This window comes from Spinacia oleracea, chromosome 5 (assembly GCF_020520425.1).
Source record: "Spinacia oleracea cultivar Varoflay chromosome 5, BTI_SOV_V1, whole genome shotgun sequence".
Lineage (NCBI taxonomy): Eukaryota > Viridiplantae > Streptophyta > Magnoliopsida > Caryophyllales > Amaranthaceae > Spinacia > Spinacia oleracea.
In genome coordinates, this window is record NC_079491.1 from 34,447,822 (window position 1) to 34,519,910 (window position 72,089).

At 35.9% G+C, this 72,089-nt stretch overlaps 2 protein-coding genes across 8 annotated transcripts; one reads left to right on the forward strand and one right to left on the reverse strand.

Moving 5' to 3' along the window:
• The first annotated feature begins 16,356 nt into the window (after window positions 1–16,356).
• Window positions 16,357–24,286, forward strand: LOC110802135 (TSL-kinase interacting protein 1). Of its 7 annotated transcripts, none has more exons than XM_056828127.1 (15): window positions 16,367–16,520; window positions 17,130–17,177; window positions 17,374–17,580; window positions 17,664–17,746; window positions 17,824–17,871; window positions 17,959–18,065; window positions 20,250–20,334; window positions 20,426–20,705; window positions 21,062–21,169; window positions 21,271–21,440; window positions 21,530–21,768; window positions 21,854–22,211; window positions 22,815–23,228; window positions 23,384–23,509; window positions 23,679–24,286. In XM_056828127.1, exons 3-15 carry the CDS (start codon window positions 17,454–17,456, stop codon window positions 23,931–23,933), a joined length of 2,400 nt encoding a protein of 799 aa, XP_056684105.1. In that variant the 5' UTR covers window positions 16,367–16,520; window positions 17,130–17,177; window positions 17,374–17,453; the 3' UTR covers window positions 23,934–24,286. The 7 variants fall into 7 exon arrangements, with proteins under 7 accessions (XP_021863256.1, XP_021863254.1, XP_056684106.1 ...); XM_056828129.1 differs by lacking the exon at window positions 17,130–17,177 and adding an exon at window positions 16,655–16,717 and having other exon boundaries at window positions 16,369–16,520; XM_056828130.1 differs by having other exon boundaries at window positions 16,369–16,520; window positions 21,289–21,440.
• Window positions 24,287–28,391: 4,105 nt separating this feature from the next.
• Window positions 28,392–49,556, reverse strand: LOC110802147 (uncharacterized). Its single transcript, XM_022007578.2, has 14 exons — window positions 49,364–49,556; window positions 49,086–49,279; window positions 48,960–49,003; window positions 46,942–47,206; window positions 44,824–45,167; window positions 44,422–44,707; window positions 43,296–43,363; window positions 37,947–38,198; window positions 34,598–34,673; window positions 30,878–30,954; window positions 30,747–30,796; window positions 30,110–30,194; window positions 28,932–29,030; window positions 28,392–28,856 (listed from the first exon to the last, which is right to left on the reverse strand). The coding sequence occupies exons 2-14, from the start codon at window positions 49,276–49,278 to the stop codon at window positions 28,611–28,613; spliced, it is 2,085 nt and encodes a 694-aa protein (XP_021863270.2). The 5' UTR covers window position 49,279; window positions 49,364–49,556; the 3' UTR covers window positions 28,392–28,610.
• Window positions 49,557–72,089: the final 22,533 nt, after the last annotated feature.

Genomic DNA, 72,089 nt, shown 5'->3' on the forward strand with positions numbered 1-72,089 from the left:
TGGCTTTGTGCTCGCTGCTGCGCGGGCTTCGCTAGGCGCGGGCCTAGCTTCGTGATGGGTCTTGCGTCTAGCAAGCTCGTCCGATGTTTATTTCGTACGACGCGCTTCCGATTAATTTTCCGATTCCGGAATTCATTTCCGATTCGAACAATATTTAATATTTCCGATTCCGGAATTAATTTCCGTTTCGAACAAATCTTTAATATTTCCGATTTTGGAATTATTTTCCGATTCCAATAATATTTCCGATTCCGACAATATTTCCGATTCCGGCAATATTTCCATTTCCGATAATATTTTCCGATACGTACCATGTTTCCGTTTCCGGCAACATCTATGACTTGGATAATATTTATATTTCCGATACGATCCATATTTCCGTTTCCGGCAATATCATTGTTTCCGGAGTATTCATAATTTTCCTTTTGACGATTTCAGCTCCCACTGGAACCGAGATCCGTCGATTCCGAATATCCATAAATGGAGTATTTAATTCACTTAAATACTTGATCCGTTCACGTTCTATTTGTGTGACCCTACAGGTTCAGTCAAGAGTAAGTTGTGGATTAATATTATTAATTCCACTTGAACTGAAGCGGCCTCTAGCTAGGCATACAGTTCACTTGATCTCACTGAATTATTAACTTGTTTAATTAATACTGAACCGCATTTATTAGACTTAGCATTGAATGCATACTTGGACCAAGGGCATTATTTCCTTCAGTTTGATAAAGCAGGATTCGTGGCAGGATGTGGTGGTTGTACTCTGTTCCTCTTGGTACTTTCCCAAACCATTTTCCCCATAGTGAATGTTACCTTTCATTTTTTTAAATAAACTTATAACTTTGCATATGGTTTTGACTTACTATTTGGTCAACAAATATTCTACTTAGATCATTTGAACAGGCCTCCTCTGTCGTGGAACAAGTTTCCAAGGATAGGCGTTTGGACAACTGAGCATGTCTCCCTGGTTAGGGGTTTAAACAAGAAGGAAACTGACGACTATGAAAAGCTGTCGGTGATTTGATCCTTTACAATGAATCACAAATTTATATTCATGTAGCAAACTTATTTAGGTTATTCTTTATGGAAATGCGTAATGTTTATTATGGTAGTAATTGGACGTTGCATATGGGGAACCACATCCCCGTCTCGCCAGAGACAAAATTACACCCAACTCGTTGGAATATGAGGATTGCGAGGAAACGAGGCTGGTTTCTAATGTATACTTCATCTAAATTTGTATTTTTTTACCTTTTATAAACTGTTCGAGTATAAACACTAACATTAGGTCATGTTTCATGTTTTGAATTTGATCACACCTTACCTAGAGAGACTGGAGGAGAAGATTAATAAGTTGCAAACGGGCCAGGACAACACACGACCCTTTGGCTTTCCCATACATGAACGATTCCATATACAATCTCCAGCTCAACAATTTGCTGAAAATATACCTGATCTTGATCTTGGTGTGAATCAACCATTCACGTCCCCTCAGCAACTGTCCAGTCCATTGATGATCAATCCAACCTCGCAAACGACCCAAATTGAGCAAGACGTGTTAAACAAGAAGATGGCAGTTGTCGACGATTTGTTGCACATTGACAATCAGAATCACGTATCAGTTAGTGATGTCATTGACAAAGTTGCAAATGAATCTCTCCAATCCTTATTAGAACAAGATAACCAAGTGTGTCATGTTAATAATGAGAATGAGCCTGTCATTAATAAGGAGTTGAATGAGGACAAGCAAGTCAATAATAAGGAGTTCAATGAGGATGAGCCTGTCAATCATGAGGAGTTGAATGAGGCCGCTGCTGGATTAGGAACAAGGAGGAGGAGTTTAGGCCACCGTACTATTATTCCATCTTTAGCTGTATTTTCCGAAGATTTCGTGTCTGACACTAACCAAAGGGTCACAGGTCCAGTGAATGACATAACGTCGTTCGTTAAGAAATGGAAAGATTTGCGAGATGAGGCTAAGTAAGTTAACCAACTTCTGAAGAATGTGATCCCATCTAATACCTTAACTAACCAGTTCTGCCCCATGCTTTGCAGTCCAGGACAAGTCATGATTAAATGCGATGAGAGGATTGCAAGCCAAAGAGACTTATATGAGGTCCTGCATACAAGAGCGAGGGTCAGTTATGACTATGTAAGGATGGCTGCGCAGATGTATATGAAAAAGTGGGCTTTGGTTACGAAGGCATGAGTCGGAGAATTATGCTTGACCCTACTTTTGCGATACGGCTACAATATAATTATTAAATAACATTTTTAAGTATTTACTTTATACGTAATACCATACCAGATTCTATTCATTGCACATGTTTTAATATTACAGATGCGGATAATTACGAATAAAGATCTTATCGAACATCTGGCAAAGAAGCACGACAAAGAGTTACGTGACATTACTACATCACAAATATGTGTGGTAGGATCTTTGTCCTTGATTTAACATTCTATAATCACGTGTTGTTTGAAAACACGAGTATCTATTCATTCATTGGTAATATGATGATGAATCAGATTCTTGTTCCTGTGTTGGACAACGACCACTGGTGGTGTGCTGCATTTGAGTTGAAGGAGAAGACAATATGGTTCATGGATACCATGTACCCCAACCCCGAAGAGAAGCACAAGGCCATTCTGAACAATATGGTATGTCACTTGCAAAGTTTGTACGTCTAGTGTCAACTACTAGTTCCAATTTATGCGACTGATGTTCAGATTATTGTGAATGCTTTAAATCACATATACCGGCCATCGACACGATGTTAAATGTGCATGAACCCCAGTGGGAACTAGGCACACTGGGTAGTTGGGGAAGACAACTAGTCGAGCTTATGAACAACACCGACAAGTATGTGACAAGTGGATTGATTTTATGAATTTCATTCTAAAATTTGTCCCCGTTTAATCACAACTGGCTTTTTTGTAGTCATAGCTGCGGGGTACTTATGTTGGGGTGGATAAAGTCATCGGCTGCTCGTATTATATCAAAATATGGAACGGTAAGTGCTTTCGTATTTAACTTGCGATTTGTAACTGAAGCTCCGAACTCCGATTTACAGTTCCTTCTTCATTGTAGGAGAATATTGTTGTGGCACACAAAGCACTATTAATGGACAACTTTCTCTCGGATTTTAATGAAGCAAAGGATGAAGCATTGTCCGCAATCAGCTGTACTTGAAACCCGGCATCTGCTTTGTAGTCATATTATTTAACTGTTATTAGTCGGATTAATTAGTGGTTTGTATCTACTGTTTAAGTCGGATTATTTAGTGTTTGTATTTGAATGTTTACTACTTTTGGATAATTATCTGCTTTTGAATGGATATTAAAGCTCCCACGTTAAGGCCTTTGGGAGTTTATTTACATTTGAAGCTTTTGGCCTATAAGTGGGATTTATTGTTTATTCAACTCTTTGGCTATTTAGTTTTGTATAAGTCATTGTGGGTGGTACCAAAGTTGACCAAAGTCAACACACAAGTGGTTCAGAAAGTAGGAAGTCAATGTGGTACCAAAGTTGACCACACAACACACATGTGGTCAAAAAACATGAATATAAAAAACATGAATATAATTATATTATATTTATCATAGTTGACGTTTAATTCGGAATTATATTTTATCAGAGTTGACGTTTTATGTTCAATAGGTGTTGTGTACCAAAATCACCAAAATTTAATATCTTATGGTGTAAACTCTTCACCAAAACTGTACCAAAGTTAAAATTCGTACTAAAAGAAATGTACCAAAGTTGACCAATTTCGAAGTCATGCCAAAAAATGAAAGTTGAACTTCGTACTAAATGAAAATGTACCAAAGTTGACCACTTTGGAAGTCATACCAATAAATGAAATGTACCAAAGTTGAAGTTCGTACTAAATGAAATGTACCAAAGTTTAGTTGACCAATTTCAAAGTCATACCAAAGTTGACCTTTATTTCAATACAATTCATAAACATATAACTAATATCCACAAAAATACCCCATACATAAGTTTACATCACAGATATTATCCACCATCACATTTTGTCCAGAGATATTATCCACCTACACCTTCACATGTTGATCATTTAACTTAAGTACTTAAGTATCCAACTAAACTAAGTATTAAACTTCAATCTAACTACTGGAATTCAAATGCAACATAGTTGCCCAACTACTAAAACTGTAATCCAAATACATCAAAAACTGTAATCCAAACACGTAAACACGGCCTACACACGGGCTTGCCTCCTACAAATAAGGTCGTACACTTCAGATTTCCTCAAATTCATATCGCACAAGATGTCATCAACATCAACTGCTTTCCTTGCATCCTCTATTGCACCCTGATGATGATTGTAAATAAAGGTGATGAAAAATTCAGATTATTGTTTAAAAAAACACACACAACGGAACACATACACAAAATGAACGTACCGGGTTGAATGTGGCAGATATTTTGTTGAGTTGGACTATGTCCTTTATCCATGATAGCATTACGACAGAACTTGACATACTGCAAAACCAATGTTTGACAGTTATCAAACCATAAAATCCATATAAAAACCACCAACTTATATTTACGCAAGAGATTGTGCTGGGTTACTTACTCATCGCTCGGTGGGATAGAAACAAGATCAACCCCCCATCCAATCAGTCCATCCTTTACCCATGACTCGTCTTTAGAGTAAAACAACGCGCGTGTCCAAGTATTTCGCCTACAAGATTAACAAGTCAATCATATGTATGAAATGTATGCGATAATTATTAATTGTTATTACATAAAATCATTACCATGTGGCTAATAAAACGACCGTGCTATAACAAAGGCTCGTCTGATGTAGGATCAAGCACCCAAATCCTCTTATCCTTCATGGATAATGCAACACAATACCAACGTTTTTGCGGTGGAAGAGTGAAGTACATGTGCAACACGGGTACTACAACCTAGCATAAATTGCGAAATGGGAATGCTTAGTTAAATTTGGAGATAATACCACCAGTTTTGATAAATTTACAGAGAAAATCACAAATTTATTTAATTTAGTAAGTATGCATACCACAAACATTTCCCGAATGACGAGGTTTTCAAATGGGGCACCGTATGGAGCTATAAGAGACTGAGGGGGTTCGTTTTTTTGTACCTTAACCTGCTACAATTAGAATGGAGCTCAAGATACGTTTAAATAAAACTGATCATCATAACATAGATGAGAAATTTGTCTGAATACTAACCCCTAAACCAGGATCAAGCATTACACTTCGTCCTCTACCGGCACCCAATTCTGCCTTCCACCTACTAGTATACATCTTACTAGCCAATCTAAAATATTCTATCCCCTTATACTCATCCATTGCTACCATTCGATACATCTGATATTGGCTTAGGCATAAACCATCGAATTCAATCAACTCTGGTCCTTCATCCCTGCAAATATTGGTCAATTCAAGAATAAACAACTGGCATATTCCAGGTTCAACATTATCAACATGAAGATAAACCCTACACAACCCCCTTATAATTTACTAAATCATCAAGGAAACAAATACACAAATTCAGTTTCACATTTACTTGCTAGTTCCCTGCCACTCCTTGATGAAAGCAACCAATTCCTTCTCCATATCAGTCCGACTCTTCCGGGAGCTCCTAAGAACTGGAACTCCCTTTAGAAATTCAGTGGTGATTAGCTGTGCAAAATATATAAGTATATCAACAATAAAATTCTCTAAGATATCATTATATCCGCTACATTACATTAACATTAGTGTAAGAAAATGAACCGGCTTCTGAGCAGGAGAGTGTACTTCAGTCTGTAGCTGTAACACCCCGTATTTTTAAACCTATTTTATTATTGTTTAATTATGATTATTAACCTAAATATACCTTAAATTTTTATTTAATTCCCGATATATTCTAATTATCGTATTACGTCTACCTTTTATTGAGATGTGATACACATTATTTGAGCCCAATTTATTTTCATACATGAGTTTGCTCTTTTAAGCCAATTTTTATTCTCCAAAAATCTGATTATTCATTTTAATCTCTGAAATTACATTTTATGCCCTTGGTCAATCAAAGGACCAAAATTCAATTCTCTTTCTCCTTTATACGTGTAATGTGTAAATGGAGAGCCTTGGTCTCCCATCTTTTTGACTTCTCTCCTTCCCTTGATTCAGTCCAAGTACATGAACTTTGCAAAACCCATTTTTATTCCTCCTCCATACGTGTAAGATGAAGCAATTTTTAGAGTGACAAATGTTCAAGTCTTCCTTCTCTTTTCATGACTCATCTATGTCAAAAACTCTTTAAATATTACCAAAATTTTCAGCTATCTCGAATCAGAAAAACCCACTTCAAAATTTGAGCAAGAAATTAAAAACACCATTGTTAAGCTCAGAGCTTTTTCCCTTCAATTCATCAATCCTCTGTTTTGACCACCGCGGAGGCACATCTGTGGGACATCACGGAGCCACCGCATTCCGGCGAATTCTTCCTTTTCCGCCCAGCACCAAACCCGGCGCCACCGTGTTGCCGTCGTCGAGTCTCGCACAGCGACCCTGCTGGTTGCTGCTGCGTCTGATTTGTTGGAATGTTGCTATTTTGTTGCTCTTGTTCCAAGTGATATAAAAGTCAGACCCTTTATTAAAAGGTAATTAAGCCCATTTTTCTTTATTCCTATTTCAATTGATTAGCCCAAAAGTACTTCCTTTTTATTGCCAATCATTCGTGGGTATGTCAAAGAGTAAGTGGGCCTTAAGCTTTGTTTAAACTACCCGAATGAAAGTGATGATATTAAAAATGATTATATTTGATATTTTCTTAACCAAAGTCAATGATATTAAATATGGTTTCTATTTTGTGCTTCATATTGTTTATATGTCGGAGACTTGGAGCAATGAAATTAAGGAAATAAGTGAAAACGATTAGAGTTTCGTATGGTAATTAATGGAGAACATTTCGGAGATTAAGGATTAAGCCGATCGGATTATTGATTGAGGTAACTATTATGTCCAGCATTTAAGCTTTATATGCCCGTATGTGTGTAATATGTGTTTATGTGACTATTATGTGATTTATGTGCTAATGGCATGATGTATGATTTAAAGTTTATAAGTACGATTATGATAATATGTTACTCTGTATTATTTTATGATGTTAAAGACCATGTTCGGGAATAATTATGATATTTATAAAGTTATTTTAAAGAAATACGATGTTGCTTTTGTCAGCCTGGAAAAGTGGACTGAACTAGTAAATGGACAAGTTACAGGTAGAGGCCATGTTAAAGTTAAAGTTAAAGTTAAATGGGAAACAGTTCCCCCCTAATTGATGTAATAAAAAGTCCCGCCAAAGCCTGTACTTGCCAATGAGCTGTAAAGGAAATGATTCCTTGCCACATGTTTTCCAGATAACGAGATTAAGTTAGTTATTTCCGAACAATAAATGCTAATGATTGATGTGTGCCAAATGATTTTCAAAACAAAACCGTTTTGACGGGCTGGAGTAATATTACTGAGCTTTCCACTGATTTTTGGATTTTTCTATGTTTTTCCTGTTTTCTATTTTATGATGATGTACAAGTTCGGTTAAAGAGCTAGAGTTTCTCAAAAGGAAAGTTATTACTGGAGTTGGTAATTTATTATGGAGATATCGAGATGAGAAATTATTTATTATGGAAATCATGTTATTGAGGTTGTTATAAGAATATTGATTTATATTTGTTTTGGGAATATTGTATTATTTATGGAATGTTATTAAGGATTGTTTTATTTGTGGGCCCATACCCACATGTCCCAGGATTAATTAAGCCTAATTCCGCTGCTAATGATCAATTAAGTGCGCTAATTAAGGAGCCGAAAAGTCGGGGCGTTACAGTATGGTATCAGAGCGGAGCCCAGCCGGAAGTGCTCTGCACTACCTGGGTATGATCTTTGGGATATGAGAAAGTTTTGAGGTTTTAACATCTATTTGAGTTGGTAGATGTCTAGGTATGAGAATAAAGAGTTTTAAAAGAAGTGAATGACTTTTGGGTTATTAAGAAAGTATGCCATATTATGGATTTTATCTGGGTTCAGACTGACTTTAAGTTTTGAGATATCCAGTTTCGAGGACGAAACTTTTTCTAAGAGGGCAAGGATGTAACACCCCGTATTTTTAGACCTATTTTATTATTGTTTAATTATGATTATTAACCTAAATATACCTTAAATTTTTATTCGGATTTTTCATGAAATACCCCCGAATTATGGCGTAATTCACCAAATGCCCCTCGACTTTCAGAAATTCACCAAATGCCCCTCACAAATGACTTAATACCCAAAATACCCTTACTAATGACGCGCCGTTAGTCCTCCGTTAGCCTAATTTTTAAATTCACCAAATACCCCTATTTTATAACTTATTTCATATAATACCCCTATTCTGAAACTTAATTCACCAAATACACATAACTTAAAATTACCCATTTTGATGCTCAGCGGCTAGTTTTTATGTTTGAAAATTAGCCGTTGCTTATTGTTTGCTTATAAAAACCCCTTTTCTGACTATTTATTGTAGTTTTTCTATCGTTTTGTTAATTTCATATCATTTTTGTCATGAGTTTTCTTTCAAAATCATCATCCACACCCATGAATCCACATATGTAAGAGTCCCAAACAATTTCTAATATTATGGGAGGAAATTTCCATCTGAGGCTCCGATACAACACTCAGTAAGTTTCAATTATGATCCAATAAGTTCAGGCCTCATCCAGTAAAGACAATGCACTTTAGCTGAGCAAAAGGCCAAAAAACCCCATTTTCAAAGGGATCTTATGTAAGTGAAGCTGAAGTAATTCAATCTAAAGCTAACACCTTAATTTTCTTATTGTCCGAATGGTAAAGAAACTAAGAAATCAAGTTCAATAACACATATATTTTTATCACAACCTCGATTTCAACTTGGATTCATGATGTGAAAATCTTGAGTTTGGAGGCAAATCTTTGTGCCAAGATTCATGTTTTTTCACTGGTTCATGAGCTTTGGAACATACCTTAGTTTCATTTTTTTTTCTTGTTCCCTCAAATCCAAAAATAGACATTTGTCCATAAATCTGACCATGTCAATAGGACCTAGCTCAAAAGAAAAGTGGGAAAACCTTTATGCCTCGACTGTAAGGTTGAGAGAAAGTTAGGAGATTGAAGAAAGATGTTTGGAGGCAGTAGAGACAGGAGACAAAAGGGAGTTAACGTTAAATATGTGGCATGGAAGCAATAGAAGCCGAGGTAGCTGGAACATATGCGTTAGAATAAAATTAATAAGAGCTTTATTTTTAATCTGTTTGCATATGTTAAAGATATTTCCCATATTGAAAAAGGAATACCTTCCGATTGCATGGTAAATATAATTAATTGGTCACATAAAGAATAAGGTACAAAAGAAGTAGCTATTTTCTTGAAGAGTTGCGACGTTTTGAGGTGTTTTTAGGAGTGTTTTATGTTTTAGTGTTGTACCGGAGCTTCAGATTGAGTGTTGTATCAGATATTCGGATGTCAAATTTTCTCCCATGATAACAAAATTTATTTGGGACTCTTACATATGTGGACTCATTGGGTGTGGATGATGATTTTGAAAGAAAACTCATGACAAAAATGATATGAAATTAACAAAATAATAGGAAAACTACAATAAACCGTCAGAAAAAGAGTATTTATAAGCAAACAATAAGCAACGGCTAATTTTCAAACACAAAAACTAGCCGTTGAGCATCAAAATGAGTAATTTTAAGTTATTGGTATTTGGTGAATTAAGTTTCTGAATAAGGGTATTTGGTGAAATAAGTATTAAAATAGGGGTATTTGGTGAATTTGAAAATTAGGTTAACGGAGGACTAACGGCGCATCATTAGTAAGGGTATTTTGGGTATTAAGTCATTTGTGAGGGGCATTTGGTGAATTTCTGAAAGTCGAGGGGCATTTGGTGAATTACGCCAAAATTCGGGGGTATTTCATGAAAAATCCGATTTTTATTTCAATCCCGATATATTCTAATTATCGTATTACGTCTACCTTTTATTGAGATGTGATACACATTATTTGAGCCTAATTTATTTTCATACATGAGTTTGCTCTTTTAAGCCAATTTTTATTCTCCAAAATCTGATTATTCATTTTATTCTCTCAAATTACGTTTTATGCCCTTGGTCAATCAAATGACCAAAATTCAATTCTTTTTCTCCTTTATACGTGTAATGTGTAAATGGAGAGCCTTGGTCTCCCATCTTTTTTACTTCTCTCCTTCCCTTGATTCAGTCCAAGTACATGAACTTTGCAAAACCCATTTTTATTCCTCCTCCATACGTGTAAGATGAAGCAATTTTTAGAGTGACAAATGTTCAAGTCTTCCTTCTCTTTTCATGACTCATCTATGTCAAAAACTCTTTAAATATTACCCAAATTTTCAGCTATCTCAAATCAGAAAAACCTACTTCAAAATTTGAGCAAGAAATTAAAAACACCATTGTTAAGCTCGAAGCTTTTTCCCTTCAATTCTACCGCGGAGGCACCTCTGTGGGACATCACGGAGCCACCGTATTCCGGCGAATTCTTCCTTTTCCGCCCAACACCAAACCCGGCGCCACCGTGTTGCCGTCGTCGAGTCTCGCACAGCGACCCTGCTGGTTGCTGCTGCGTCTGATTTGTTGGAATGTTGCTATTTTGTTGCTCTTTTTCCAAGTGATATAAAAGTCAGACCCTTTATTAAAAGGTAATTAAGCCCATTTTTCTTTATTCCTATTTCAATTGATTAGCCCAAAAGTACTTCTTTTTTATTGCCAACCATTCGTGGGTATGTCAAAGAGTAAGTGGGCCTTAAGCTTTGTTTAAACTACCCGAATGAAAGTGATGATATTAAAGATGATTATATTTGATATTTTCTTAACCAAAGTTAATGATATTAAATATGGTTTCTATTTTGTGCTTCATATTGTTTATATGTTGGAGACTTGGAGCAATGAAATTAAGGAAATAAGTGAAAATGATTAGAGTTTCGTATGGTGATTAATGGAGAACATTTCGGAGATTAAGGATTAAGCCGATCGGATTATTTATTGAGGTAACTATTATGTCCAGCATTTAAGCTTTATATGCCCGTATGTGTGTAATATGTGTTTATGTGACTATTATGTGAATTATGTGCTAATGGCATGATGTATGATTTAAAGTTTATAAGTACGATTATGATAATATGTTACTCTGTATTATTTTATGATATTAAAGACTTTGTTCGGGAATAATTATGATATTTATAATGTTATTTTAAAGAAATACGATGTTGCTTTTGTCGGCCTGGAAAAGTGGACTGAACTAGTAAATGGGCAAGTAACAGGTAGAGGCCATGTTAAAGTTAAAGTTAAAGTTAAATGGGAAACAGTTCCCCCCGATTGATGTAAGAAAAAGTCCCGCCAAAGCCTGTACTTGCCAATGAGCTGTAAAGGAAATGATTCTTTGCCGACACATGTTTTCCAGATAACGAGATTAAGTTAGTTATTTCCGAACAATAAATGCTAATGATTGATATGTGCCAAATGATTTTCAAAACAAAACCGTTTTGACGGGCTGGAGTAATATTACTGAGTTTTCCACTCATTTTTTGATTTTTCTGTGTTTTTCCTGTTTTCTATTTTATGATGATGTACAGGTTCGGTTAAAGAGCTAGAGTTTCTCAAGAGGAAAGTTATTACTGGAGTTGGTAATTTATTATGGAGATATCGAGATGAGAAATTATTTATTATGGAAATCATGTTATTGAGGTTGTTATAAGAATATTGATTTATATTTGTTTTTGGGAATATTGTATTATTTATGGAATGTTATTAAGGATTGTTTTATTTGTGGGCCCATACCCACAGGTCCCAGGAGTAATTAAGCCTAATTCCGCTGCTAATGATCAATTAAGTGCGCTAATTAAGGAGCCGAAAAGTCGGGGCGTTACAGTAGCGCATTCGTGGATTTCATAGGGACTGAACAATCAGAGGAAGAGGGAGTCATAAATCCAAGAACATCTGATGAAACCGCAGAAGAAGGACCAGGGGTTAGAGGATCACTCGCCAAAACAGGAGAGACTGTAGTGGAAGGCGGAAGGAACCCATAGCCTCGGGTGCCAAAATCCGGAGCTGAACCAAAGTCCGGTGCAAAACCCACCGGCGACGGAACGCCAAACTGCTGTGTAGTGGCAGTAGGGATTGCGGCCGGCCTGATTCCCTGCATAAACCCTAAACCCCTACCTCCGAGAGCAGGGTCACCAGCCACACAGGCCACACTATCACCACTTGTACCTCCACTTTGAGTCTCATTAAGCCCACTATCTTGATCCCTCACCCCTATTAATCTTGACAAATCAAGTTTGATACTTCTTAAAACCTCTCCTTGCTTCTGCATTTTCTCCTCGATTCTCTCAAATCGGGTTGTTAAACCATTCAAAACCTATACAATTATTTCCAAGCCGAATTAGAAAATCTACTTCGGGATGGATGCCAAAAAATTATAAACTTATAAACTAATTAAACCAAAATAAATTACACAAAATACAAATAACCTCTTTTGCGATGTAGGAACCCTGCATATCTCTTGACAATCGAGGATGGTGTCTCTCGCCGTTAGGAATGGCAATGGATCGGATTCGGGTCGGATGTAGTAAGATCCGAATCCGATCCATTTACTAATCGGACCCCAGATTTGGCTCCGAATCCGAGTCCGACTCCGAAACTCCTAAATCCGAGTCCGATCCGACTACTCTTGTAGGAGGTCCGAATACGACCCGATCCAACGGACCTCCGACAAGATCCGAAAGCATCCTAGTAAACCTCCAACAATCTCAAATACTACTAAAAAGAAATGAAAAGTATCATAGTTACTTTGTTTTCATTAATTATTTCTACAGGCTGCTTGTAAATCGGATAAATATTAATGCAATGTCTAATATGCTTATATGTTTACATCCCTTTAAACTAGAATTCGTAATAAAATTGAGACAAAACATAATCACCATGCCTACAAATTATTCGTAATAAATGGAGTGTTGAGTAATCATCTAGTTGTATCTTTCAATTGAAGAGAAGATCTAGTTGTTTTCCTTGAATAACTTGAAGAAGAAAAAAGATCTACATGTTTTCCTTAATAACTTGAAGAAAAATAGATCTTACATGTTTTTCATACGAAATACTGCTATCAGTCATATATATTTCCAGAGTACTTCATGTTTGGGTAGAATTGCATTAGTAGAGGAGAGAGGGAGGAGCTGTAAACTTGTAATACAGTAGAAAGAAATAGGAGATAGAAAGTAGAGGAGAGAGAAAGAGGAGGAATGAAGAAGAGATGTTCCGTATGTACAATGTAGGCGGCGTGAATGAGTAAACAAAATAGGGTTAGGTACTTTGTATCACAGACATATGCACGGCCCATTTATAAAATAGCAGTTTTCTAATGGTGGATTCGGACTCGGGTAAAACCCGATGGATCCAAACCAGGATCCATATCCGATCCGACTCCTATTCGGATTCGGGTTTATTTTATCGGACTCGGATTCGGATTTTTTTAATTCGGATTTGGATCGGACTTTTTTCTTCGGATCGGATCGGACTCGGATCGGACTCGGATTGAATTGCCATCCCTACTCGCCGTAAGAAACATCAAGAGACTTGTGGAACATCAAAATCAAACATCAGTCCACATATTAATGAATCATTATACTACTGACTCACTACACATACAACATGAAGTTTTGGTATTCCATCTCACCTGAGTTCTTCCATAGTCACCTCCAGCTTTCTTGTCTGCCTCTACCAGGGCATCGACATCAAATTGGGACCACACAGCCACCCTCGGCATAAAACACCATTGCCTAGGCATCACATTCAGGTGGTCCAGATAGAATACCTACAACAGTAACCAACTTACTTCAGAATCAAATAAGCTTCGTAAAATTATAACTATAAATATTATAAGAATACCAACTGTCAAAAACAGGCTGCAGCCCCCCAAACCGGACACAACTCCATGCTGATCAAACTGATGCGCAAACATTTTGGACCATATCTTTAGCCACTCTAAACAGAACGTAGACCAATCATATGAATTTGACTCCGGTGCTACCGATGCGGCAGGTAACAACCTCCATGCCAAGGTAAACCCGTCTGTGCTGGGGCACAACAGCAACTCCAGTATAACAATCATAAATGCTATTCTAAATTCAAACTCCTCCTCTTTTGTTACAATTGGGATAAGAGTACCCACCGGCTTACCTTGTCCATCCCTCATCCCAACTGCAAATTCCCAAGCTTTCTGAACAGAAACTCCACCACTATCCCCATACATCTAAACAATATGGTCTGCTATCTCCCTATGGCGCGTATCTAGGTTGCCATTAAGAGACGGTACAGGTTGAGTACCCATTGGCAGCCCCAAAACGCAGTTCAATTGGATGGGATCTAGGTTGAATTCCATATCGCCCCCACCATAGAATACCCCTTCAGCACTATCTACCCTGGTCACTAATCAGTACGCAAATTCCGGGGATAGTTTACGCAGTTTCAGGTTCAGAAGGGTTCCAAACCCCATTTTTTAACTACTTCCCTTGGACTATCATCCAACAGTGACAACAACTTTGAAAACACATTAAGCCTAACATTCTCAAGCAATGGCTGCATAAATTGGGATAAGTTTCAAGTTAACTGGCCATAGAAAACAAACAACTATTAAAAATTTTACATCAAGATAAAACTATGCATTACTCCGCATTTCCTCAGCCTGGTCGACACAACAGTCTCCGATTTCTTCACCTGAGCACCTACACTCAACTAAGATGCATACAACAATGGCACTCAATCAAAACCATGTAACAACACTCAATAAACATATATTCTAAGTAATGTACATTCAATCATAAACTAGAATCATAAACTAGATATCCATGATAAAATAGGAATAAACAATTCATCAACTCTTCGGTCTAATAGTAGTGGTTACGTTATGAATACTAACGACGTCATCGTCATCGTTGCTCTCTGTACGTTGCTCCTCCTCTCCACTACTCTCCGCATCATAGACTTTTCTCTTCTTTCCACTGGAAGAACCTTCTAGTGGCTTTAGCCCGCTTGCAGTTGTTCTCTACACCCACAACACAACAACTTTACTATTTTATAAATATTAAAAATAGAATTGGATTTTCATTTTTAGCATTCTTGTATTAATTACCGTTCGTGTTCCGGCCCTTGTAGACATGCCCTTTCCCTTAACAACGTCTTCCTCTGGTTTTTTTTTCCTTTGGAAGTGGAGCATTACGTTTACCCATTTTCCTACAAAATTATAAAACTTATAGACTACAATTACTATGTAAACTTAACACAAAAAATTCACAACATTCAAATACTACACACTACAATTACTTTCATTTTAAAATGCACACATATAAACATCCACACACATCCCAGGAATTACACCCATTTTGGTACAAATCTACCAATCCAAACTTCATTTTCGATACCAAACTGCACTACAATTTAATACCATTTTAGGATCAATAAAAAAATTTGTTCCTTTTTGAAACTAAATCAATTTTTTGAGTACAATTCTCCAGATCAACACTATTTCTTACATAATTAGACCACATCAAATATACATATTTCTTCAAAACCCCACCCAGTTACAAAATAACTAATATTAATACTCCTAATTCCACCATAAGCCAACTAATTTATGAATTTATCCAGCATGAACCAATATTAATAAACCACATACCCTAACTGGAAAAACAAGTTCAACCATAAACCCTTTTCCTGGGAAATTCTTAACATTAAAGGATTTAAGTATAACAGTGAAGATTACAAATATAAAGGCTCCATAAATCCTAAATTCATAAACTCTTTTAATTTTCGTTTTGGGTTTTACCTCTTATGACAAAGAATTCTTCCTCAGCGTAGTCAATCGCGCAATTGCTTTCACGAATTCACGACGATATCAACCGAAAACCTAGCTCGTCTTGAAAATGGAGGTGAGTTTTTTTTTTTTTTTTTTACAAGAGGGAAGTTTTCGCGAAGATGGAGCGAAAGGAAATCTGGAATATTTTGAAGGAGGAGAGAGATATTTCAATGTGAGTATTAAATATGCATCTGTTTTAAATTCAAATTTTTTGAAATGTTGAAAATTTGGCCAGCAAAGCATAACGGACTCCATTACAATCTTGTGAGCCTCTTCCATTTTACATGTGAAAAAATCAAATAATTCCCACATGTGTCTAAATTGGACACAAACCATTATGTGGTGAGAAATCCTCAAATCGGATGTACTTTATAATTTGTGCATTTAGGTAACTATTGAAGTTTTCTAAACATTCTCATGAATTAAACCGAACAAGAAGAACTCAAAAGAAAAAAAGGAACAGAAAAAGTAAAAAATAAAATAAAATTGCAGAACTTCCGATTGTTCGACGCCTCTGCTGCCATCATCTACAAAAAGTTGCTACATCCACCGCCGATTCAGTGGTGGTACATTTCTCTCTCCTTCTCTCTCTAACTTTTTAGGGTTAATTTGTTCTTGAAATTCAGCCGTAGTTTGATTGATTTTTTTCCTTAGCAAACGATTAATTTAATTCTATCTTTCAATTTTGTAATTGTTGCAGAAATTCGGCAATTAGGTTAATTTTTGAGAAAATTCATTTACGAATGTTCAAATTTTGTCATAGGTGATTTTTTTGCCATGATTTTTATGCTCCTGCTCAATTTTCCGGTGCATCAGTTTGGGTTTGTTTATTTTTTGTGTGTGTTCCCTTATTTTAGTCGATTTCTGATGAACTGAATCTCTTTGTTTTTTTGTTTGTAAATTTGTTTTTTTGGTGATATAAGCGAACCTGATTCTTCCTTACACGGGATAGGTTGAGATTTCAATTGATAACTTGTTTTAAGTAATTGGTAAATATTAGTGCATTGTGTTTTTGTAGTTACGACTTCTGACGAGGGTTTTTCTATTTGTTGAAATCTTTGATATAAATCGCAACGCCAAGATTTGATGCTAAATGAGATCATGTACCTAAAACTATTATCTTTTGTTTCTATTTCTGCATAAATTCAAAATTTGAGAGTAACTGTTCTCATCAGTTTTGCGGTTGAGGTTTCTGGATAGCTACAAGAAACGATTTTGAACGAGTGAGTTGTTATTTTTGCTACAGAGGCATAGAGCTCACCTGCTTGGGTTTGTTGATAACATGGGTTTAGTTCTTCTATTTTGGTACTTCTTAATTTTGAGAGTGTATGATTTTGCTTGATGTTTCACATATTTTTATCTCTGTCTCCATAACTATATTGTTGTCATAAGTATAACTGTGCTTGTATTGATGACTAGAGATTCGGAGGTTATATTGTCTGCAATTGAACTTAGAGGTTACATCATGATGGTGTAGAGATCTTGGTGATGTTGTAAGCATGCAGTCAACTGAAAACGCTCCTTTACAATGTCTTGAACACCTTAGTCCTGGTACCGATATTGAACACAACAAAGAACCACCTATATTACCATCCTTATCTGACAATGTTGTTGCTCCACAGCCTGGTAAGCTGTAGTTTTTATAAAGTTTTCTGTTGGGAGAACCAGCATCACTTCGGTTGACATGATTAAGTGGGAACGTATTGCAGAGAAACGACCAACCCGGCAGTGGGCTGCATGGACACGGGAAGAGGAGGAAAGTTTCTTCACTGCATTGCGGCAAGTTGGCAAGGCAAGTTTTATCCGTAGATGGTTTTGTTTGGTAAATTATATTGTTCTAATAGACATTTTATTATTTTACAAGTGCAGAATTTTGAAAAGATCACCTGTCGGGTGCAAAGTAAAAACAAGGACCAGGTACCCTGGATGTGTGCATGCTTTTGTTTCTACATCAATGCTGTTCATTTGTTTGACGAATTCCAACTGTTTATTATTACAAACCAGGTCAGACATTATTACTATCGACTTGTGAGGCGCATGAACAAGTTATTGGGTCCTGGCTTTCTGGATGCCAAGAACTCCAAAGATACTAATGCTGCTATGCTGCGCTGGTAATATGTTTTCTAACATTCCCGTGCTTAACAATGTCCTCAGCTTTTTTCATTTGCTAAATCTCTTTCTTTATTGGCATCTGAAATGGTTACATTGCCTTTGTCATAGCAGTTATCCGTCTATGCAACATAGGATTAACTGTTATGAGCTTTGTTGCCCCATCAGATGCAGGATATCACTATATCAGTATAAGTTAAACCGAATTTCCAACTTCTGAACAGCCTGTTGACTTCCTTAATGAAACAATGAGCATGCACATTACTATTAATGGATTAGTGAAGAAAGCTGAGGGCTTCAGGTTGAGGCACTTAAACAAAATGGATTTTGAACAACTTTTTGATATGTACCTCATGAAGTGTGCAAAGTTAGATCTTACGGGGTGTCACCTAACAAATTTCCCCGAACCAAAAGTTTGTTTCACATTGGAAGCGTCACGGAAAATAGGAGTACCACTACCATGAAAAAACTAGACTTATGTGAATTTATCAGCCATATCAGACCTAACGGAACTTACCTAAACTTATTATCCTCAGAATGTACTTATTTAAGCTTCATTTAAATGGGTGAAAATATGGTTTTGGTATATAGCTGAATGGGGACTAGCATATGAAAGATATTAGGAAAGAGAGTAGGGTCCATCTTGTGAGTTGAGATCTGGTTGTAGAATTAAGCAGGAAAGGGAGTTGAGATCCCATAGGTCTGTGTTTAAAGATCTCTCTGTAGCTGGTAAGTGGCTTTGTTGTTTGTTGCCACACCCGGCCATCATGCCATGTGTACTAAATGCCTCCTAGGTCTGTATGATAATGGCTGATTGTGGATTATGATGTCAAAACATGCGGAAGGCATACAGAAAGGTTCTCGCCTGCAATTACATATTTTCTAGGCATTCTAGCACATGTCTAGGTTTTTAGTTTTGGAGTGGCCTATGTTGTGTCCAAGTGTCAACACAGCCTTTTTATGAAAATATAGTCTACGTTTGGCCAAATAAGTAGTATCCGACACAGGTACTTGAGGTGAAATTAAGAATCGGAATAACAGAGGCAGTGACAGTAGGATCATTCCTACTTTCTTCATTTTGTCCTTCACTCAGTTTCATGGAAATTGAGAAAGTGAGTCCTTCCATAAGCTTATGAAGCAAAGGGATCTATCAAAAAAGTGGATTGGGGATAGAAGAAATGGAATTTCGTTTAAGTGATTGTGTCATATCATATGCTGACAACAAGCAGGATTGAATTCTTGAATTCTGGTCTCATTCTATTTTTGTTTTATGTTTAGTAAACTTTTAACATATGATGTGTTTAGTAAATATTAGCACATAATATTTATGTTGTAAAATAATGTCAAGTTTCAAGTTAGTAGTTTGTGCCAAGATTTCTTGCGATAAAATTGAATGCATGGTAGTAGTTTGTACCTATGATTGCCTGCCTAGATAAATTTGTGAATAACTATTACTAGAAAAGAGTATATTTTATGTAGGTGCAAAACAGAATTTTGCAATAGATCTTCTACCAAACATGATGATAAGGATGCTGGAAAATAGTACCTATAAGCAATGAGAGAAGGTGCCGTAAGTGAGCATGTTTCTACAAACTGTGGAAGATGGCCAAGTGTTAGTTTGTCAATTCCTAAAAAGCGGTCTTACTGAAATATGTACTACTAAGTGTTGTGTACTGTAATAGAAGTGAACTTTAAGGAAGTTTTTTTTGTTTAGGTTTGTTTTACTTGGAGAAAATTCCAAGGGCAGTGGATAATTGTTAAGGAGCAGTTGCTTTCTGTTTAACTATTCAAAGAGAGGTTGTTGGTGCAGTCTTTCTTTGCCATTCCTCCATTATTTTAATATTAACGCATTATAAAGATAAGTGACAATGCCAACATTTTGAACAACAGTAAATATTGTGTAGTCACCTAAGATTGGCAAATTAGCAATTTAAAAAATTCTTACTTCGGGAATTGGCTTTTAGGTTGTCCTTTTGAACATAACCTGGAACTTTTTGATCTCTCATTAAATAGTTCATTAAGGCTTTCTGCTTTTGCAGATGCAGTTGTAGTTGTTACGTGTGCCGGCATGTGTCTCTTCTAATAGCCTATGTTTTTGTAGACTTATTAACCAACTGTTTTTCTTTACTGTCTCCTCATCAGCATCTCTGGAATTTTCTTATCATACAACTTTTCAATTGTATCAGGTGGTCTTTACTTGTAAAATACAGTTGCAAGGCCTCAAAGCTTCACCTAAAGCCGCGTAGGTACAAAATTTTTGTAGATACACTGGTGAGTCTAAAATATGAATTATCTTACATTGTGAATAGAACTATGAAGTTGGGAGAAAAATTCAATACAGGGAGTTCCCTTCTGCTTGCAGGAGCACCAACTTATGAAAGATAGAAAGAAGAATGTAAAGAAGCAAGCACTTCAAGGGGATATTTATTCCTCTCCTTCACCTCCTGCTACAAACCAGAACAAGTTGTCTGCCAATGATGCACGCGCTATAAAAACTGTATTAGTTGACTGTCAGAATACTCAGAAAGCCGGACCAGGAAGAGGGTCTTCAACACGACGTAGCTTAAACATTGGTGTTATTCACAGTAGCAATAAAGGAGAGTCCTCTAATACAAAGCCAACAAGGCAACGACGAAAATCTGGTACAAATCCTTCATTTTTATCGCCATGAGTTACGACCTATGAGTCTTGAGTTCTTGATTTTGTTGGACTGACTGTGGGTAAATTGATCTAGAGCGTATAGCAAATCAATAATGTTCTAATCACGAGATTGTCTAGTTGGATAAGTTTTAATCATGAGCTTGTCTACGGTTGGGGCTTTTGCATTTCTCTACGTGGGAACTCTTATATTTATATTTTTGGTTGCTTTCCTTTTTTTCAATAAATTTATCCGGCGTGTAAGTCAGCATCGAGAAAGAGCTCCAGAGTCCTGCCTTGTTTTACAGACTTAGTAATTGTTACTGTCATATTTGGTCTGATAGAGGTGCTGTTTCTGCAGCTGCAATCAAAAGATGGGAGAAGGCTGCCATAGCTGGCGTCTCCTTGGTAGCTGATGCTGCTGAGCACCTTGAGCGCACTGCTGGTGAAAATCACAATGCCCACCAAGGTGGATTGATTGTGCTATCTGTTCAATCAGTTGTTTGGCATTGATGTCCTTTCAAATAAGTTGAATGATTTTCGATCTCGTCATTACTCAAACTTGTATAGGTTCATTGAACTGTGCAGAGCAAACTCATTCAGGCCCTTCAGTGCCAGAACAAGCAAACTCATCAAATATTTCCAAAAGCATGGCCATTGAGGACAATGTACAAGCTACCATGAAACTTAAACTACAGTTGTTCCCAATTGATGAAACTACCAGAAAAGCACTAGAAAAGGTGAGATAATGCAACTTATCTAATTGTCACGTTGAGTAAAAGCAGCTAAATAAAATGTCAATGTCGAGCTCTCATGGATGGCTATGCAGGACAAGCATAATCCTTATTTGGAGCTGACATTAAGTACACGAAAGAAGATATCATCCATTCTAGAACATCTTGATCGTAAGTGGGGTACTTCCAACGTTGCATCTGGGGAACTCATGCTTTTTCCAGTCCACTGTCAGAGAGAAAATCTGGTGGGATATCAGAGATGGACTCGAGATTCAGTTGTAACTGCTGCTGATGTCTATGGCGTGATTGGTAGCCCTGCAGTGTTCCGATTGAGGTTCTGTCCACTTCCAATATTTCTTCGTGTTAGTTGTTACTTAGCAGCACTAATTATTCATCGAATTTTTCTTTTCTTAATGAAGATATGGCTGGATATCTAGCATTGAGCTTCAGTCAGGCAGCTCACAAACTATTTCAGTACCTTCGATCGATATTGATGTGCAAGAAAATAGTAGACGGGAAGCACTTAGGGAACAGTTACTTCTACCAACAGGAGAGACGAACATGCTGGATAAAGTTGCTGATCACTTTCTGGGCAATCATCAAATCTCAGAAAAACAAAACAGCTCTATTAAAGAGCTAGCAGCTGCTACTTCTGGTGTTGTGAACAAGAATAATGTTGTTGATTTTTCCAACGATGTCTTTGAGACGCACAACACAGGACCAAGTGTAGTGTCAAAGAGAAATGAAGCCTGTGATGGAAAAAGTTCGAAAAAAAATGTAGGTTTTGCTGTTCCTTTTTCTGGTTGTGGGTATCATAATAGCTTATCATGTGTATGTTCATGTAACTTTTTAATTCTTTTTTCCTCTTAATTTTTCTTACAAAATTTCCTTTTCTTCTTCAAGACATGACGCAGTTATCTCTTCCTTCTACTCCTAATTTTAATTGCCACATTGTCTTGGCAAATAAATATATGACCATGACCATATGACCTCTAGCAGGACAAAAATTAGTCTGGGCTGACACATCATGCTTGTTTATTTATTTTTCATTTTGAAGTTTATCGAGAATGCTAGAACATCACATGACGAGTTAATGCTTGCCCATGCTATTATGCGGAATTGGGGAAACTCTCTCGAGTTGGAATTTTTTCAACAAATATGAGTGTTTAAAGGAGATTTTGTTGGCTACATCAATAAGCTATCTGGTGTTAGGCATGGGCGCATGGCTTGATTGTGAGAAAAATATGGACAATTATTTCATACATTGTAAAGTTGTGCTGCCTATGGTTTTCAAGAACCATTATATGGAACATCTGCTAACGGACATTTTTCATTGTTGTTTTAAGCTTCTCAAGTTCTGCTCCCTGTGCTTTTCTGTAGGTTGATCAGAGAGTAAGAAAGACTCCAAGTTTGACAACTAGAGAGTGGGCTGATAGCCTTACAAATGCCACCGATTGTGACCTAATTACTGAAGATATAGATGCTATGGGTGCAAACGGTGTTGAAAGTCCTATTTTTAGAAGTTCTCGGTGTGCTGAGGCGATTCCATTTACATGTGACTCATTTGATGCAGCAATCGCTGCCCATATATATAGTCAAACCAAGCTTGGCTTCTCTGGACCTTCTTCACATTCATCATCAATTTGGGATGCTGAAGAAACTCGTGATGCATTTTTATTTCAGAATAGGGCTGTCATTAGCAACCAGGTTCCAAGTTCTACTACAACTGCTGCTTCAAATGCTGGTACAGGCTTTTTTAGAACTAGTTCAGCAAGGACCGGCACCAAAGCTCAGGTTTTCCCTAATTGCAAAATTTGTTAACCTGATATTTTTTAATTTTTTTTTGTAAAGGATACTTGTAAACATGTTATTCCTTCAATTGTAGTACGTCTTATTGAACTCTGTCCACAAACGTAGCCTGACTTCCACAATTTTTTTTATTCATGAAGGATTCACATGAGGAAGCCATGGCGGAGGAAAATATCCCGGAGGATCCAATGGATGAATGTCCATCTGAAACCCATAAAACTGGAAGTTCTGCTAAAGATTTCAGTTGTCTGACAGATATTTATTGGGTATGTTTTCATCTTTATCCATCGTTTTATTCAATAAATGGCTTGTCCCTTATTTCGCCCTTTTATTTCCTCTTTGGGAATGAAAATCGGCATCATCGTTCCATTATCATCATGTCAATGTGTGTTAGTAATCATTGCTTATCGTCACATAATTTTGTTTGATTTACAGCCTGACTCATTAGGACCTTTAGAGCTGGATGTACCTTCATGTAAATCCTATAGCGAAAATTTAATCTTCAGTGATAGCATGAGTGGCCTGAATCGTCTTCTAGCAAGCAGCCTTGATGCGTTCCAAAATTGCCCTTTTTATGGCTTGGATGAAAAACGACCTTCTTCGCCAGCTACTGTTAATCAAGGAGGTGCTTCCTTTGCTGGAAAATTTAGTAAAAGTGATAATGCTGGAGTTCAATCTCTTCAAGTATAGCTTTTGAAGATGAGGAATTACAATCTCGGTAGCTTTATTTTTTGGAAGTGATGATCGGTGAAGGCTTCATCAGTTCTCTGTCAAGTTTTTAACAATTTACCAAGTATTAATTTTTCACCTCTTTTTTTCTTTTTGGGGGAGGGGGCAAGGTGGTGCCAGCCTAAGGTATATTCCGTATATATGTCCTGCTTACTCATTTCTCTTCACTCTGTACAAAAGTGGCATGTGAAGGACTATACAGAGTTCTGATCCATCTTTTTTTGATGGTGTAAATGTATTTCAAATAGACTTTTGTGGTAATATTTCATGTAAAAATAAATGTTGTCCTAATCAATATATATTTGCTTCTGGAATACTTTATCTAAAGAGGGGGGAAACTCAGTTTATAGATTTCAAATTGTCAGTTGTTCATTGCTTCAGGTCCCCGTAATTTCTATAGTCAGTCTCTTGTGTGGCTGTGTCATATCGTCTATTGATGGTGTGATGTGTTCACACAAGGAAACTAATTGAGTGACCCAAATTGGTTGTTCTAATTGATAAATACAAAACATGGTATCACAAAAACAGATATTTCCATTGCCTCAAGGTGGTTATTTGACTTTGTTAGAGCGTTGTTGACTCGATGCTTCTAGCATAAGTCATAGTCGACTACTATAACACATGCTTAAGCCTAATCATTGAATGGCTTTATTAATGGAAAACAATTTTGACATATTTTCATGGAGGGAAAGTTACTTATAATTCAGATTTTGCAGTAACGAACTCAATGTCCGTGGAAAATATAGCTGCTTATGTACGACATCAAACATTTGCTTCCTAATTTGGACAGTTATATCTCGCGGCATATATATCGAGAAACTAATCGTGCTGTTGATTACATTGCATCTATTGATCATCATATTACAAGCCACCTCGATACTTATATAGACAATACATTTTCTTATTTTATTTCCTTAGATAAGTTAGGATATAGTCTTGAGAAAAGACTATCCTAACTTGTGTGTACTTTTCCTTTAAAAAAAATAAAAAATCATAGTCATTGATTTTATTAAACCAATCTTAAACATCCAAATTAGAAAGTAAATGTTTGTTTTTCTACTAAAGGTGTAAAAGAAGGTAAATGTCATAATTTCAATTTACCCCCTCCTATCTACTTTGTTTAAGTACCCATCCGTTTAACAAGTAAAAACAATATAAAAATGTGAAATTTCATCGGTTACAATTCATCCCTAACCTTCAACCACCATTCCTAATTAATCTTCAACCATCATTCCTAATTAATCTTCAACCACCATGACTATTCAACTTTCAACCAATACAAAAGGTCGTGCACGCATAAGATATACAATAAATTTATTGTATATAAGAATAATTTTTACCCAGTTTTTTATAACATTTAATATATTTTGGTTAACTTTTATATTATGAAAAGATCGAAAAAATTAACGGACAAACATTTTAACGGTGAAATGATTAATTTTATGCATTATTAGTGAATTAGAAGGAATAATTTTATTAAAATGAAAATTTTGATCACTAAAAATAGATAACTTTTTACATATATCGGAATAACTTTTAAGCATTTTGAATTAACTTTTTTTTTCATGGAAAACGGCTACCGCCATTAAGTTTCATTAGCAATCAAGCAAAAATCTGAAGCAAATACATCATCCACGATACTAGGACATCCTCCCACCTAGGTTGTCAAATCGGGTCATCGGACCGGTTTCAGATCGGTTATAAACGGTTCGGGTCACTTCAAAATTTATTAATGTCGGGTCAATATTTCTATTCGGGTCGATTCGGATCGGTTCGGATAACTTTGGTTCGGGTGAGGTTGTGTCATAAATTGTTTCAGAATGAACTCGCTTTCGGATCAGGTAACTTCAGTTCGGGTCGATCTCGGGTTTGGTTGGAAATGGTTAAGGTTTATAACAGTTTTTTATCGTTTTGATTTAATTTGGTTTGGATTGAGTTTGGTTCGGGTGTATGTCGGATTCGGTTATAATTTGATCTATTTACTTTGGCTATGGGTCATTTCCAGATCGGCTAACACTCGAATTCGGGTCAAGTATGAGTCGGTGAGTCCCGAGTTCGGTTCAAGTTTTGATAAGACGTACCTCGAATTTTGGTCAATTACAGATTATGTTTGCGGTTTTAATTTATATCGAGTTAAATTTGTAATCTTGTGTTCTATTAATCAAGTGGCTCTCGAGTTCTCTATAAAGTCAAATCACTCGATTATTCTATGACTTCATCCCAATTTTTTTTTTCCCAAACTTCTATTACTTTGTCTCCGGATTATTTAATATAAATAGAACAAATAATAAATCTTCATATATCGAGTTGGATTTACATAGTTAATAGTTCAATCCAGGACTTGAGTTAGATTAATGAAGAGTAATTTAGTAGGATTCGGGTTAAAGCAAGTTTTTTTTTACTCGACCAACTTTTGTTTATCTGGTTAACTCGAGTCGGGTTATTTTCCGAAATGGAATTTAATCGGGTCGGATTGGCAACAATTCAGTTGAATTCGGATTCGAATGGAATAGGTTCGGGTTAAATCGGTTATCGGTTTTTATCAGGTCAGGTTGATTGCAGTTGTTATCGAGTATTTCGGATTGCTATCGGATCAGTTGCGGGTTTAGTTCAGTTAAAAGTTATTGGATGCAAATCGGATTGCAGGTCTTCTCGGGTTGCTAGCGGTTCGGGTCCGGGTCTTCAATTCACGGGTTAAATCGGATTACGGGTCAACAACGGATCAATTTGGGCCGGTTTCAGTCTGACTATTTCTCGGATATATTCGGTTCGGACGTCGGTTGGTTTCGGTCTGTTTTCCTGGTCGGGTCACTTTTTGACAGCCCTACTCTTGTAGAAAATTCAAGAGGGGATAGGTGAGCCATAGCATGAGCCGCCACTTTTAAATAAGTTAACTTTGAAACTCCGGTGTATAATATTTATTGTACATCACTTTTGAATAAGTTACAAAAAGCTAGGTAAAAGTTATCTTGATGTACAATATATTTGTTATACACCCTATGCGTGCAAGATTTTTTTGAAAAATATTTGGTTACGTTAGAAAACTACAAAACAATGTAATGATAGTTTTTTCCAAAATAAAGTAATATTTCGTTTTTATCATTGATTCTTTTAGCATCATTTTCATTTGTTTATAAATAAAGAACATTTTCATTTTCATCTTATTATTCTTTGATTATTTTTAGCATCAAAAAATACGCTTCTGCCCCCTTTACTTAATCTAACGGATTTTCTGCGTGGCGCACCACATACACCATTAATTAATGGTATGACACGTTCACGCCAATAGTAGTGACTCCCTGCCAACAACAGAATTTAAAATTAAAAATAAAATGCGAAGGTAGAAGACACAATAATATGTCATATATAATGATATGCTGCATAACATGTCTAACCCAAGTATACCCTATCTTTACTAATAGAAAATTAAATACACCATTCATTACATCCACACCGTGTACCCGATTTGCTAAAAGACTTTGGTATAGCATCTTCTTTACGTTTGACACCTTCTTAAAACACGTAAACCTTCTCATGATCAATTTGTGTCTTTTCATTAGCCCTTGTCCTAGTCTTACCCTTCCTAACACTAAATCCAATTTTATATGCATAATTGTTGTACATCTAAAAAGCTTCTTTATCACTCTTTGTTACTTTACCATTAAGCTCAGAAGATTCTTCCTGCACAAATACAGATGAAGTCATTGTATCAAAAGCGAACAAAATTGTATGATACATTCCATCTATAATAATATTATTTAATATGAAACAAATTTTACTTCTAAACTTTTTTTTTTTTTATTTAATTAAAACAGCTACCCATGTTTTGTAAACTAAAGGTTAATATATACATTTGTTTCTACCCATGCTATTATTTCCATAACTATGTTATTTAGGTAATAGTTATTTACATAAAATTCAATCGAATCCAATTTGTGGATTATGAAATATGGTGCACAGTGAGCATGATGCACCATAAGAAAAAAGCCAAAACGATATCGTTTTGATGCGAGCGTAAAAGTAGCAAGGTACTCTCGGGAGTACCTAACAATTGCGCAAGGGGTTAGAAATTCGTATATGTATGATAGTTTTTTCATATACTAGATTAGATCCCGTGCACGCACGAATTTTGACAATTTTTTCACAAAATATTTAACTGAATATCTCCCAAACTACTGCATAGTTATAACATTTTTAACATACTCGTTTAAATTTATTCATCTAATATGCATATTTAAAAGGTTAATATGGTAATTTGATCAAAATATTGAGTGATATATTTTCTATTATTAACATAGCGATTTGACTATAATATTACTACTTTAGAATAATTATTATTACGTCGTAGCTATTATTGCCATAATTTATAGACTTAATTTTGTTTCCATACATAAATAGTTAATAAAAAAGGTAGAGAATAAAAATAAAATAAAATAGATGAACTTTTTTGGGAAAGTGATTTTTGGCGGGAAAAAATCGCACCAGGAATTGACACGTGTCATTCCTGGTGTATATAGTAATAGATGTCTTACATTATTGTGTATTTTCTTGTAAAGTACAATGTAACACATAAAGGTGTGTTTTATACATATTTTTTCCTTTCAATTTACCAAAATTTGTTAGATTAAACCCTATCCATCAATTTACCACAGTTGTATCAGCAGCTATCTTTTGTAACATCAACCTATACATAGGAGCCCCACGAGCAAGGACATGGCGTTCCCAATCAGACCGAACTCCAAATGGATTTTCTTGAAGCCATCCTCTTAGGCCAGCTATCTTATTCTTATCGTCGTAGACAATGACAAGCTTTCTCTTTCCATCATCTAAGAATTGCTTGCGCATTCTCATTGCAACTTGTTCAACATCTGACTGAAGAAATACCTACCAATATACACAAAATATTTGGGGGTTGAGCTCAAATATGAGATCAGAATGGGTGGTTTAAGATTATTATACCTTTCCACCAGGAGCAAGCTCATCGACTATGGCTTCAACTAGTGACCTTTTCACCATCCTCCATCTATGCGCCGGCTCATTGAAATCAGGGTTGGGACACTGTAATATAACAAACCCAGTAAGCTAACTATAGTCATGTAATGGCTTTGATGAGACTTTCAGATCAATGAAATATAACAACATATTTATACGCAAATTTTGTCTTCTATTATGTTCACATATGGATTATGGTTATTGATATTGTCAATTTGGTATGGATATAATCCTATCCAAGTTGAGTAACATTGTCGTGTGCCTCTTTCTGTAGTGCCGTGTAGCAGTGAGGTTTGAGGCAGGGAAGTATACACAGTAAGTACAGTAAACACATGGTCATGCAGTCCCCATAGAAAATTGCCAGTAAGCTAAGCAAATGCATCATCAGGCTGTATGTTGGGTGCATGGTTAGCGTAGCTGGGTCTAAAGCTGTGCACAGATTCATGCTTTCCAAGCTTGTACTTCATTTCATAATAATTCATATAAATACCTATATTCTACTCAAGGACTTAGTAGAGAATGACAAGAGCATATTACTGTATTTCCCATCTTGATGTATTGCATCATTGTTTGAATATCATAAGGATTCTTCTTCTTGTTCACCTATCCATACTCTTTCAAATCTGGACACCCTGACACTACTCCTTAAGATCCCATTTTAATACGACATAGTAGTTTTGAAACACCACTAAATGCAATTAGTTTAGCGCATGTTGTTAATTAAAGCAATTGCTTGATGATTGACAAAGACAATGTGACAAACACACGAAAGAGCAAAGATGTCACAATACAGGTGATTTCAAATTTGTAGTATATCAATTAAGAGAAAATTTGTGTACTACATAATTTGTAGCTCCCTTTTATGATATGCTGGATGGATTGCATGCAAGTGTATACAGTATAGTCTACTGCTAATAGCAAAGACATTGGGAATACTTAAACAAAGAGTTTTTTGCAGCGTATAGCCAAACATATCAATTGATAACTAGTGGAGCTACAACATTTAGCACGTATACTTAAGAGCTGATGCCTGATAGTGAGAAACCTACAGAGGATACAACACAATCTTGACAAAGGAATATGGAGCATTAATCTTCTAAAAATAAAGGCATGGTAGAGTTATATTTAAAAAAGTGTCTACTTACTTGAATTGAAACAAGAACAAGTCGCCCTGGATAACTGGAAACAATGGTCCGAAATGATGATGTGGCATTTGTTCCTATGAAGTGTCTTATCACAGGTAACCAAAACTTAATTAGATAAAAATGGTATGAAATAAATGAATTAATCCACTGCAGATGGAATTGACACATCATTCATGAGGCATATAAAGAAGTGACTAGCATGCTGTTGCCCGTTTCAGATAAATGTAGTTGTGTTGTTCCCAGTCCATTCAAGAGATTGTAAACTTAAACAAGGGTTGAACATTTATTCTCACTTCAATTTCATGCTTACGCATTACAAAACAAACCCTAATACAGATCTGATGTAAAACTTCAGACTTATATAAGGGTGCTAGATTTATGGAATCATGGATTTCACACTGTAGTCGACGACTATGTTAGAATTTTTCATATGTGCCAATGTCTTATCATAAAAGGAGATTATGGAATCTGGCATTCTTTTTTCATAGGTAACCACCTTCTTGGTGTCATTTTAATATTACTATTTATATAAGATGAGTGAATTAAAGGAGTTGACAAGAAATCTCAGCTGATTAAAGAAAAAAAGTGATCCCACTCATAAGTCACTATCTCCATATAAAGGATCAATGATACATACAGATTCTTCAGTCCAGATTGATCTGCAGACTCCAGACAACGTGTGACCAGCTGAAAAAAATGAATTGGATTATATATCCTTCTGCATATCCAATCGAGTGTTCACTGAATTTGAAGGGAGCATTGAACAACCTTCTCATTGATCTCTAGACCAAGAAAATTTAAATCGTTTTGCATCGTAGCCATTCCCATGAGAAATAATCCATTTCCTGCAATCACCAGGCCAGAAACTATTGAGTGAGAAACAAGAATCTTCTCACTCGACTTTGGCTAACGGATATTACATTAGTGATATTTTATATTAAGGACAATAATGTACAACAAGGACACTACATCCTCTCAGCAATCTGAAAGAAGAACAAACTAATAAAGCTGAAACATAGGAACAACTTGTTTGAAAAAACCTGAAGTGATGTCATGTGAGTAATTTATCCTGCGAAGTCAGGTGCTTATTTGTTTCTCTAGCCTAAAATCTTGATTAGCTAGAAAGACTGAAAGAGTAATGAACCCTTAATTTAGCATTTCTCTCCTCATTGTTCTATAATTGGTCCATAGCTAGCATGCATAGTAATTAGCCCAAGCCCTGGTCCTATTATTGTTTCAGATTCGATTAGCCTTTCTTATAAGCTTTTAAGCTTATTTTCTATTTTCTTTAATTAACTTAACTTCCTTAGATGCATACATGACATGGATTCGGATACAAGTGTTCAGTACAAGTGATGATCTGAATGTTTCTGCTATGAATTAACATAGATTGGGCATCATTAATGGCAGAAAATAGGGACGAACATGTCATTATCATTCATTATCATTACCCCATTGCCTCAAAGAGGCTCCCGCAAGAAGCGGGGTAAGGGGGGGTCGAACGTACGCAACCTTACCCCTGCAATTGCCGAGAGGTTGTTTCCAATTGACCCAAAAGCGATAACGGGACGACAACGGGACAACCATCTTCTACTTCATGGAAAGGAAGCGAAGAGGTATTAAGAGCCATTTTGATTTAGTCCATTACATCCCACAACCAAAAGAAAAAATGAATATTTGGCTCCATCGGAAACCCTAAACCCTAAAAATAGGGACGAACAAGATGGTTGATTAATTAGATGGGCATTACAGCAATTATGAATGATAATTCTACTTTTGAAAGGTGGATTCTCTCCCAATTTAGTTTATTAAGCTAACCCAAAATACTCAATCAACATTCAACATGATTTCCTCTCTCTAACTTGCCTTACTTATAGAACGTCTTCTCTAACAAACTATCGTTTTTTTGAGCTACTAACATAAAGATATTACCTAAAGTGCCCTTAACCCATATATCAGTTCGTTGTAGCTTTGTACAAACTTTCTAAATTTTTTGGATACAAGGTCATCATCCTAATTTTTTTATATGGGTATGGAGATATGACAATTAAAAGGTTATTAAATTTCCTTATAAACTTTTCACCAAATCAATTAAAGTTAAAAAGTTAATTAACAATCAAAAGCCTAATGGGAAACCAAGATATTAAAGGTCCAATGGAAATCAAATGTGTTACAAGTGCAAAATACTTCCACATAATTGAATTGTCCCAAGCAAGTAGCAACAACCAACAACTTGAGCTAAACAGAAAAAGCTTTAGGCTCCGTTCTATTCGAGTTATTTTGTCTCAACTTATATTATCTGGAAAAAAAACTTATTTTGCCTGAAATAAACTTAAGTGTGAAAACGTCTGAAAAAAAACCTAACTTATATTATCTGAACTTATCTAAACTTAACTGAACCTATCTGATAACTTATCTGAACTTATTTTTTCTGAAGTAAGTCAAAACAAGTCGAACAGAACATAGCCTTAATCACAGGGTTTTTTTCTTTCTATTGGACCTTTCACACTTTGGTTTTCCATTAGACCAAGAATTGTTCATTAATTTGTTAATTTTAATGCAATTGATTTGGAGCTTAGTTTTAAAAAGCGCAAAGCGCACTGAAGCGCAAAAGGGCCCTGGAGCTTAAGCGCAAAGCGAAAGCGCACGCTTTTCGTAGGCGAAGCGCACCCAAAAAAAATAATAAATTTTCAAAAGTTCAAAAAATATGGAGAAAATATGGAAAGAAAAGATGAAAAAAATAAAAGAGAAATCAAAACGATGAAAGAAAAATTCAAAATCCGACGGGAGAAATCCGGCGAGAAGGCTAGAGAAATCCGGCTACGGGAGAAAATTGCACTAGGGTTTGCAAAAACTTCCAAAATATTCGCTTTTCAAAAAAAAGAAATCACGTGATACTTTAAAAAAGAAGATTAGAGTCACGTGGCTTTACTTTTTATAAAAAAGAAGGGTTTGATGTGCCCAGACTACAAGAAGCGCAAAAGCGCTAGGAAGCGCAGAAGCACCGAAGTGCTAGGAAGCGCGCGCTTCTTGTATGTCGCTAGGCTTCGGCTGGCAAAAGCGTTTTGCTGTGAGCTTCTGAGCTTCCGAGCTTTAAGCGCAAAAAAGCGCGCTTTTTAAAACTAAGATTTGGAGATTCTTTTTTCCGTACCCTTATCATTGTCGAAAGTTAGGACGGTGTCCTCATATCCAAAACTTTGAAAATTTTGTCAAGGCAATCGGATCCGCACACGTATAGGATACTTGTATTCGAGTCCATGTTGTAGGTGTGAATATTGGAAAAGAATGGCAATGAGATTATTCTTTTAAAATGTCTTTCCTCCTTTGATATATTATTTGTTCTTCAGCACTACCATGTTTGACTTGGCTTGTACCATAACAACATAAATTCGTCACCTCATATATAATTACGTTGCAGGAAAATGTAAAAAGTTTTAAGCAACCAAGGGTTAGACCTATCATTTAATTATAAAAAAAAAACTTCGTTAGACAGCTCATATAACGAGCCAACTCACATAAAAAAAAACTATATACTTTGTGGACTGGTTTCTGTGTTATATCCGGCTATTTCAACGCCAGGATGGAAAGAATAGTACTCGAAGTATCTACTTCATTAGTACTTTATGGGCACTTTGGTTGTCTAGGAACAGCCGCGTATTCAGGAATGAAATCATCACCACTGCCTCGGTTTTTGTTTTAATAAAGGAGGGTCTGGACCAGCATGGTGTGTTTAGTAGGAAACATGGTAATCCGCTACAGTTTCTTCATCCTCCAGAAACCGAGCCACATATTCCACCAGGTTTTTTCAGGGCGATAATTGGTCATAGCGATATTGAGGGATCAACTGCGATGATTCAAGTGGATGGATCTTGGCATAAGCGCAACTGCAATGCAGGTATGGGGTGGGTGTGGGAGAATCACCAAAGGACAGATGGAATGGTAATGGGTGAGTCTTCTTCATGAACTACGGAGACCGCCTTACAAGCTGAAGCAATGGCTTGCCTATTCGGTATGAAGTGGGCGCGACAGGCAAGGATGGAAAATGTTACTGTTCTTACTGATTCTCAGCAACTGGTTCTTACTGATTCTCAGCAACTGGTTCAACTGCTTGTGGACGAAGATTTTCAGGAAATGCATATTAGATGGACCTTAGAAGAAATCAAGATCGTAGGTAAGGATTTCTCCTGGTGTAGTGTTCATAAGGTGGAGCGGCAGCGAGTGAGTCAAGCTCATTTTCTTGCAAATGAAGCTTCACGGAATTTAATTTGCTTTTCTACTTTTCCGTAATTTTGTTTAGTTAGCTTATGTCAAAAAAAAAAATAAAAAAAATAAAGAGCCAACTCACCAAAAAACATATCAAACTTATGAACTTTCCTTCTTGTCATAGGACACCTTTGTGCAAAATAAACCAATACCTCAACTAGTAGTGAATGTCTTTTCTATAAGAGTAAACAACATAGAAAGCAAAAGAGGAGGACAAGTACTTACCGCTTCCTATATCAACTGCCAGAGATTGAGAAGGATCAGGGTAAATCATATTCCACTCTATCTCAGATGGGTATGCCTGCAATATTGACAATCACATTCACCAGTTTTTTCAGTTTCTTTTATCGACAAAAATATTGACAGTCAACATTGTTCCAATAGCAGGAAAAAGGATAGAGTAACTTAGAAGAAAGAAGAATATCAACCAATTACGGAAGACATTCTCTTCTCCGAGGAGCCAATCAATTAAAAAAATAACGAAGATCTTTTCAATCGACTTATTACCATAAAATGCCTCTCATAAGGCTCTCTTATTTCAGAGCTAAATCTTGGACAAGTAAAGGACTACATATAAACTAACACACTTTAAGTCAGTGTTTTTTTCCTTTTAAGAGAAAAATTCAGTTCTATTTTTTTTTTTTTTTTTTTGCCATTTTTATACATTCTCTCACTATCTTCAGACCAAATTCACCAACTGATTGGCAAATATTAATAAAACTTCTGCAGTTCTGCTTCTCATTAAAACCCCTAAATGCGTTCTTTCAAGTTCTCATACGGGCTGGTCCGAGAATGCCAAGAATAATAACTGGGCAAAGACAGATGTTCATAAGTCATCCCATCACGAAGAATAACAAACAAACAAGAGATGTCATTTTGTAAAGACTAATTTTTTCAATAATGTTTTTTTGTTTATTCTGTTCAGGACATTAATTCAAGTGGAAGCTTTAAGAATAAGAGTGCCTCAAAAATCCATAGGTAGTTCCGAAGAGGAAAAACATTAGATGTGGACATTGTAAGAAGAATGTACAGTATATTCTCCAGTAATATCAACTGTCAACACACTCAACGCTTCACAGTTGAGACCTTTCAATCAAAATCTGTAAAGACGATAAGGAGCTTAAACGTACTTAACTCTGAGACCCTATACACTTCCACATCAAAGATTCAAATAGTCATCACAGAGAAATATAACTTTTCCTGTCCAAAATCTCCGAAAGTAGATCTCATCCCTAATATCAGCCTTAAAACCCACGAAAGAGTATGTAAGATATGATTTTCAAAGATTTAAAAGTAAAAACCAATGCTTTGGCACCCCACACAATATTTCCTTGATGATGTCATTTGCAATTAACACTTTGAAATGTAATCTAGTTCTAAAGGAAATCACTGAAGCAATTTCTCCATGAACTATTGTTCGTAAGTTGACATCATATTCTGAAGATCCAGCCAACCACACATAGATCTTTTTTCACCAACTAAATAAAATTACTGACTTACACAATACCCCCAAAGTTCCTCAAATTCTTTATAGTTACCTTATCAATTTTCCCATGATACTTAACAAAATTAGAAAGGAGAATAATTGCAATTAGAAACGATTAGACAACCATAGCCCGTCTTCAAAGAAAAAATCAAGTGTTCCGAGACTTCCATTCATCAAATATCTTAACGGCGTATTTGGATAGCATGGTAGAAGGGAAAGGAAGGGGAGGAGGACGAGGTTGAGTTCCATTTTCCTCCAAAGCTCTCCAACTTTGGAGGAATGGTATTTATTAATTAGGGAGGGGAAATGGATCCTTCCCCTTCCTTTTATCCAAACAAGGGAGCTTGTTCTCCTTCCCTTCACTCCTTTTCCTCTTATCCAAACAAAGTGTAAAAGTGTTATTAACTAGATTCTGAGAAAAAAGGGTAAGTATAAACCAAATATCTTTGATAGGGTAAATATCATTAGCAAAATAACATTTTCTGGCGCAAAATGTGGAGACTAAACCTCAATATAATAAAACTAAATCAATAAGCACCGCTTGTTTCCATACTCAGTTTGAGGTCAAACCGTCAACTAGGTTTCCAAAAGCCTAAAAGATAGCAAGTGCAATGGCAAAGAAGCAAGAGAAAAAAATCCCGTCATAGGAAATAAAAGACGGAAAAAGGGTACTCTGTACTCCTATTAGCACCTCTGGCGACTACTTTACAAAACACATGAATAATAAGTGTGGAGAGATAAGAGAAAGTGAATCACTCTACCAATCATCCTTCAAAGCACTAAGCCATAATTTTTACTTTTCATTTACAACGCAGAAGATTCATTTGTCCATTTCCGATGGAGCCAAAGATTCATTTGTTCTTTTGGCAGTGGGATATAATGGACTAAATCAAAATGGCTCTTAAAACCTCTTCGCTTCCTTCCCATGAAGTAGAAGACGGTCGTCCCGTGGTAGTCCCGTTATCGCTTTTGGGTCAATTGGAAACAACCTCTCTGCAATTGCGGGGGTAAGGTTGCGTATGTCGGACCCCCCTTACCCCGCTTCTTGCGGGAGCCTTATTAAGGCAATGGGGTAATGATAATGAATGATAATGAATGGATTTACAATGCAGAAATAATTGTACAATTCATGAGAACTAATCAACCAAATCGGCAAGGATTCAAAGCTTATTGATCATTAGTAGATGCATGCAGCTATGACTTATGCCTTCTCAATCCAACTTTAAAACAAAATCCCGCTTATTCTATTAGCATCGTAAGGAAGCACCTTTGAACAAGAACAACAACCAAAATCTGATTCCCTTTAGCAAAAGCACTGGCTAGAAATAAAAAGGCAAATGCATTTGATGTTTTCAGCACAAGAACAAGAATGATAGTGTACATAGTAGTAACTAATCTATTAGGCTGAAACTCCCACCTTCTAAGAGTAGTATTTTGGGAACAAGATGATAAAAATGAAATTTATAGTCCTATCAAGTCTTTTGCCAAACTTCTTCAACAATATCCCAACAACTAGGAGAGGAACCCATAGTACCAAGAACAGGATCAAGGAACTGTTTGAGTAGGTAATAGGACTTATGAAGCTAGCTTCTCCTCTTGGGATACCATCAATAACCTGTTTATCATAGCGATTAGCTCAATAACTCTCCATGCCAGACACACATTTAATCCGTTTGACAAACTATACCCGCCTTCCTGGAATTATGATCAACAAATGAAAAACTGAAAATTAAGAATCCTAGCTAAATGACACTGTACACTGACCAAATGCTTTACAACAGAGGTCTAGTAGAATCACTACTGGAAGCACCAATTGGTGCGTCAATGGCATGAATTGTCATCGATTTCCAGCTCAAATAGTAAAAGATAATCTAATGACATACATGTATCTGATATCAGAAAATTGCCAACAACTACAAGAAACCAACTGCTTTCAGGATGTCATGCTAGTTTTTAAAATTTACTATTATACTCAAAAGCTACTCTTATAAACAATAGAATATAGAAGGCAGTCTAGCCATAGCATAACAATCATGGTTGAGTAAGAATATAGTTAAATTATGTGAGAAGCAGAAAAACAGAACATACTCTATCCACTGCTAGAAGGCCGGGAAGATTTCTTCCTTTCAGATATTCCCAAACAACAGATGCATGCTCAATCATAGTATGTACCGGTGCAGATCTTGATATCTGAAGAACTGCATCACATGCCATATGCCCAACGATTGTAACATGACAACCATCTTGGCTTACTTTATCAAGAATAAGTGCTAGTTTAGAGTCACCATCATTATTCTCATGAGACTGTCTGACTTTCACAGGACCAATCCATATAATCTTCTGAAAATGAAAAGTGTTGCGTAAGAAGCGATTAAATATTCACTATCACTAGATAAAATATTTACACATTTCACAGGTCTGAGAAAGTGACACAGGGGTTTATGAAAGTGGATAACTATTGCAGAAACCCACAGAAGGAATAATAGTAAAAGGGAAATACCAAATACAAAGTACTAATAACAAAACAAGTAGTATGAAGATGATCAAGTGTTCCCCCTTCTAGAAACCAACCAGAGTTAAGAGTTTCTAAAGATGATCAAGTGTTCCCCCTTCTAGAAACCAACCAGAGTTAAGAGTTTCTAAAGATGAAAACTAAGCTTCAGTGATTGAGAAGATCAGCACAAGAGTTACAGTTTTCCATTACAGATTTCTATACCAATTTTTTTTTGAGGTTCAACAATGAAAACTTTGAATGTTGGGGTGAAAAAGTCCAATATGGCACTGAACAGCTGATAGCCTGAATGCCTGATAAGTGATATCCTGAAAACATTTAATGTTGGGTTGAAGAACTTCCATGAGAACTTTGAATGTTAGGGTGCAGAACTTCCAAGAGTCCATTTACTCCATACCCACTTCAGATGTCAAGTATGCAAGTACCCATGGATACTTGAGCTAAACAAGAATCTGATCATAGCATTCTAGTATGGTGTTATAGCTTCCTTCAACCATTACAGCTTTGTAAACCACTAGAAAATTACTGTCTTGTAGGAATGCAGGCAAAAGGTGCAAACTAGTCTAACGAAGGACATAGTGCTTTCCTGAGTAAGATTTAAAATATGTGATGGGTAAAGGAGTCTTGGTCTCAGGGACTCTCAGCCTCCTAAAAAGAGGAATTTTCGTGAATAACATTAAATCCCTCCAACCATTAATCATGCAGAATGTAACTCTTAAGGAAAGCCCCTGGAAAAGGCGTGATGCACAGAAGAATTAGATCCCTAAATAGAGTAAAATCACATACTCCTCACCCCCAACTTGTAGACAGATAGGTATAGATAAAGGGTCCAAATAGTGTTTTTACATTATCAAGCCTAATGTTCCAAAAGACCATAACAATGAGTTTCTTCGAAGTCCCACAATTAAGTAGGGATGAGAGACACTTAATTTTAGAAACCCCCCGTCCTCGACAAACCCCTCTAATAATTCTCTCATGCGCCAAGGATCAACTAACATACTTATAGAGTTCCATACGACTCCCTTAACCCACTTGCCTTCATGCCTCTGTAGCCAACCCCTAATTCTAGACTCTTTAGATTTATCACTTTTTATTATTTGAGGAGCAGAAACAAAGACTCTTTAGATTTATCTCTTTTTATTATTTGAGGAGCAGAGAAAAAGGAACACCTAAAAAAACCTCTTCTGTTTAGTCATTTTTCTGTAAGGGTTTATCAAAGGGAGGAAGGTACCCGATAGTTTATGAAGCAATAAGTGGGATATATTATCTTTATCTCACACACTTACTCACCTAGAGCCTCTTTATCAAATACTAGATGTCACCAAGCATTATCTAGAATCCAAAGCAAAATTAACAGCTCATTATTCTGTGTTTCAATAATATACTCCGTAGGAGATAAAAAAAATCCAACAGGATAAAAGATAAAGATACCATGTAGAGATTTTGGTAATATAGCTTGGCACACAGGTTTTGCTACTGCTATTGTTGATTATATGAATCCAGGGCTCTCGGATCACTCTCCAGTGGTACTAAAATATCAAATGGAAATTAAGAAGGGGGGCAGACCCTTCAAATTCTTCAACTACATGGCTGAGCAAGAAGATTTCATATCGTGTGGTAGAAACTTAAATCTGTCAAAACTTGATTGAAATCATTGCACCAGAGAGACTTTGAAAGACTTGATGAGAGGATAGATATTCTTCGAGGTGAGTTGGAGACAATTCAGTCCCAACGTACTAATAACACTGATTTGATGCTTCAAGAGACTGAAAGAAGTACAACTTCTATGCTTAAAAAGTTCTTAAAAGTGCAAGAAAGTGCTTATAAAAAGAAATCAAGGGTGCAATTGCTACAACTGGGAGATTCAAACTCCAAATTCTTCTTTAGTGCTATGAAAGAGAGAAATGACAGGAATAGTATTGAAGTTCTGTTTGATTGATCAGGTAGTAAGTTGACTTCTGAGGATAACGTTGAGACGGAAATTGGGGTTTCTAAATCAGTTGACTTCAGAAGCTGCTGAGAGACTTGTCAGACCAACTACTAATCAAGAAATTGACAATGCTCTTAAGGGTATTGATATTAACAAGGTTCCGGGGTCGGATGGGCTTAATAGTTTGTTCTTCCTCAAGGCTTGGGTTGTGATTAAGAGAGACATTTATGACGCAGTTAAAGACCTCTTTGATACGAGTACATTGTTAAAACAAGTGAACACCACATTTTACCTTAATTCCCATAATCCAGAATGCTTCTAGTGTGACGGACTTCAGGCCTATAGCTTGTTGCTCAGTTGTTTATAAGCTCATTTCAAATAATTCTGACTTCAAGGATGCAGTTAGTGGTTGGTAATGTGGTCAATTGTTCTCAGGCAAGCTTTATTCCCGGGAGAGCTATTTCTGATAACATATTGCTCGCCTCTGAGCTTATCAAGTGCTATTCTAGGAAGAATGTTTACCCGAGATGTATGATCAAGGTAGACTTAAAAAAGGCATATGATTCCCTCGAATGACCTGTTTACATACTATACTTCATGAGTGGGGTTTCCTTCTAGTATACTAGATTATGCAATGCCTTTTCACTGTCTTGTCTCTTATTCTATACTGGTTTAATGGTTTTCCTACAACCCCTATAACAGTATGAAAATGGTTAAGGCAAGGTGCCCGATGTCTCCTTTACTCTTTGCTTTGGGGTTGGAATATCTGTCCCGGTGCTTAGAATCTGCTTCTGTTCCTCCTGATTTCGAATTTCACCCAAGGTGCAAAAAGCTAGGGATCACACACATGATGTTTGTAGATGATCTTTTGATGTTTTGTAGAGTTGACAAGAACACAGTTAAAGTGATGTTCGATGCTTTTACTAAGTTCTCTGAAGCTTCAGGTTTGGTTGGTAATCTTCATAAAAATGATGTTTATATGACTGGTATCTCACGTATAGAGGAGATCATAATGTTGAGAGTTTGGGCATTTCTAAAGGTAACTTTCCTTTTAAGTACTCAGGAGTCCCTTTGACTACAAGGAAACTGAGCTACACAGATTGTAAGCCCTTGGTTGAAAAGACAGTTGCTACAATTAGAAATTGGTAAGCTAAGTTGCCATCTTATGCAGGCAGAATTCATTAATCAAATATGATTTATTTGGCATACAACCATACTGGTGTCAAATATTTTTAAAGCCTAAAAAGGTAAATAAAGAAATTCAGAGGATTTGTAGGGTGTTGCTATGGACGGGTGGTGATTCAAGTTCAAAGAAAGCACCTGTAGGGCTGTAGCTTGGGATAAGATGTGCTTTCCTAAGGTTTGTGGTGGGTGGAATTTGAAGGACCTTACTATTTGGAAAAAAGCAGCAGTTATCAGCAACGTTGGGATTTTGTTTTGAAACAAGATAGGTTGTGGATAAAGTGGGTGCACATGTACGACATCAAACATAAGGACTTTGGTCCATGTCTATCCCTGATGAACTTACATGGTCTTTACGAGGAAAATATGGCAAAGTAGATAAATTTTACAAGCTGCTGGTGGTCCTGCACAATTCATTATTGCAGGTAAGTTTAAGATCCAGAAAATGTATGACTTTGTGAGAAAAACTGGAAAACAGCGGGATTGGAAGAGAATCATCTGTAACAGCAAAGCGAGCCCAAAGAGTACCTTCATTGTGTTGCTTTCTTTACAGAATAGACTCGCTACAAAAGATAGGTTGCCTACTAATGGTCTCTGTTGTTTCTGCTGGCAGCAGACACACTACAGCATCTATTTTTCAGCTGCGATTTTTCAAGTGACGTCTGGTGTTTAGTGATGCAACATGTTGGTCTACACAGGAATCCCATGGGTTTTCAGGAGGAAGTGCAGTGGATTGCAAAGAAAAGCAGGAGCACAAAGAATGCTGATAAAGTTTATAGTATGGCATTTATAGAAACTGTGTACGCTTTATGGTTGCAGCAAAATGCTAAACATTTTAGTAATAAGCCCAATGATTGTGAGGTAGTTGCAAATAGAATTTTGTTCAATGTAGCTTGTAGAAACACTGAGAAAATGAAAAAGTGCTTCATTTAGTTTTGTCTTGATCGTGTTTCCAAACCCTTCTTAGAAGATGGGGGAAACACTATCTTTCGCCTGGGTGTTTTGGTGTTAGGTTGTATCTTTATCTTTGGTAAGTATAAAAACAACAGATCCCATAATATTGAATTTCCAGATGACCCTCAGTATCAATAGCCCCATAGGTATGCTATCCTTTCCACCAAACACGGGAAATATCACCACTAAAGTTATAAAAGCATCAAAGGGACAAAGAAGTAATGTCCATGCAGCTTATTGGTGTCTGTTGTACATATTGAGGATTCACAAGCTTAGCCGACAAATCTTGTGAAAGAGACAAAGATAGAAGAGAGTGAAGAAGGGTTGAGAGGTGAGATTTCTTTGAGTTTACCTTCCGTTGCAAAATTTTCAATTCATTTCGTGCTTCTTGTGCATTTCAATGAAAACCCATGCTTGCCTTGTGTAAACACCATTAAATCTGCCTAATCATCATTATAAGGACCAGGACTATTAAAGAAAAGACGGACGTTGTAAACGTAGTTAAATTTTATATATATGGGGGTATGACAAGCAACAACAAGATTGACGAACAGGAGAAAATGACAAGCAACAAGAAGATTGACTTCAAATTTTTTTTCCTCACGATGATTTTTTTTTAAAGGAGTGGGAGGTTTGGGGGAGAGGTATTTCAATAGTACTAGTTGATATGTGTGTCATTGAACATGATTATAATTCTTCCCATTTGGTGTGTTAAAACTAACCATCCTAAATTCCCCCCTTTTTCTATGTATTCAATTCACTGCCCCTCTAAAACAAATCTTATTTGTTCTTTTTCACTTTCTTCATCGTTTAGAAAAAGTCAACTAAAAAAACACTATCAAACGGAGAGAGTAACCACCTTACATCTTGAAAGAAAAGTGGTAATTTCATTGAATGAGTTTGATCCCAGATCAACAGGTTCCCAACCTAAACAGAAAACAGAGAGGGTAACAGAAAACATTAATAAAATTCTTCACATCATTATAATCAGGGGTAGGGGGTAAAAACCATCTTCTGTAGAATTTGTCAGAGACGTTAGCTTAATTAGAAGTTAGAGCATATCAAATAGAAGGGTCAAAGACTCTTAGTACAAAGAATTACATAAAAAAGGAACAGAGATAGAATCAGACTGATACCCGAAATCACCCAAAAATATGCAGAAACCTGATGTAGACCTTCTAGATAGAGTTTTTCCTGTTTAGCAAGGAATGTGTTTAACTTATTTATTGTATCTTATTAGGGCTAATTAATAACTTAAAGATAATACACGGTTTTAAATTTGAAGTCAGCTGAAAGCCGAACATCCACCAACCAGGAACAGCATCAATAACATCCAAGTATGAATTCTCTACTACTAAATCATAAGAAAGTTACAACTGCTACTACTAGTACCAGTGCCCCTATGAGTCTATGAGCATGTTTGGCGTTTGAAATTAATGGATACACAACTTCTTTTCCTTCATTTTAACAATAGTAGATAACAAATTTAGAGACAGTTGGAAGTCTGAAGAAAACAATTTGAATAACTTTCCAAGGAGTATACAATTTCATAAACTTCTGCTATTTTAGTGTAAGGTGTAAGTTACAATCTAGAAGTGTAGACGTCTTTTAGATACCAACAAAGAAGTGTACAATATTTGTTTCAGGCTCTTTCAGAGTTTCAGCTACTTATGTTCAGTTACTTTCATTTCTATAAACTGCCCTTAATTTTCTCTTCTTCACTATTCGATTAAGGATACTATTATAAAATTATAACTAAGTTTGACGTTTATAGAATATAATTCGTACTTCTAGATTCAAGGGAGGGAGAGAGACCAGGAGAAAAAAGATGATGAAAAGAACAAAGAAAAATGACATAAAAAGTGGAGGCAGGACTGCGGGACCTCAACAAAAGCATAAATGGTCTTCAGTGCGCAAGTTAGTGGATATAGCGGGGAAAGTGCTTACTCTTACAAACAGTAACGAGTACAAATGGAGCAACTTACCATCCAAGATATTTTGAGCAGAAAATGTCTCCACTTGCATCTGCAGGTGCCTATGCTTGCACAAAAAGTCACTTGGCAATAGAATAGGAATGCTTTTACGTTCGGCATACCTTACTATTTCTTGAGCTTCCTTGACTGCTTGGTGCTCAACCAAATACAGAGGAACAGGCATTCCCAAGACATGCATGATTTGTAACGCCATCATCCCCACAAATACCAAACCATCACATTTAGAAGCTAAAACGCGCAAGGCTGCTGCCTTGTCTTTAAGATTTCCACCTCCTATCTAGACAAAACGGTGAAACATATATCAATTTAGAAATTGTGATTTACCTCGAAATGAGCAGTATAACTGAATCAAACAAAATATATATTAAGGGATAATTAGCAGCAAGGAAATACCACTGCAACACAGGGAGTCTTGTCACATTCTGTAATCTTCTTCATATTGTCCAAACACTCTTCAAAGTAAAAACCAGCAAGACAAGCATAACAAAACTGGGTCACTCCAACAGTTGATGCAAGAATTTTTTGAGCTGTTGAAAACGAATCATTGACAAAAATATCAACCCCGGATGCTAATCTCCTAGCAAATTCTGAATCATTGGCAATTTCTTGTTTGTACTTGGAAAGATTTTCAAAAAGAATTATATCGCCTTCATCAAACTGTTCCGCTGCTGGCTGCTGATGTGCAGAAATACATTTACCAGGGACAACTCTGAGTTGGAGCACTGATGAAAGGAATTCTGCCAATCAACAAAGACAACAGGAAATTGATTAGTATTTCTCATATCAAAAGTGTGTTTAAGAAGAGCTGCACTGCTAAATGTCTAAATGAACCGATGAGGTCATCTGTTTTAGTCTGAACTCTAAACCCAACATGAGGATTACATAAAGGAGAAGGCTGAGAGGTGTACAAAGGGGAATTTATGGAAATGTTTTAAAAAATATTTTAATGAACTAACTATAACACTACAATATGTCAGTGATAAAGCATACAATTAGTGGTAGATCACAGGGTGTACCTTAGCCACAATTGTAATCCACCAGTTTCGTTTTTATTTTGGGTATAGGGGATCATTTGACTGCAAATGGTGAAAGGCGTTTATGTTACTACCTTCGTTCCTGAAAGTTCTTTGTGCTCACTATTTGCACGGACTCCAATAACCATTAATATATCTAATTTCGTATGAGAAAAAATTATAAAAAGTTGATATCTTGAAAGTATATATATCGAAACGAATCTAACAAGATCCTACATGATAATGTTTTGATGTGTACAATAGTAAAAACCTATGGTCATAGTTTCATGGTATGGACACATATTCCAAGTTGTAAAGAACTTTAAGGAACGAAGGTATCCCACGTGATTATGTTTTGATGTATATAATAGTGAGAATCTAAGGTCGTAATAGTTTTCATGGCTTTGACATATATTCCAAAGCATAAAGAACTTTAAGGAATGAAGGTAGTATATACTAAAGTAGAAATATAGAAGCCACTAATGCAGATTTTCATCCTAAGCTCACCAATATTTCATCCTAGATTCCTAAAGCTGACCAAGTCTTTTGTAGAAGACACTTAATAAGTGCAGTTGGGTAATGGGGCTAATAAGGGTGAGTTTATCCCAAGTCTTAAGGTGCGTCTCGAAGTGAGTTTCGAGTCTAAGTTTTGGGATAATGTGGTAAAAGACTACAACAAGTCTTGAAGTGAGTTTGAAAATCCAAGACTCACTCAAGATTCAATTAAGACTCCACTTTTTCTCCAACCAAATCAAATTATACCGCATCATCATACTTTATCCTATTTAATTATCTTTTTTTAAGAGCTTAGTTGAGTCTAATGTGTAAAATAGGGAGAATCTTGTGTGAATTTGAATAATGAAAAATTAGGTAAAATTTAGTGGAAAACTGATGTGGCAGAGTCTGTAGATAGGAGTTGAGTATGAGGGAGTGAGTTTATCCCAAGTCTTAAGGTAAGTCTCGGGGTGAGCTTAGTTAAGTCTCAGACGAGTCTGGGGATAATGTGTAAAAATAGGGAGAGTCTTGTGTGAGTCTGAATAATGAAAAAGTAAGTAAAAATTAGTGGCAAGCTGATGTGGCAGAGTCTGAAGATAGGGGTTGAATCTGAGGGATAAACTCACCCTAGCTAATAACACTGAAAATCAAAGCTTTTAGTTATTTTTATGTTAATTTTTACGTTGAAGCTATTTAATAAACGTGTCTATAAGTTGGCCAAATCTATTAATAAAAAAACTCCATCAGAAACTAGAGTCTTACTACTTAACCTTGAAGTTTTGCATATATTAATTTAAAACCATGCAAAGCTAGGGTATTAACTAGTGATAAACGGTCCCGGAACTCTCAGAAAACTACAAGACTACATTCACTCTCCCCCATCATAAGCCACAGTAGTTACTATTCCTGAAGCAGCACATCAAACTTTAACTTATACTTTAGTATTACATAGTCAAACCAACAATCAACCAGAAATCAGTAGATACAATAATCAGAAGAGTACCTGCAACAGCCTCTTCAGACAAAACCTTGGAATTGCATTTGACATTCCAGCTACTAGTCAAAACTACCTTTGCTCCAGCTTCATATATATATCTGATGGTTAATAATGCATTGGAAATTATTGAGACAGATTGGTCAAGCTTCTGGTGAAGCAGGATGGAAGAATCAAATCTGACCATGACAACTTTTGCAGAAAGCTCCCCCGTAGGAAATCTTTGAAGAGTTTGGATGGGTGGAAATCCTTCCTCCTTGTCAAGAACTTTGGCCTAAGAACAGAATATAATTTAGATTCAAAACAAGCCAACTACCAAGGCATTCTAATTACAGTTACAAACTTATATCATATCAATGCGACTAGGGGTTATAAAATAACCTAAGCAAGCTATTCGAGAATTTCATGAGCCGAGCAGAGACTTGATAGGCTTATGAGCAAGCTGAAAAGCGAAACATAACTATTTTAATTTTACACATTACGACATTAAATTGTGAATAATAAGCACAATACATTAAAGGATCTCAAAATATTGACAAAAAACTCAGTAGTGTGAAGTATGTTTTAATCAGAAATATCATTTTCTTGTTATACGAGTAACTTTCAAACACAAGTCAAGTTTAAGCAAAGTTAACTCCAAAACTCTGAGCTCGGAAAAGCACGAGGCTCAGCTAGAGCTCAAATGTAAGAATAATGATTTATGCTGAGCAACCCCAAGCTCGAGCTCAGGAGGCTTTTTATCACCATTAATACAGTGTTGTACTAAGGCAAGTAGGCAACCCTATCAAACAGGGTGCTACCCCAGTACCCTTGAATGTGAACTCAATAAACTGCCTAAGCACTTTCCTAATATAAACTACATAGATTAAATTCATTATCACCTTGTATTTGTTCATAAGATTTTTTTTAGAAGATTTTTTAGGAGTTTAAAGAAGTTTTTCGAGGCTTAATCATACTGCTGACTACTGAGGAGCTTTGGCTTATATGGAACAGCTAGTGAAAGGCACAACCCTAGGCTACCATAAATTAAGCGAATGATTTAATCAGGGTCATATAAGATGATAATCTAGTTCTGGCTGAAACAGTGAACTAGAAGAGAGACAAGAAATCAGATAGGAAAGTCATCCGAGAAAAATATTTTGTCACAACTTGTGAAGTGAAAGTAGTTAGAACAGATGTATCCCTTGCTCCAAGAACATGGCTACGGAAACTTCTTATAACACATTGATTTACAATTTTTTCTGACATTATCTATGGCATGTAGTAGCCTCGCATCTATCAAGAATTCCTTTCAATATTGGAAAAGGGACAAAAATAAACTATCTTACGATACTCATTTGGGATAAAAAATTAGAAATCCCTCCCGGAAATAAAAAAAATCATGAATTTCTTTCAGCAACCTAACCACAGACCAGTATTAATCATGAATTTCGAGTTTTACTTGTTCGTGCTTATTTATATGCATGATTTTCTTGTATTGGGTAGGTGAAAGACTATGCATATCCCTCTGTTAACATTGACTGAAATCTTTCAATTTACGAGTGAAATTTAACCGTATATGACTACATTTAAATAAAAAAAATAAAAAATAAAAACTAACATCATCTTGTGACTCTATACTTTATCAGCAGACAAAATTAAGAAATGTGGCTGGGTTTCTGGCCTTTCCTATTTCATTTTACGGGAGTGAATGCAGAACGTGCAGACAGTAAATCAAGTATGAACCGCAGGAAAATAACTTTAACCTCTATCTTTCTAAGGCTTTAGTGACATTAAAAGACTCTAATTCATAGTACTGTCACACGCTTTCGTTCTAACAAAGAATTCCTAATTCACAAGGGATTACAAGGTGTGATTCTAGCACTAAACATTAGTCTGACAAAATTCTAGCACTAAATATTAGTCTGATAAAATGCATAGCTGATAGTTTTCAATTTTTCATATAATTATCTCTAAGCCAAGTAGCGAACACAAATCGAAAATGGTAAAAGGTAAAAGGTAAAAGGTAGAGCAGTGAATTGCGATACCTTACGGAAGCTGTTTACACCATTACTCGACAGCTCTAAGGACCCTATTACAAAAATACAAAGCACATTACAACTATACAAAATCATATGAATAGTTCGTTTCAGAAAATACAGTAAATTAATTACCTAGCCATGACCATGAAGATGAAAGCCCTCCATTTCTTTTAAACTTGGCAAATTTCCCATGATATAAGATTGACTTATTATACTGAATTAGCACCTGGGGTTTGGTGGAAAACCCATGAAAACTATAATTATTGGAAGATAATATTGTCCCTTGAACATAACTCACTGCAGTAGTAGTATATTGTCCCATCATCCTTGAATAAACAAGACCCACATTACTTGAGAGTAAAATAAATCAACTAATATCACCAACTAAAATAAACAACAATTATAGTTACCCACACCAAAAAGTTGCCAATCTTCGCAGGTAGCAGCTTACGCCATGGATAGAGATAGAGAGCTCTTCAATGGTGATAAAATGGTACCAACGAATAGCCTCTATAAACAAAAGGGGATATATAAAACCATTAAAAACTACAAGAATTGCCCCTTTCAATGAGGCTTTCTTTGGTAGAAGGGAATCGGAAGGAAAAGAAGGAGAAAGGAAAATATAAATATTGTTTTCAACTACTCCCTCGCTATTTATTTAAGGGATACACTTGCTTTTTCCGGTCGTATTTATCACTTGCCATTTTTAGTAACTTATCAACCCCACCATCTAATTAAATAATAAATCTAATTTACCCTATGACCTACCATCCTATTAAACAAATAATTTCATAAACTCATCCCACCTCCACCCCACCAAAATGACATGGTCCCCACTTATTTACTTATTAAAATATCTACCCAATCCCACTTACTTTATTATTTTATTTCATTCAATTCTCTTTCTTAATATTCGTGCCCGGCCAAATGTATCTCTTAAATAAAAACGGAGGGAGTAGTATAGTATCCGTGCATTTGCACCGTTAAAAAGTTTAAATATTAAGCTCTTGTTATGAATATTATGTGGATGCCCATTATATCCATATTATATTTCCAGAATATTCTAGATCTTAGGATTTATTGTTCCCCAACGAACTTTGTTCTATTATATGTATATATGCTATTGTTCATGGAATAAAATACACAGTTGTTCTCTCTCAATTTTTCCTCTCCTTCTCTTTATTTCACAACACGTTATCGGCATCAACCCTAGCCGGCTTAGCAGACAAATAAAGAAGGAAAACCACTGCCATTGAGATGCGCTACATCTAGGAATTCAACGTTAATGAGTTACGGTATGTCTGAAATCCGATTCTATTATTGATTCAATTTTTGTTCATGTTAGGGGAGAAATGTTAAAGTTAGTTAATTGTTTTGTCTACTTAGTTTGGTTGTATAAATAAGCTGGAGATCAGATTGTATTAGTAATTCAAGAAATAAGACAAAGTTCATACTTCTCTCTTTAGTTCTCTCTATGATTCGCTCTCTTTCTTTTCTGAATTCCCTGATTTCTCTTCTCCCTCAACTCATCTTCTACATTCTATCATCATCAATCTTCATCACTGAAGAATATCCCGCAGTTGAGCTAGCCTCCTACAACATTGGTATCAGAGCCACTACTGATTTCAATTGATCAGACACAGATCATTGATAATCTCTTATTATCATGGGCATAGGAATCTTGAAGGTTGAAGTTCGTTCGCTTGAAATTGGGTAACTCATATCGAATCTGGGTTGAAAATCAGGAAGGAAATCACCCGATTGTTTGCTTAATCTTACAATTTGTATTCCTAAACCTTCGAACAAAATTCTTGGAGAAATTATTCTTGCACATAAACCGTTTGATTAAATGCCGAGCCAAGAATTCTGACGTTTTTCCAATCAGATTCGAACCAGAATCTTGAAGGAGTTTGTTCTAGCACATTGCAACATGGGGCTTCACGATTTCTACAATAATCTTCAACAAGAAGAACCAATCATTCCACAACTTGAAGCTGCTCAACAGAAGAAGGTAATAAAATCATTCAAAAAGCTTTTAAAGAGTGAATGTTTTGATAGTTGGAATAAAGGATTTTGTGAATGGTGTGATGAACCATTACTTCAAGTACATGAATGCGGCCATAGTGGTGATTATTGGGATTTTGTTGTGGTATATGATGAAGAAGGTGATTATGTGATTGCATTGGAGTTCAATAATAAGAATGCACCAAAGGTGTTTGATAAAATGTCAAGCACAACTATCGTTCAAGAAGAAGTAAGTTCTGCATTAGCCAAGAACAAGGTTCTTGATCCAGAAGAACCATTGAGCTATTCAATGGTTAGTACTCAATCTTCTGTGTCAATTCCTTCTCCTGAATTAGTACAAGCTGATACTTGCCTTCCTAATTCTAAGCAATTCTTTCAGCCTACACCATCATATGTTAATCAACAAGCAATCGTGGCCAAATGTGAACCAAGTTGTCTTGGAAAAGTGGCTAATGTTTCATTATGTCTTCAAACTGAAATAGGGTTGCATTACTATGATGGTCAACAAGGTGATTTGGGTCATAACTTTAATCATGAGGAACGGGATCAATGTATCATACTCTCTGTGGCAGTACTAGTCAACATGAGGGCACAAACTAGGCTGAAACAACAAGCTGATCAACATAGATCAGATAGGCCTCTTCCTTGGCCTCCTCCTCCACATTCTCTTTAATGACAAACTATATGTTAGCAGAAGGAATCAAAAAAGGAAAGATGCTAGCTTAATTAGTTAAATGTCAGTTGCTTGGTGCATTCAGTAGAGAAAATTATGAGGTGGGCCCAGAATTTTGTTGGATTTTTTGGTTATCTTAATGACATCAATCCATCACGAGTGAGTTCCATCAGTTGGGTTTGCTGGATCCTTACATTTTTTTTTATGCAAATTGTTTTGGTGGCATAAAAGTTTTACAGTCATCAATATGTTCTCTTGTATGCTTTCATCTTGATGCAGACTTAAGGACAAGTCTTTCATAAGGAGGGAGGAATGTTAGGGGAGGAATGTTAAAGTTAGTTAATTGTTTTGTCTGTTTAGTTTGGTTGTATAAATAAGCTGGATATCGGATTCTATTAGTCATTCAAGAAATAAGAAAAAAACTCCTACTTCTCTCTTTAGTTCTCTCTGTGATTCTCTCTCTTTCTTTTCTGAATTCCCTGATCTCTCTTCTCCTTCAACTCATCTTCTACATTCTATCATCATCAATCTTCATCACTGAAGAATATCCCGCACTTGAGCTAGCCTCCTGCAACAGTTTGATAATTATTTGCTAGTTAATTTACAACGTATGAGATTATTGTGATATATGGAGAAAACATTTGGATTTTCGGGAATTAATCAAGTTGAATCGCATGATTTATATTAGGAATTGCAATTTATTAACGAGCGATAAGTATGCTATACTCTTTAGCAAAATACTCGTATTTATGTGGGTCACAATCAATATGAATTTCTGTTTCCCGCAATTATTTGATTTGGTGGATTAGAATTATGGGAATGAATTAGGTGATTCTTCATCATTAAGCGACAATTTCTAATGGCTTTTAAAGTATGCATATGTTTACCTTGTGGATTATGATTAGTTTACTATTTACCACTAATCTAATGTATCATGTATTGATTATGTGGTAATAATTGGTGATTTATTCTTTATCTGCTACAAAATTTCCCGCGTATATACTTTATACTTATCCCGCAGCAACCATGGTTGCATGGTTGAGGTTTACGACTCCTTAAATCTTCGAGATATTACTCTAATTGTTTGTTATGCGACCCTCATTAGTAATTAGGTAGAGATATTGCATATTATATATGTTATGTGCTATATATTAATATATTATCTGAATCCATGATAGTACACCAAATACTTGTATTATATGCCAAAGGGTTTAGTTACCTCTTTTGATACCTTTGTAAATTTGGTAGTATAACCTCACCCAACAATATAAATTACATGATGCACTCATCTCTAGTAACCCAATCTTTGCCTTAAAAGAAAACTTGTTTCCAATTCATAGTACATTTTATAGAACGTAAGCATAGATGATGCATAAATGTTGCTATTTATTTTGCTACATAGTAGCCTTGCATCTTAATAATGATCTTGTTTGGATAAATACATAAGTCTACAATTGTCATTTGGCTGATGTGTATAATAGACTCCATATTTTGTATACATGGCATAGTTTATGATGTAAATCTATTTGATCCAAGGTACGTCGTTATGAAAATCGTTGTTTGACTTTTATTATTAAAAGTTTGATTAATATTTGTTTAATTTTGGAATTTAAATAATAGGCAGATACCTATTAATTTATTGAACATAAGCGAGGTCATTTGTTATAGTGTTAACTTTTCAAGTGATATGTGTCATATGCTAAATTACTATATTTAGTCCATGCATCTGGTTAATTGTGTACTCTAGTTATACATGAGCATACTATGTTTATTATATTAGTTGGAACATTCGAATGGTTCATGCACATTTGATTTGTACATAAGATCATGCGATATATGAAGTAGTCCTGAAATTGGTATTTGGGACAATCAATTATTCAAGATACTACTAATTGTTTTAGTACAAGGTCTATATAATCTTGCGTGGATTGTTTAATCCATATAATTGTCATCATCCCCATTAGAAACAATCAATATATGTCTGTGTACTTTGTTTAAGGGTAAATTATATAATAGTCAATCATATTCTTAAGGAATTTTTTTGAAAGGGTAAAGTTTTACTTGAAATCTACATTTACTACTTTATAAATATTTATCAATTGATATTTTGATTATTCACTTGTATTTTTATAACAACATCTATAGTAAAACCTTGAGAAAACACAGATTTGTGGGTCTTGCTATTATTTGAAAAATATATCAATGGGGTTAGTTCTGAAATATACATATGTGCTACGGGTTTTGTGAAGTCTTTAAAGTAGAAAATAAGGCAACAGGTCAAACCAGGCTCATGGTTGAAGTTTGGATACTTGACCTTGAAAGGCTCACACCCTATGTATAGTCGTATAAGAAAATATGACTCACGAAACTATATTAGTTTCAAAAGTGTGTTGCCAAGATGTTTTATCTTTAACAATAATAGTATGGTCTTGTAGACACGATAATTATGAGAAAGATTTAAGAAAGTTTTTAAATAGTTCATATATTTTCTTTTGGTGGATGAAAAATATAACGAACTCTTGAAAAAATATGATCACATTCAACTATGTCAATCATTCCAAGAAGTGAATGAGATATTGTATGAATAAAATGGTAAAGATCATGCCAGTAGTCATGACCGACAATGTAAAAGTAAATACGACATAGTCATGGCGGAATAAATGAGTATGAGTGTAATTTTAAAATACACGTATACACTAGAAGTGATATTGTAAGTGATAAAAAGCATGTAAAAGGTAATGATGAGAAAACTCAAATTTATATTTTTTTGGTTGGTTGCGGAGAAAAAAAAAATTGTTGAGCCCATTACACCAAAACATCTCGTTGAGGTTTATTAACACTCATCAAAAGGGAATAAAGTGTAGATAAACATGGTGTGTGGAGATAATGAAAACATATGTCTAATAGACATTGTAACACGCCCTCCGAATCAAATTTATGTACATGAAAAAAAAAAGTATATACATGCAAGGATAAAAGGGAGATAGCTCTCAACATAATAAAATTAGTAGTATATGATCAGGATTATAATACAATATGTTAAACTTGGTACAAATATTTGATCATGTCTTATTGACTCGCTCTATGAGCATGAGTACTATACTGCATTCTGAATATGTATACTTTTGTGATATGTACCAAAGTTGTAATGGATATTCTTGAAGAGTACAAGCTATCTTCCATAAGTTTTGTTTAGATTGTCTTGCCGTTATAATTGAGACACCAGTTTGTGTCGTTGTATCACATCACAATATGTTCAAATCATAGTATTTTATAATTACAGTGATCATTTTGAGAAGATAACCAGCAGTTATCGAATGAAATATTTTATATGATATTATATATGCATGATGTGATAATCCAAGCCATCCGGGTTTAAGAACACCCGTTATGAGAATTTGAAAATTCTTGTCAAATAAATTTTTTGTGCTGACACTCTCTCATATGTTGTATATATTCAAAGGCAGGGCAAAATGACGAGGTTGATTTTTATTTCAATCGAATAGTTATAAGGAATCGATTGAGAAAATAAATATAAGAGATATTAATGATTTTGAAAATTTGTATAATGATAGGTGATTTGAAGTTCACCATGATAGTAAGTGACCTGAAGTTCACCAGAATAATAGTAGGTGACTTGAATATCACCAAGAAGTTTACAAGGGATTTGTAACTGATTTAAGTATCATAAATCTCTTGATTGGGGCAATCATACGTCAGCAAGAAATGAGAAAATATTGAAAAATACAACTGCATAGTGCATCTACTCCCCATGATCAATGTTAATCTACAAAAGAGAATGAAAGTATGAACCATTTATTGAAATACACGTTGGAAAGTGTATTATTAGTTGGTGAAGGTTTAATGCCCCGTAATATATTGAAAATATTTTTCCAACTTAGGGGAGAGACGAGCTATAATAAGTTGGCAAAATTGAAAGATAATAGATTGATCCCCATATGAGTAAGTGTGTACATGCCATCTTTATGTCATCAAAATATGTTTGGACATTAATATTTATGACTTAATTATGTTAAGTTTTACAATGTATAGAGACATAAAAGTATATGATAGTCATAGTGCTCGATGTTACATATAGTAAGTGTTGAGAAATATATATCTTGCCAATATTTATTTAAATCTCACACCTGAAGTATAGATTATGTATACGGTTTCAACATAGTGATTATATGAAAAGGATGACAAGAAAATGCAGTTGATGATATTTTTGAAAATAAATAAAACACTATTAATTATATAGTGTATGAAATACCCTTGAAGTGGTATAGATATCTTAACAATAAGATGGCCCGTGAGAAAAAATGAATGGTACCTATTGAATAAGTATTCGGATACCATTGATGAATAGCATGCAAAGTATATGTTGAAGAATTTTTATATACCGGTAGATGATGGACCGAAATATAATGCATATGCGAGAAATAATGGATTTTGAATAGGGGATCGTAAATCTATGTCTGTTTCGATGTAGACATAACTATAATGATCAAATGAGCTCATGGACCTGAAGTCCAACAAGTTGTGGATTTGAAATATCCACACTGTACAGTGTTTTCCATTTGAGTCTTATATTCATATGCATGTGTAGTTAATAGGTAAATGCATCATTCATCGTACATTTAGTTTGTTTTATCTTTTATCATGGTATGATGTAGAATTATCTAGTTATAATTTCATATAACATGTTTCAAAACTATTATGATGTCGTATATGAAATATGAATCCAAAGAATGGTAAGACGGATTTGCAACTTTATGAAAATTTATAAGATGAGTTTCTTGCTTCATTGGGGTAGTAGTTGCAAAAGAAATATAATATTGATTTAATAGTATGTTATGAATCATGCAAATAAGAAAAGTTCCTGAAGAACTTATACAAGATGTTCTTAAACATCTAGCCTTGTGAGTTTTGCATATGAATATCACAACATTGATGAGATATTATCAAAACTTTAAAGAGTGTTTTTGAAATGACAATTCAACTTGAAGTTTGAGTACGTAAGAGTTATGAAATACACATACTCAATTATTCAAAGAAGAATTCTTGTACAAATATGAATCATCTTAAAATATAAGATAAAAGTATGTAATGTCCTTATGATGGATTTTATTTTATGGTCAAGAAGAACCATAGTATAAACGGTTTTTTCATGAAATGCCCCTGAGGTTTCACGAAATTCACCAAATACCCCTGCGTGTTTCAAAATACATAATATACCCCTATTTTTCCGTACAGTTCATAAAATACACTTGGATTTAACGTCCGTTAGTCTTCCGTTAGCAGGATTTTACGTTTTTGCCCTTATATGGCTTTCTTCCCCATTCATCTGCAAACGTTCTCTCTCCTCCCACTCAACCCACCTACCAAAACTCTCTCTCTCCTCCCACTGAACCAATACCACTCCTCACCTCACCGCCGTCACCATCTTCAACCCCGCTTCTGTCGCCTACCACTCCTCACGGCCTTTGCCTACCTCGCCGGAGCTAATGAGAGAGAAGTAGAACAAATTGGGTAACGTAGAAAGAGGAGTGACCGTCGTTGGGCGGAGATGACGGAGGAGGGACAACACCCGAAACTTCCGTTGTTGACGCGGGCAGAGGTCATGGTGGGCGAATTCGACGGCGATTTCGGAGGGAGAAATTAGGGCTTTGAGAGCGGTTTGATCTTGTTGTGGTTGTTGGTGGAGGGGGAGGTGATTGGACTGATTGAGCTCATATATCAATTGCTACATCCCTTGATATAATTACTTTAATTCACTATGAAGTGAGGAACTGCTAGAATTACTTGTAAAACAATCTCGGAAATCGAAGATTGAGGTCAGCTTGAATGACCAATGTGCCATGGAGAGGGTGATTTTGATCTTAAACCAATTTGAGAACGAGTTTGAGCCCGAAAAGGGACTGATAAAACGCGTTCTTGATTATGTGTTAAAAATTTAACAATTTTGGTTGCTAACATTAGGACTTGCGATTTTGTGCGTTTATTTTTTAAAAAAAATTCCTGATTTTGCTTGAATTTTTTGCGTTTTATTTTGTATGTTAAAGGAGTGAAATTCTTTATTTGTTTAATTTTGTCGATTGAAGTATATCCAGCTTATTCAATTTTTCGAATTGATTTAGCTCAAATTGATTTTGTACATAATCTTCAATGTGTATAATGAATTTGATTTATTTTTCGTTAGTTCTTTTGGTCTGACTGGTTTTTCTGGAGGAAACTTTCTGACATAAACAATTAAGCTCGAAGTGTTTAGAAGACGGTGGTTTGGCTTTGAATTATCACTCCGTACTCGATAAACTACAATAGTTTCCTTCAATGTTGATTGGCTGTAAATAAAAAATAACACTGTTTCTTTCATTCTGATCATTTTGTAAAAGAAAAAGTCTGTAATTGGGCCTATTCATCACATTGGCCACGAGCCTTCAATAAAAATGCAGCCAAACTTATCAAAAAAAATTCACTTAGGAAATGGGGAATGAGTGTTAGACTATTAGTTGCAGGAGTGAGAAGAAATAGACCTAGATATGACGCATAGGAAAGGCGATGCGAAGGCCTTGGGTTTAGAATTTTGTTGTCGGAATCATTGTTGAAGGATTCAAGTTTTTGATTCGGTTTGGGATGACAATAGATATGACTCTTACATATGATCAATTAGGGATGAAAGATGATTCGTTTTTTGAATTAGAACTCATGTCTAATTAGGAAATGAAAGGGTAAACATGCAGCAATTCGAGTGAACACTAGCCTTACTTATAAGCAGCAAGAACATAACGGCTATATTGTAATAAAACTAGCCGTTAGATTCAAATTCTGCAGTTTAATAGGAGTTTGGGTATTTGGTGCAATTTTTTTTATAAATAGATGTATAATATGAAAAAAATTTATATATAGGTGTATTTGGTGAATTATAAACATGACTTAACGGAGGACTAACGGAAAACCATAATAGGGGTATTTGGTGAACAGTACGGAAAAAATAGGGGTATTCTATGAATTTTGAAACGCGCAGGGGTATTTGGTGCATTATTGCAAACCTCGGGGGCATTTCATGAAAAAACCGTAGTATAAATAACATTATTAGCTATATTATACCTCCAAGTTGGACGATGATATTGTTATTTATCATGTATTTTCATGACCAAATAAAGTTTGATCATTATTGATTGAAAACTACCATTTATGACCTCCAGAAGAATGTATATATGTCCAATATGTATGGATAAGTTTCGTACAAGAAAATGTATCTATCTAAGGTGAAGCTAAAGTATTATGAATCGAGAAACTCTAAAACAAACGTATCGAATGAGATAGAGAAAAGCAAATGATCTTACATGTATTATTTTTAAAGCATTGGTGATAAAGATATTCACTTCATCTGTTCAAGTGAAAAATTGGAGATTCAAGTCAAACTCTGGAGAATCAATTTTCAAGGAACTCCATGCTGCTACATTTGAGAAGCTACTCAACAATATTGGATCGATTGCACCTGAATATCTCAAATGATGTATTCATCAGGGGGAGAAATACGCGTTGCACTCTTTTTCCCTTAACCAAGGTTTTGTCCCACTGAGTTTTCCTGGTAAGGTTTTTAATGAGGCTACATCTCAAGCGTATTATGAAGAATGGTGTACTCTTTTTCCTTCACTAGGTTTTTATCCCAAGGGGTTTTCCTAGTAAAGTTTTAACGAGGCATAACCTTCAATAATGGACATCCAAGGGGGAATGTTATGAATATTATGTGGATGCCCATTATACCCCTAGTATATTTCCAGAATATTCTAGATCTTAGAATTTATTGTTCCCCAACAAACTATATTCTATTATATGTATATATATATATCCCATTGTTCATGGAATAAAATACACAGTTGTGATTTCTCCTCTCCTCTTTATTTCACAACAACTCTCACTGATTTGAAATTATAAATATTTTCAATAAGGCTCCGTTCTATTCAACTTATTTTGACTTATTTCAGACAAAATAAGTTCACATAAGTTCAGTTAAGTTCAGATAATATAAGTTCAGCAAAAATAAATTTTTTTCAGACACTTTCACACACAAATAAGTTTTTTTCAGATATAAGTTCCGATAACTTCAGTTAAGTTCAGATAAGTTCAGATAATATAAATTGAGTCAAAATAAGTCCAATGGAACGGAAGTGATGATACAAAACTCATACATTTAAATTTATGTAGTTTCGTATTTTAAATTATTAATTTATATAAATGTGAAAATTTTTACGCTTTAATAAATATAACTCGTCATAATAAAATAAAAAAATCCCTTCATAAATTTACGTTAATATGTACATTACGAAACTAATCATCTTAATTGTTTAATAAATACTTCATACTTTATTATAACTACTCTCTCCTTATTTTAATATGAGTTACACTTTGACCGTCACAAAGTGTTAGGAGGTTTAAGCTGAATTAATAAACTAATTGCAAATAGGCAACGAGTTAATTATTTATTGTAAGAAATTGATAGTGGTTGACTTATTCACTGTTGGAAAAACATGGTGCGACCGTGCGAGTAAGTGTAGGGACCATGAAAGAGATAGAAAGATTAATATAATAGGGACTGAGGACCAATATGTTCTCCCTTAACCCTTACTACTATGTACTACGTATATTTTTTATATTATATGGAATTATTACAAATATATAAGGGAATGAATTATATATATAAGAGAATAAAATACTTCCTCCGTTTTTTTGTTACACTTTCTTATTTTCATCCCTTTTTTTTATTACACTTCTACTTTATTTCTATTTAACAAACTTTTTAAACCTTACCCCATTAAAATCTCAAACTCCACTTATACCACTCTCTAGCTCGACCCACCTACCTCATACCTGCATAATGCAAGGATTCTTACCCACTTCTCCACCCACGTTACTCGCTCGAGTAACCACATAGTCCATATTAATACATATCTAACCTACCATATAATCCATATTAATACATATCTAACCTACCAATTATCTTCTTGGATTTTGATCAAGTACTCTTAAATATAGTTCAACTCTTAAATATTAGAGATTTTTTCTGACACAAATTAATTTGATAATAGAATTATTTTAAATTAGGCAATATTTTTGTAAGATTGTTTCCGTTATATAACTATGTTAAAATATTAAGTGTTCAACCTTGTATAGAGGAAATTTAAAAAGAGGCTTAAAAAGACGGGGTGTTACATCACATACGTGAAGGAAATAATGCCCTTGGTCCAAGTATGCATTCAATGTTAAGTCTAATAAATGCGGTTCAGTATTAATTAACAAGTTAATAATTCAGTGAGATCAAGTGAGCTGAATGCCTAGCTAGAGGCCGCTTCAATTCAAGTGGAATTAATGATATTAATCCACAGCTTACTCTTGACTGAACCCGTAGGGTCACACAAATAGTACGTAAACGGATCAAGTATTTAATGGCATTAAATACTCCAACTATGGATATTCGGAATCGACGGATCTTGGTTTCAGTGGGAGCTGAGATCGTCACAGGCAAGAAAAGAATACTCCGGAAACGATGATATTGCCGGAAACGGAAATATGGATCGTATCGGAAATATAAATATTATCCAAGTCGTAGATATTGCCGGAAACGGAAACATGGTACGTATCGGAAAATATTATCGGAAATAGAAATATTGCCGGAATCGGAAATATTGCCGGAAACGGAAATATTGTCTGAATCGGAAATATTATCGGAATCGGAAAATAATTCTGGAAACGGAAATATTAAATATTTGTTCGAAACGGAAATTAATTCCGGAATCGGAAATGTTAAATATTGTTCGTATCGGAAATGAATTCCAGAATCGGAAAATTAATCGGAAGCGCGTCGTACGAATTAGCATCGGACGAGCTTGCTAGACGAAGGCCCAGCACGAAGCCAGGCCCACGTCCAGCAAGGGAAACGCGCGCCACAACACGCCAGCCCAAGGCTGCGCCAGGCCCACCGCAAGGCAGGCCCAGCGCGCGCCCAAGGCTGCGGCAGTCGTGGGCTGCGTTGCTCGGGCTGTGCGCGCGCGCGCATGGCGCCCCTCGTGGGCTGCTGTGCGTGCGTGTGTGTTTGTGTTCACATACGAAACCTAAAATGTACAGGATTCGTTTAATGATTAAATTCCTAATCCTAAAAGATAAATTAATTAAATAAGAGTTTCACTAGGATTCTAATTTAATTAATTCGTATCCTAGTAGGATTCCAGTTCTCTTTCCATACCCCTATAAATATGTGGCCTGGGTTCACAATTTATAACGAGTTTTCAAGTATTCAAAGTGAGTTTTTGAGAGAAAAATTCAGTCACATACCTTGCCTAAAAGTGCCGAAATTATTAGTACCTTAAGGGCGATTCAAGTTGGTCAATCTTAAGGCGGATACGGACGTGCTGTGGACTATCTACGGAGGGACGACACTTGGAGTCCTAAAGACTTGTTCTTGTTCGGTTCGGGCGCAGCTAGGGAAGGCACGCAACAAAGAGTATGCATCTAAACTATGCTATATGATTATGTGTAAATAATATGTATTCCTGGCTAAATGGTTTTTCCGCATGATTTATGAATTGTCATATGTATCATAACCTAATAGTGGTATCACGAGCCTCTTATTATTTTCATAATCTAAATTGCATGAACATGGTTAAATATTACAAATTTGCAAGAATTAAAAGGGGTGATTAATTTTCGTAATTGTTAATTAATTGCAAATTGCGTTTATTTAATTATACGTACGCAGTTTTTCGGCAGTTTCTTCGTTACTCATCCGAATCGAGTGATTTTTGTGTCAATTCCGCATGTAAAAGGCATTCTAAAATTTTGACAAAAATAACATTTTTCTGCCGAACCCAGAATTCTCAAATTCGAAGCCTAACTATGACTTTTCGAAGGTTTTAGTTTTTCGAATGCAAAATTTCGTAAATTTAAGATGTTAAATTAAATATTTGCGATTCTTGTTGATAAATCTTGAATTTTTGATTGACCTACTGTATATGTTTAACAAGTTTGAATGCCTAGCCTTGTTAATTATGCAATCTAATTTGTAATTATGATTAATTTGTTGAAAATTAGAATAATTTAGAATTAATTTGATTTTCATAGTTAATTATAATTTAATTAGATACCTATGATTAAAAACCACCATAAAAAGTTGTAAATTTATGATAAATTTTAAATTTTTATGACCCAGGCTTGAATCCATGTTAATCGGAAATCAATTGAATAATAAATTTTCGATTTTTCGCCCTAAAATTATGAAATTAATATTAATTTATTAATTTGTCATTAATTTTAAATATAAATTTTTTAAATTTTATGCGATTCGTTCATATAACTTGCACGCACAAAGCAATGGACGCTACGTGTTACCCTTAAGGGGTGTTGTATAGTGCGGGCATGTGACGACGAGCAAGGGAGCTCGTCGCCCATGCGGCACGAATGCAATGAGCAAGGCCATGGGGTGCACGAGCACAAGGCAGCAGCCCTGCCTTGTGTCGTGGGCTATGAGCAATAGACGAATGGGCATGGGCGAAGGCAAGGCACAACAGTCGCGTGTGGGCAGCAAGCGAGCTGCGCCACAACGCGCACTGCCTCGCGCGCAGCGAGCGCAAGCTCGCGTGCCACGAATGCTGCGCCCAGCGTCGATGCCGCGCGCAGCGAGCGCTGGCTCGCACCAAGCGAGCGCTAGCGAGCGCGCACAGCATGCGCTGGCGAGTGCACGAAGCGAGCGCTGGCCCGCGTGCAGCGAGCGCTAGCGAGCGAACGCAGCGAGCGATGGCTCGCGTGCATCGAGCGCTGGCGCGCGCGCAGCGAGCACATGCTCGCGTGCATCGAGCGCTGGCGCGCGCGCAGCGAGCACCAGCTCGCGCGATGGCTTGCGAAGGGTAGAAGCGGCAGCTATGCGACGCAGCGCATGGGCTGTGCGCACATGGCCAGCGATGGCTGTGTGCGTGTGGCCCATGGGCGTGCGATGCGTAGGGTGTTTGCGTTGCGATTAGATCGTTTTGAATGTTTAATTTGAAATTTTTCAGTTTACGTAATTTTAATTAATTTTAAAATTAATAATTTAAATTATTTTCTTGGATTTTAATTTTGAATATTGTAATTATAATAAATTTTATTTATTCTAATTATTTTACTAAAATTAAAATCATGAATTAATTTAAATACGACTGAAATTAAATTAAACTTTTGGATTCAATTATAAATTTATATGAGCTTTAAATTTTAATTAAATTTGTATGTTCCCGGTTAGACTAGAAATACATTTTTATGTTTAAAATTAGTAAAGCATATAAATTTATTGGTTTGAGTGGGAGCCCTTTTTAGTCATAAACTCTTGATTAGGTCTACAAATCCTTAAGGTTAAAACAACTTGATTAGAATTAATAAGGACTGAATAATTGGTAGATTATTGGTGCCCTTGATTAATTGCTGCAAATGTTTACGTGATGCATAATGTGTTTTACTAACCAGCTATGTGGGCCATTCATGATAATGAATGGGTGAATGGTATATATTGCATATGTACTGTTTTGCAGGTTATGAAGTGACTAGTATGGCCCAAATAGGATAGAAAATATGGTCTGCGTACCATTAATTTGAATGTAATTGGTCTAAAGTACCAAAGTTGTTTTTCAATTCAAATATGGTCTGCGTACCATCAAATAGTTGTAATTAGTTTTAATTATAGCTTATCCTATTTGAAGAAAATGGTGCCTCCCACGGAGATTTTCAAGACGGACTTTGAAGTTAAAGCTTCAAGATGAAGTCGGGCCATACTAGATCACATTTATCTTATGCATGTTTTAAGTTATTTATTGCTTTTAAATATGTCTTAAAATGCATGAGATCAAAAGCTTGATTATGTTGCATGATTAAGGATTTTAGTTCACTTAAAATCTAACCAACATAGTAAGAGCCTTAAGTTCCAAACTTAAAAATTGAGTTATAAGGTGCCATGCCAAAATATACACTTGCTTGGATATCCTTTACATCAATCTACACTACTACAAAAGTTGGAATAAGAAACGCTGAATAGAGTACGCTTAAGTTTGCTAAGCGTTTTATAGAAGTATATAGTACGCATTTCTAATATAACAGTTGTGTGAAGAAAAGAATAGAGTACGGTTACTTACATAAACGTCTTGTATTCTTTACAATAATAATAATAATTAAATTTAAAATAGAAAGCTCTATGTATTCCGGGCTTAAATATGTTTAAATAAATAAAAAAAAAAAAAAAAACCTAAACTAGTAGCGTCACTCAATTGAAACCTAATTATGCAAAAAAAAAGGGAAAAAAATCCAATTGAAACTGTACTTGTTAGGCGGCAATATATTCCAAAAAGGCAAAATAACTTCCAAAAACTTATTCATTCTCTCAATAGGGGTTTTTCTAGGTTTTAATTTGGCGAAGGTTCATCAATGGCCTTCGCAGAGACTTTCTGGTTCCAGGCAGAAATCAACCAGCTTCTTAGCCTTATCAGTTATCATCAACACTTTCTACTCTATCAAAGAGATTTTCCTTCGTGGCTTCGTGAACTCATCTCCAACTCTTGAGATGTATGTCCTGATTCTGCTATTCATTTCGGGGTTTTTTTTTTCTGTTGATATTTTATTTGTACATTTTTATTGATGATTTTTTGTTCAAATATCTTTGTAGGCGTTGGATAAGATTAGGTTTGAGAGTTTGACAGATAAGAGTAAGTTTGATGCGCAGCCAGAGTTGTTCTTTAGGCTTGTTCAAGTCAAAGCTAACAAGACCTAGTCAATTATTGACAACGGTATTGGTCGGACTAAATCAGGTAATGTATCTAATTTTCATCTATCTTTGATCAATTTATCTTCCGATTCTTGTGTTGCATGTGACTTATCATGTTTGATTGATGTTCTTCTCCGAAATTAGTTTTGATTTATATTACGATTAATTATATCATCCGAAATTGGTGTGAATTTGAGAACTATATGATCCTCAATTTGTCGGTTGTGATCCTGTATGTTTTTCCGTTGTTGTATATCTCTGGTTATTATTCGGTAATCCCCTGAGTTGCTATCTGAGTCTGAATATATTGACATTTTCATACTGTGTGCTAGTGTGCTCGGGTGGAAATGGTGAAGTTTGTTGTTGAAAATGTGAATGAAAAATGGTGAAATTAATGTCCCATTTGCAGTTTAAGATGCTGAAAATTGTAAAAAAAATAAGAGCAGGTTAATTGATGAGATCGAGAACTCCAGCGAAAGCAAAACCGCGTTTCACCGGCCTCCTCCATTTACTTGTGGTTTGGTTAGCAAACAGAGAAAACTCAATTTTAGACAAGCAATCTAGTGAGCTTAAACTTTAAAATTGTAATGTGGTCCATTTTCTATTGCATCTGTCGAGGCAGGTTAATTGCTCCCATACTTAGGATGAATGGGGTTGTGTTAATTGTCATGGTTTTCCTTTTTCTATATTGTTTTTATTGTTGAGAGTTTGGTGTTGATTTGCCTAGTGTTTTACTGACGAACTTGAGCTGAAAGAATCACACACAGAGTGGAGAGGCTAAAAGTAGGGGTATATTTTGTTGGAAATATCTACTTTGTTTGCTTATTGTAGTTGAGGTGGTGATTCTTGGTGTTGGTGGTGTGGAGGTGGGTGCGCTATGGGGTTCTTGTTATTTTTTCTAAATTTTTCTCCTGAGCTGTATACTCTGTATTTTAATTGCATTGCTGTGAAATATAACGCATTAAATGTGCTCTCTCTCCAAGCAGGAAGAGGAATCAACTGATCATATTTGGACATGAAGCAAAATTGTCGATTGGTTAAGATTATAGCCTGGTAATGGGCAATGTGGCTACATAGAAATGATGTACGAGTATTTAGGAGACAGCAAAATCATCTACCTTGGGGCGGAAAACCAGTCTCCACAAAGAAAGTGAAAGCAAGAAAGACATTCTTTAAGTACTCATGGAAAATTAAGAGGCACATACTTTGTATCCATGCCAGTGATGCCTCTTGGAAAAAATATGAGGAGATAAGTAAGAAATAATGGGTGCATCAATAGGTTGGAGTGTGGAGAGGTCTACTGTGAGTTAAATCCATGGAGGAGCTAGGGTTTATGCTCAAAATCCATCGCATGCAGAAGAAAAAGCAATTTTACATGGTGTTAAAGAATGGTAAAGAAATTGGTCAATATATCATCATCAAGACAAATTGTGAGGAAGCTGTAAAGGCTTTACCCTATCCTCAACGGGCTGATTTTAGGCATGTCATAGCTGAATTTGTTTCCTAAGCTACTTAGTTAGATTATGTCATTTGTATTAAAATTTGTAGAGTAGTGAACTAGTGATCAAACTAGTTGGCGATCTACAAACTTCAGCTAAAAGGGAGCAAGGGGAAGTACTGTAATATATTGTATATTGTCAAAAGAAATAGAGAGTTAATAACAGCTTGAATTTGAAATTTGTTGATTATTTGAGAATTCTTTAACTTATTTTACTAGATCCGTATTCATAGTAAGCAAATTTCATTTAGATTCGAATAATAAAAATCAGTACGTAAGGAAACCGCTTTCTATTTTAATATTAAACGGGAAGTATATAGTACGCCTATGTACGGAAGATGTTCTGTATCTCAATATTTAACGGGTATAATAGAGGACGGTTATGTACGGAAAGCGCGCTTTATTATAGAGTATAGGAGACGGTTATGTACATTAAGCGTTCTATATTCCTTGTTCATTTTCTGATTTTAGGAAGGGAATAGAGGACGCTTATCTCTTATCACTGTACTTTATGACTAGGTATATAAAACGGTTCTTTTACCCGTTTTATAAACTTTATAGTGCGTTGAGTTGGAAAACGCCTCTAAGGCGTCCTATAAAGTGTATTTCAACAGTACTCTATGCCCTTTTTTGTAGTAGTGCTAGTAATAGTTTTCGCTCAGCGAGGTGTTACTTATTGGTCCTAAAGGGGCAAGGTACACAAATAATTGTGAGTACATGTTAGTTTTGGTGAAACTCAACGATATAAGTAAGGAGTCCTTTTATGTCGTGGCAAAATCGATAGGTTTACCTAATAAGTTCTTAGACGTACCTATCAACCAAGAATAGTTTCTAGACTATTAGCAAAAGGTTTTTGCTTACCTAAGATGTTTTAGGATTAAGTCGACAAACTGTGCTTAGTTCTTCAATGATTTTAGGATCTTGGAATCATTTTATTCACACCTGCCGGAACACATAACTTGAATAAAATGCTTAATAAACATTGAATTATGCATGTATGCTAGAATTTAAGTTTATTAAGAGAAACTGTGAATGGTTGTTTATTTGTTTATTCTTTTCAATTGTAGTTTTTAATATGGAAAAAAACAATTCATTCAACATTCGATCAATTCTCGAAAAGGAGAAGTTGAACGGGAAGAACTTCCTTGACTGGCAAAGGAACTTGCAAATAGTTCTTATGCAGGAAGAAAAGGAGTATGTCCTAGAAGAGGCGATGCCCGAAGCCGCAGGCGACGGGGTCACTCAGGCAGCCCTCAATCGTTGGATTGATGCCAACAAGGATGTGAAATGTCTAATGCTCGCCACCATGAGTGCGGATCTACAGAAAACGTTCATCAACTCAGATGCTTTCACAATCATCAGTGAGTTGAAGAACATGTTCCAAGATCTGGCTCGAGTCGAAAGATTCGAGACTCATAGGCAAATTCTTGAGACCAAGCTTAAGAAAGGCGAGCCCGTAAGTCCACATGTTCTCAAAATGATTAGACTCATTGAGAATATGAGTCGGCTGGATCAGCAATTTTCTCACGAAATGGCTATAGACACCATCCTCCATTCTCTTCATAGCGGGTATGATCAGTTCAAACTGAACTACAGTATGAATAGTCTGGACAAAACGCTCACTGAGCTTCACGGTATGCTGAAGACCGCTGAAAAGACGCTCAAAAGTGATAAGCAGGATGTGCTTATGGTGCGTGGGGGCAAGTTCAAGAAATCTGGAAAGAAGAGGAATGCTAAGAAAGGTGGCAACAAGGCCAGCCCAACTAAGCAAACTGGCGCCAAATCTGTAAAGAGGAAGGTCAGTCAACCCACTTCTGAATCCGAATGCTTCTACTGCAAGAAGAAGGGGCATTGGAAGAGAGATTGCTTGAAGCTAAAGGAAGATCAGAAAAACGGAACAGTCGTTCCATCTTCAGGTATTTTCGTTATAGACTGTATACTTGCTAATTCAACTTCTTAGGTATTAGATACAGGTTGTGGCTCACACTTATGTTCCAATCCACAGGGACTAAGAAGAAGTAGAAAGTTAAGCAAGGGTGAAGTCGACCTACGAGTGGGAAATGGAGCACGGATTGCTGCATTAGCTGTAGGAACTTACTATTTGTCGTTGCCCTCCGGGCTAGTTTTGGAACTGGAAGAGTGTTTCCATGTTCCAAGTCTTACTAAAAACATCATTTCAGTTTCTTGCTTAGATGCTAAGGGATTTTCCTTTTTAATAAAAGACAATAGTTGTTCGTTTTATTTTAAAGAGATGTTTTATGGATCTGCTAGATTAGTCAATGGACTTTATTTATTAGATCACGACAAACAAGTATATAACATAAATACCAAAAAGGCCAAAAGGATGATTCAGATCTCACCTATCTGTGGCATTGTCGATTAGGCCATATAAACTTGAAACGCTTAGAAAGACTTCAAAAGGAAGGAATTCTAGAACCATTTGACTTAGAGGATTATGGTAAATGCGAATCATGTTTACTTGGCAAAATGACAAAGCAACCTTTCTCTAAAGTTGGAGAAAGAGCAAATGAACTATTGGGTTTAATCCATACAGATGTATGTGGACCAATGAGTACAAATGCTAGAGGTGGTTTCAGCTACTTTATCACTTTCACTGATGACTTCAGTAGGTATGGTTATGTCTACCTAATGAAGCATAAGTCTGAATCCTTTGACAAATTCAAGGAATTTCAGAGTGAAGTAGAGAATCAATTAGGCAAGAAGATTAAGGCACTGCGGTCTGATAGAGGCGGTGAATATCTGAGCTATGAATTTGATGACCATCTGAAAGAATGTGGAATTCTATCAGAATTGACTCCTCCTGGAACACCACAATGGAACGGTGTGTCGGAACGGAGGAACAGAACCTTGCTAGACATGGTCAGGTCAATGATGGGTCAGGCCATACTTCCATTAGAATTTTGGGGACATGCACTAAATACAGCTGCACTCACTATAAATAGAGCTCCGTCTAAAGCTGTCGAAAAGACTCCATATAATTATGGTTTGGAAAGCCTCCAAATGTGTCTTTTCTTAAGATTTGGGGATGTGAAGTATACGTCAAACGATTAATTTCAGACAAACTTCATCCAAAATCTGACAAATGTATCCTTGTGGGCTATCCAAAGGAAACAAAGGGGTATTACTTCTACAATACATCTGAGAACAAGGTGTTTGTTGCTCGAGATGGTGTCTTTTTGGAGAAAGATCACATTTCCAAAATGACAAGTGGGAGAAAAGTAGACCTCGAAGAAATTCGAGTCGAACAACAAACTCTAGAGAATGCTCAAGATGACATTCAGGATGAAACTCAGAGATCTTTAGAAGAATCTGGTGAGAATCATGGTCAAACTAGAAATGTTACCCCGCGTAGATCGCAAAGATATAGATCTCAACCGGAAAGGTACTTAGGTATTTTGACGAACGAGAGCTATGACGTTCTATTACTTGAAAGTGATGAACCTGCGACTTACAAACAAGCTATGACGAGCCCTAGTTCCAAGCATGGCAAGAAGCCATGCAATCTGAATTAGACTCCATGTCTGAAAACCAAGTATGGGATTTGGTCGATTTGCCAGATGGCTACCAAGCCATTGGAAGCAAATGGGTTTTCAAACTGAAAAAGGACAAGGATGGGAAACTTGAAGTTTTCAAAGCTAGATTGGTTGCAAAAGGTTACAGGCAAGTCCACGGTGTGGATTACGATGAAACCTTTTCACCAGTTGCAATGCTAAAGTCTATTCGGATAATGTTAGCAATCGCTGCATATTACGATTACGAAATATGGCAGATGGATGTCAAAACTGCTTTCTTAAACGGTGTTTTAACAGAAACTGTGTTTATGACGCAGCCTGAAGGTTTTGAGGATCCAAAGAATGCTAAAAAGGTATGCAAGCTAAAGAAGTCAATCTACGGATTGAAGCAGGCATCCAGGAGCTGGAATATACGTTTTGATGAAGCAGTCAGTGACTTTGGTTTCATCAAGAACGCAGACGAATCTTGTGTATACAAGAAGGTCAGTGGGAGCAAAGTTGCTTTCCTAGTATTATATGTCGACGACATATTACTTATCGGAAATGACATTCCTATGTTGAACTCTGTCAAGATTTGGCTTGGGAAATGTTTTTCGATGAAAGATCTAGGAGAAGCACAGTACATATTGGGCATCAAGATTTACAGAGATAGATCTAAAAAGATGATTGGACTTAGTCAAAGCACTTATATCAATAAGGTGCTTGATAGGTTCAAGATGGCGGACTCCAAGCGAGGCTACCTACCCATGTCTCATGGAATGACTCTAAGCAAGAATCAGTGCCCAAAAACACTTGATGAGCGTAGACGAATGAATGGGATTCCATATGCATCATTGATTGGTTCAAAAATGTATGCTATGATATGTACACGCCCGGATGTTGCGTACGCACTCAGTGCTACGAGCAGATACCAGTCAGACCCAGGAGAGGCGCATTGGACTGCTGCCAAGAATATTCTGAAGTACCTGAAAAGGCACAAAGATGACTTCCTGGTCTATGGTGGAGATGATGAATTAATTGTTAAAGGCTATACGGACGCAAGTTTCCAAACCGACAAAGATGATTTCAGATCACAGTCTGGGTTTGTCTTCTGCCTCAACGGAGGAGCAGTAAGCTGGAAAAGTGCTAAGCAAAGCACCATTGCGGATTCTACAACTGAAGCGGAGTACATTGCTGCACATGAAGCTGCAAAGGAAGCTAAATGGCTAAGGAAGTTCATAGGTGAACTTGGTGTAGTCCCCTCCATTAAAGGACCAATAGCCCTGTATTGTGATAATAACGGAGCTATTGCACAGGCAAAGGAGCCTAGACACCACCAGAGAGTCAAGCATGTACTTCTTAGATTTCACCTTCTACGAGAGTTCGTTGAAAGAAAAGAAGTCGAGATAAGCAAAATTGGAACTGATGACAACATATCAGATCCATTGACTAAACCTCTGCCGCAGGCGAAGCACAACTCGCACACTGCAGCAATGGGAATCAAGCATATTGGAGAATGGCTTTGATGTCTCTGTTTAATGTTTTAAAGTTTTAGAGTTTAAATCTTTGTAAAACATTATTGGTTAATCATTCACAATAAATGAAGAGAATTAATTTTTCCATTTAATTTGTGGTTTATTAA

Coding starts and splice junctions, on each gene's coding strand:
- LOC110802135 (XM_022007562.2), top strand. CDS start 17,454: ATGCAGTCAACTGAAAACGCTCCTTTACAATGTCTTGAACACCTTAGT. Junction 17,581..17,663: donor TGTTGTTGCTCCACAGCCTG/GTAAGCTGTAGT, acceptor AACGTATTGCAG/AGAAACGACCAACCCGGCAG. Junction 20,706..21,061: donor AAGGCAACGACGAAAATCTG/GTACAAATCCTT, acceptor CTGTTTCTGCAG/CTGCAATCAAAAGATGGGAG.
- LOC110802147 (XM_022007578.2), bottom strand. CDS start 49,278: ATGATGGGACAATATACTACTACTGCAGTGAGTTATGTTCAAGGGACA. Junction 47,207..48,959: donor GTGTAAACAGCTTCCGTAAG/GTATCGCAATTC, acceptor TTCTGTTCTTAG/GCCAAAGTTCTTGACAAGGA. Junction 28,857..28,931: donor AGCTTGCTCCTGGTGGAAAG/GTATAATAATCT, acceptor GTATATTGGTAG/GTATTTCTTCAGTCAGATGT.